Below are 72,089 nucleotides of genomic sequence, written 5' to 3'. Positions count from 1 at the left end.
CATCAGTTGGTGCTCCAGCATGCACAACAATGGGATAGCTTTTCCCAAATTACAGTCCTCCTGGCTGACTGCACGCGTGAAGAACTCAAAAGGACGAAGCATGTCTGTCAGGCTTTTAACTATGTCCCATTGCGCCGCACTCATCCGCAGGTCCTCCTTCTGAGATGTACCCTCTGTGAAGATATAGTGATCGAGTACCGTATACTGCTCATACAGACGCTCAAGCATGTAGAAGGTTGAGTGCTTTCACTGGCATTCTACGTTGAAGTAGCAGTCTCCGCAGATGCTTCTGGGCCTTAAAAGAATGGCTGAAATGGTTGCACATTTTGCGGCAGGTGGCCATTACCGCGAACGCTGCACTGTCTCTATCACTCAAGAATTTTTGAACTACCAGGTTGATACAGTGCGCCAAACATGGCACTCTGAAATAGCCACCCTCCGACATGGCCTTAACTACATTGGCGCCATTATCCGTGGAAACATAACCAATCTTGCGTTTTAGGGGGGATAGCATTGTCAAGACCTTTTTGTTAAACTCTTGCAAAAGGTTTTCTGCTGTGTGACTTTTCTCCAAGCCAAACATGGCTAGTGTTGCATGTTTCCGAGCAGCTTTGAAAACTTTGTCCGGGTCAACACCTGCGTTTAGCTTTGCTTTAACACCTGAAAAAGAGACCCAGTGTGCAGTGATGCACATGTAATCATGGCCTGGGCCACTGGTCCACATGTCTGTTGTCAGATGTATTGTGTGAACAGCACTCTTCTGCAAAGCTGCCCCAATCGCCTGCAGCACATCTTCATGTAGTGCTGGAACCGCAACTCTGGCAAAATAGAACCGGCTCGGAACTTTCCATTTAGGGCAGAGCGTTGCCACTAATTCAAGAAAACCTACCGCTTCTACAAAAGAAAAAGGTAGAAGGTCCACAGCTAGCATTTTAGCCAGCTTAGTGTTATACAGACGCGTCAGTGGGTGGTTGCGTTCATATGGCACGTCTGAAGTAAGCATTGTTCTAATGTTGCCCTGGACCAAGCATTTACGGGCTGATAATGACTTCGTTGACCCAATTTTGCTCGCTGGTGAACTTTTGTGCGTTGGTGTCTCACTCGCTCCAACACTCTTAGTGTGCCTCAAATTGGGTGTGCTGCTGACAGGGGTACTGGGTGTAAGGGAAGTGTTTGACACGTCTTCTTCCTGCTCGTCATCATCAGATGAAACATCAACGTTTCCTTGATTTTGGCCTTTCTTGATCGCATCTAGGTGCGCAAACCATTTGACAGCGTGCTTTCTCTCAAGATGACCACTCTGGCCGCCGGTACCATAGTTGGTACCTGACTTACCACGACTAACTGCAAGCTTACAAAGGGTACAAATGGCAAACTTTGGATTTTTGGGACAAACAGTAAAGAAGTCCCAAACTGGGGACTTGAAGTGTCTGTGGGACCTGGAGGAGGCGGCGATACTGGTGGTGGTGGTCATGAAGCTAATGCCAGATGAAGTGGAGGATCTGGATTGCCCAACTTTTGTACGTTTTGCACTTTCACCGCCACTAATTAAGGTCGAGGTTGACGGAGGTCTCTTCTTGCCAGAAAGAAATATGGAAGCGGGACGAGTTGGTGTACTACTTAACTCCAATGATTGTGGTGTTTCCACTGCCTCCTCATCGACAACATCATCATCATCATCACGCGCAGCAGCTCTTCGGGCTAGGGTCAAAATGTCTGTTTGCTGCATGCCCGCTGGGGCTGCAGTGACCTTTATTATGACTGGGTCATCGTTGGCAGAGTCTTCATCAGCAGCAGTATCCGCCACTTCTTGTTGAGCCTCATCACACTCCATAACTCTGAGACTTTGGACGAGCTTCCTTTTACGCTTAACTACCTTTGTTGGATCATGGTGTGCCTCACTCTCAGACGGCTGTGGTGCTGGTTCCCAAGTTTGATCCATATCATCAGAAGGAGGTGTGCTTGAAGAGGATGTAGACACCACCCTTGATCTCTTCCTTGCTAGGGGTGTGGAAGACAATGAAGGATCATCAGGAGGAGTGGCTTCCTCAAATGATACCTCGCCTTGATTGTCGATTTCCTGATGTGCCCCTACTTCGGGAGGAACAACTATTGTGGGCACTTGTGACCCTCCATGCACCTCTGCTTGCGCATCTCCTTGCGCTGCCTCTCCTTCCACATGTACTTGGGCTTGTACTTGCACATGTGATTGTTGTTGCGGCTGTGGTTGTTCAACACTCGTCAGATGAGCTACAACAACCTGTGTTGATTGAGGGACATTGCTGCTGCTTTCTTGCGATGAGCCAACATCACTGGTCGATGGTGATTGAAGAACTATACTGGCTGCCTCTGCAGCACTCAAGGGCTTGGACTTAAGTTGGCGTGGTGGTGGTGGTGGCACTGAGCCCAATGGAGCGGGGGTGCTGCTGCCAGCTTGGTCCCCAGCAGATCCCGCTGCTGCTGCTGCAGGCATACTTTTTTTTTTACTCCCAAAAAAAGGGGCGGGCGGCACACCAGTCTCCTTGGTAACTTGCTTCTTCTGCTCCTTACTTGCACCTTTCTTGCTAGAGGAGCTACGGGTTACTTTTTTTGGGGCCATCCTCTTCAGAGCAGGTCAGCAGGCAGCAGTTGCACGAGTTGCAGAGGGTTCTGTGTCCAGACGTGACGTCGCGTGACGTTATGCTGCACACACCGCTGCAGGACTTCTTCCTGGCACTGGTGGTTCTCTTGAGTCTTCTTGTGCACCTAAAAGCAATGGAAGACAGAGGAACATCAGTTCAGTTATACACCCCAAAAAATCGACAAAACACAGAAAAATGAGCACAATCCCATGCCATCCATGATGTTTACATTGAAGACACCCCACAGAAAGACTACGGACATGCAAGTATGCAACACTCACTACCCCTGGGCATAATGGATGAAAAGTAGGCAAAATAAGTGCAGGCCTCAGACACTGCCTCTCCTCAAAATGGCCCCTTACACCCCAAGCACATGTTGCCTGTACCAGCCAGCACTCAAGATGGCCACCACCACCACCCACATGGCCAGTCCACATCAACAGTACACCCCCAAAAAACAGAAAAACAGCCAGAAATCACCACAATCCAACGCCATCCATGATGTTTACATTCAAGAGAGTGAGACCACACCACAGGCACACTCAGTCCATGCACCACCACCCCTGGGCAAAAGGCCACACCAGCAGCCCCCCAAAAACGACAAAAAACAATAAAATAAGCACAATCCCAGCCCATCCATGGCCTCAATTATGTTTAAATTCAAGAAGACACCCCACAGAAATACTAGGCCCATGCAACACTCACCACCCCTGGGCAAAGGGCCACACCAGCAGGCCCAAAAAAACGACAAAAAACAATAAAATCAGCACAATCCCAGCCCATCCATGGCCTCAATGGTGTTTAAATTCAAGAAGACACCCCTCAGAAACACTAGGCCCATGCAACACTCACTACCCCTGGGCATAATGGATGAAAAGTAGGCAAAATACGTGCAGGCCTCAGACACTGCCTCTCCTCAAAATGGCCCCTTACACCCCAAGCACATGTTGCCTGTACCAGCCAGCACTCAAGATGGCCACCACCACCACCCACATGGCCAGTCCACATCAACAGTACACCCCCAAAAAATAGAAAAACAGCCAGAAATCACCACAATCCAATGCCATCCATGATGTTTACATTAAAGAGAGTGAGACCACACCACAGGCACACTCAGTCCATGCACCACCACCCCTGGGCAAAAGGCCACACCAGCAGCCCCCCAAAAACGACAAAAAACAATAAAATAAGCACAATCCCAGCCCATCCATGGCCTCAATTATGTTTAAATTCAAGAAGACACCCCACAGAAAGACTAGGCCCATGCAACACTCACCACCCCTGGGCAAAGGGCCCCACCAGCAGGCCCAAAAAAACTACAAAAAACAATAAAATAAGCACAATCCCAGCCCATCCATGGCCTCAATTATGTTTAAATTCAAGAAGACACCCCACAGAAAGACTAGGCCCATGCAACACTCACCACCCCTGGGCAAAGGGCCCCACCAGCAGGCCCAAAAAAACGACAAAAAACAATAAAATCAGCACAATCCCAGCCCATCCATGGCCTCAATGGTGTTTAAATTCAAGAAGACACCCCTCAGAAACACTAGGCCCATGCAACACTCACTACCCCTGGGCATAATGGATGAAAAGTAGGCAAAATAAGTGCAGGCCCCAGACACTGCCTCTCCTCAAAATGGCCCCTTACACCCCAAGCACATGTTGCCTGTACCAGCCAGCACTCAAGATGGCCACCACCACCACCCACATGGCCAGTCCACATCAACAGTACACCCCCAAAAAACTGAAAAACTGCCAGAAATCACCACAATCCAATGCCATCCATGATGTTTACATCAAAGAGAGTGAGACCACACCACAGGCACACTCAGTCCATGGACCACCACCACCCCATGGCAAGCAAAAGGCCACACCAGCAGCCCCCCAAAAACGACAAAAAACAATAAAATAAGCACAATCCCAGCCCATCCATGGCCTCAATTATGTTTAAATTCAAGAAGACACCCCACAGAAAGACTAGGCCCATGCAACACTCACCACCCCTGGGCAAAGGGCCACACCAGCAGGCCCAAAAAAACGACAAAAAACAATAAAATCTGCACAATCCCAGCCCATCCATGGCCTCAATAGAGTTTAAATTCAAGAAGACACCCCTCAGAAACACTAGGCCCATGCAACACTCACTACCCCTGGGCATAAGGGATGAAAAGTAGGCAAAATAAGTGCAGGCCTCAGACACTGCCTCTCCTCAAAATGGCCCCCGCCCTTACACCCCAAGCACATGTTGCCTGTACCAGCCAGCACTCAAGATGGCCACCACCACCACCCACATGGCCAGTCCACATCAACAGTACACCCCCAAAAAACAGAAAAACAGCCAGAAATCACCACAATCCAATGCCATCCATGATGTTTACATCAAAGAGAGTGAGACCACACCACAGGCACACTCAGTCCATGCACCACCACCACCCCTGGGCAAGCAAAAGGCCACACCAGCAGCCCCCCAAAAACGACAAAAAACAATAAAATAAGCACAATCCCAGCCCATCCATGGCCTCAATTATGTTTAAATTCAAGAAGACACCCCACAGAAAGACTAGGCCCATGCAACACTCACCACCCCTGGGCAAAGGGCCACACCAGCAGGCCCAAAAAAACGACAAAAAACAATAAAATCTGCACAATCCCAGCCCATCCATGGCCTCAATGGTGTTTAAATTCAAGAAGACACCCCTCAGAAACACTAGGCCCATGCAACACTCACTACCCCTGGGCATAAGGGATGAAAAGTAGGCAAAATAAGTGCAGGCCTCAGACACTGCCTCTCCTCAAAATGGCCCCCTTACACCCCAAGCACATGTTGCCTGTACCAGCCAGCACTCAAGATGGCCACCACCACCACCCACATGGCCAGTCCACATCAACAGTACAGTACACCCCCAAAAAACAGAAAAACAGCCAGAAATCACCACAATCCAATGCCATCCATGATGTTTACATCAAAGAGAGTGAGACCACACCACAGGCACACTCAGTCCATGCACCACCACCCCTGGGCAAGCAAAAGGCCACACCAGCAGCCCCCCAAAAACGTCAAAAAACAATAAAATAAGCACAATCCCAGCCCATCCATGGCCTCAATTATGTTTAAATTCAAGAAGACACCCCACAGAAAGACTAGGCCCATGCAACACTCACCACCCCTGGGCAAAGGGCCCCACCAGCAGGCCCAAAAAAACGACAAAAATCAGCACAATCCCAGCCCATCCATGGCCTCAATGGTGTTTAAATTCAACAAAACAGTTGTATCATGCACCCATAACCAACCCTGGTCCTACTGGATACTGTGGCTACCCACAATATAATTTATTTAATGTTCTGAAAAAGTTCCAAAATTGTACTTGCAGCAACTGTAATGCCCCAAACAAACTTACTTGTGAAAGTTGATTTCTAATCCAAAAGTGATCCAAAGACAGTCAAAAAGGCCTCAAATCCAAATATCCAGCAGCACCCACAAAAAGTAATCCTTCCAGCTCCAGATCCAAATGAAAGTGACCAGGAGATGGACAAAGCACTGGGAGGAGCCTGCTGGACAGGAACAGGAAGTTGGAGACTGTGGGGCACTTCCTTCCTCCCCCCCCCCCCAAAATGGACTCCTTGCAAAAAGAAAGGCCATGCAAATGTCAACCTGAGGAGTGATTCTGATAAAAATCATAATTTTCTGAAGGTTTATCCTGTTTGCTGGTGATTTTCTTGTGCGAAATTGCTAAATCTCTACTTCGCAAGTGCGAGATTGTTCCTTTCCGCCGCAACTACGTGTTCGCAATTGCGAACTCTCGCGAGATGTGCTGTGCAAGGTGGCAAGCCGCGATTACGTATTCACGCAGCAAGATCCAAAATGGCGCAGCACTCTCAAAATATGATCGAGAAAAACAACTCGGCAAACGCTAAATGACGGAAAGTGAACGCCGTGCACCACGCCGCGCGCCGCAACCAAGCAAAAAATCCGCCGCGAGCGGATTCACGGATTTTCGACAAATTCGCGAGCGTTCGCGGATTGCGAATTTGCCGAAAATCCGAAAAATCCGCGAGCGGAGCGGATTTTACGCCCATGCTTAGTAGAGAGCCTCTTAAAACAGATAAGGCCGCACATAAGATGAAATAGCACTAGAGATGTAGCTATGATGGGTGTCAAGGACCTACCTGAAAAAAAGGAATAAGGAATATTCCCCAGGAGGGGAGAGGGGTAGAGGGTTAGGGATGTGGAGGTTCTGGGATGGGACTGGGTCATGAGCTGGGGAGCATATGGGGGGAAAAAGAAAAAATATTTTGTTGTCAAAGGTCCTAGGCACTAAACATTGCAGGAAGACACATATTAGGAGATGTCGATGGTAGATCTGGATAGAGAGTGTTCCTCTCAGACTTTGACCTTGAATTTTAATGGGCACAGGAAGGCGATCCCCTAGCAGGGATCCACCCACTAGGACTATTTTTTTTTTGGAGGGGTGCCCCTTTGTAATAGGCTAGTGCTTTCTCCCTGCCCCCAGGCCAAAAAGCCTTTCTGGCCCGCAGTGGGTAACTTGGAGGTTCTCACGTTCGTGGACCCCCCAGGGGGGACGAAACACCACTAGACACCAGGGATGTTTTTAAAAGGGAACATTGGTGGGGTGGCCCTCCCAGGCATTTGGCCTAGCCCTTACCCACCCACCCATACAACCCCAGCAGTCTTTCTGCCTCCGTTAGAGGCAGACAGGAGGATTTTCTTCAATCTGTCCCCAGAGGGGGCATTAAGCCTACTAGATACCAGGGATTTTTTTTTGGGTGGTGAAATGGGTGGGAATAGCCTGCCTAAGCATTGGGCCTAGCCCCTCCACTCAAATAACCAGCAACAGTCCCCCCCAAGGGGGCAGATAAGGGGTCCAATATAATATGTCCCGTGGGAGGGGCAGAAAGCCCAAGAGACATTATGACTTTTTTTTCTAAAATGTGTGGGTGTGGCCTGCCCACATATCGGGCCTGGCCTCCATCTCTAACATTTCCCAACAATCTTTCTGTCCCCATAGGGACTAAAGAATCCCCTTCATTTTGTGGCTAGAAGGTACATTTTGATTTTGGATGCAAATGGCTAGCCTAGTTGTTCTAAGTCCCAATATCGTTCTTCTTCTCTGCTGAATAGCTGAGCTTTTCGAGCTCGAGTCAGGTGCCACCTGGTATATCCTATCAAATACTAGCATGTCTGAAAACTAAACACTCAGGGAAGTCAAATATGGTGTGTATTGAAGAGAAGCATAAAGCTGAATAGGTAGTAAAATTTCCAATATTCTCTGGCAGCCTCCACCACCACAGCCGTTACACAGACCAGGGGCAACTGTCCTCCAACTGACGGCTGGAATGTTCAAAACCAGCAGGGAAGACTGGTAAAACCATAATAAAGAGGACAAGGAGGGGAAGAGAAAACGAGGAAAGGATGTGAGAAAGAGGGTAGGCAGAGGAATAAAGACCTTACAACAGTGTGCTACACAAGTGAAGTAGCATTGTTATCAGGACAAGTGGGAGAGAGCTGGGGTGGTTGGAATTTTGTGGATTCCTGCTGATTACAGAAATGCAAGGACAATTTGCAATTCTAGGCAAATTTAGAGGTTTGCAGAGCATTATGGGTACGAAAACTTTGTGGAAACCACACTAGGCAACCTCCCCAAGTCTTCATCAGGTTTCTAATTTTCAGAAATGTCTGAGTTGTGAGGTTTCTCTTAATTGCCGTCCATCCCTGGCCCAAAAAATCTTCGCTACCCCCATTACCAAATAAGGTAATTTTTCTGTCATGAAATGTTGATGTCTCCACATTGTATTTTGGGGGTTTTCTTGCAGTGGGCAGTAGGCCTACTCACACAACTGATGTGCCATTTTAATTGGGAGACCTGGGAAATTTTACGTGGTATGAACTTAGTGGCTCCTTGCCGAATCCAGTACTTTCTAGCACAGAAATGTGGAGAAAATATGTTTTTAAGTCAAAGTGTGAGGTTTGCAAAGATTGCTGGGTAAGAAAACCTGGCGAAAGTCACACAAGTCCCCCATCCTAGATTACCCTGGTTGTCTATTTTTTGAAAATGTGCAGGTTTACTAAGTTTACCTAGGTGACTGCTGAGCTGGGGTCCAAAATCCACAGATAGCCTCATGGCAAAAAACAGGATACCTTTCAATGGATAAATGTGATGTGTCCATGTCGTCCTTTTGGGCCTCTCCTGACACAGGCACTGGGCCAAGAAACACGAATGAGGTACCGTTTTTATCAGGAGATGTAGGGGAATTAAAGGTAGTAGGAACTTTCCAGCATAGAAATATGAGGAAAATTAGCTTTTTATTCATGGTTTGAGGTTCCCAAGGGCTGCTTGGTAAGGAAACCTGGTGAGAGCCACGCAAGTCAATGCATCTTGAAATTTCCTGGGTGTCTAGTTTTATAAAATGTGCATGTTTTGCTAGGTTTCCCTTAGTGCCTGCTGAGCTAGAACCCAAACTCCAGCTAGCTTCATGCCAAAGAAGGTTCAGTTTTCAGTGGAAAAATGTGATGTTTCCATGTTGTGTTTTGGGGCCTTTCCTATTGCCAACACTAGACGTACTCACACAAGTGAGGTACCATCTTTCCTGGGAGATGTAGGAGAATGAAAGTCAATAGGCAATGTGTTGCTCCCTGTATATTCTAGAACTTTTCAGTAAGAAATGTGAGGAAAATGTGTGCTTTTAGTCAAAGTTTGAGGTTTGCAAGGGCTCTTGGGTACGAAAACCTGGTGAGAGACACACAAGACACCCCATCCTAGATTCCCCCGGGTGCCTAGCTTTAAAAAATGTGCAGGTTTGCTAAGTTTCCCTAGGTGCCGGCTGAGCTAGGAATCAAAGTCCACAGCTAGCTGCATTGCATAAAAAAGGTTACTTTTCAGTGGAAAAATGTGAAGTGTCCATGTTGTGCTTTAGGGACTTTCCTGTCATGAGCAGTAGGCCTACCCACACAAATGAGGTACTATTTTTATCCGGAGATGTAGGGGAATGATAGGTGGTAGGAAACTTGTGACTCCCTGACTATCCCAGAAATTTCAATCACAAAATTTGAGAAACAATTGTTTTTTAGTCAAAATGTAAGATTTGCAAGGGCTGTTGGGTAGGAAAACCTGGTGAGAGCCACACAAGTCACCCCTTCCTTGATTCCTTCGGGTGTTTAGTTTTCTAATATGTGTAGGTTTGCTAAATTACCCTAGGTATAAGCTCAGCTAGGGTCCAAAATCCACAGCTAGCTGTATTGCTAAAAAATGGTTACTTTCTTAGTGGAAAATGTGATGTGTCCATGTTGCACTTTGAGGTTGTTCTTGTCACAGCCACTAGCACTACCCACATTTTTAGCAAGAGCTGTGGTGTAGGAAATGTGTAGTTCTCTGGAGATTGCAGATATTTTTCCAACAGAAATGGGAGGAAAATGTGTGTTTTGTCAAAATGTTAGGTTTGCAAAGGTTTCTGGGTAAGAAACCCAGGTTGAGCCACACAAGCTGCCCACCCTAAATTTTCCTTTGTGTCTAGTTTTAAAAAATGTATAGGTTTGCTTGGTTGCCCTGGGTGCATGCTGAGCTAGGGCTCAAAACTGACATCTACTCACATTGAAAAAAGGGGCCAGTGATGTGTCCATGTTCTGTTTAGTGCTGTTTCCTGTGTCAGGGACTATGCCTACCCACACACCTGAGATACCATTTTTTATTAGGAGACAAGTGAAAATACAGAACAGTGGAACATTTGTTGTTACCAATTTTATGTCTCTGAATTTGTGACTTCCAAATGTACGGCAGTGTGTAAGAAAGAAGACATTTTGAGAAATGCCTTCTGAAATACAGGGTAGTATGAGTACCCACAAATCAGAGATGTACACATGAATAAACTCTGCTAATAAATTCTGTGTCTGGTGTCTATTTCAGAAAGATATCGTTTTATTTGATACCTATTGTTCTTGTAATTGAATGGTATCGTTACCGATACCGTTCAATTACAACCCTACCAAGGGCTTACCTTATTGGTGGCTTAAATGTACTAATAGGGGAATGTATGACTTGGCAAAGTGTGTTTTCTTCCTAAGCTGGCATGGCAGCTTAAAACTGCATTCAGGCTGCCATATCAGGCCTAGTACATATTTTAATAAGTTACTTATTTGGGTGGCATAAGTGCTGCAGGTCCACTGCTAGCATTTCACTTACAGGCCCTGGATATATAGTATAGCACTCTACATTGGACTTATAAGTAAATTGAATACGCCAATTGGGTATAAGCCAATTTAACCATGTTTTAGCGGCGTGTCCACAAGCACATTGGCACTGGTTAGCAGTGGTAAAGTGTACAGAGTCCTAAGGCTAAGAAAAATAAGTTCAGCAAAAGAGAGGAAGAGAGGCAAACGTTTGGGGGAAGACCACACTAAGACTGACAGATGTAGCAATTGCTCTCTGTTGTAGCCACACAGGAGGCACAAAGGAACACCCTAGGTTTCCTGGGGCACCAACACTGACGCTAATGAGGTAAGCTGACAAGGGTGGAACCCTAGATTAGAAAACCAGCACACAGCCACATCAAGTAGCTTTTTCATACTTTCTTCACCTCACTAAGGGTATATTTAAATGAATATTCATATTAGTATTTAGCAAAACTCAATTTCAGGCCTGATAGACAAACTATGTTTGTTAATTGCTCTGTTTTAGCTTGTCTTAGTTGTCTTATTGATGAAATTGCAAGACAAAAACATACCCAGCCTTGGAAGACAGCTTTGTGAACCCAGCCTGGATATTCTGTGGGAATTTAGATCTTAACACTTGAGAAAATTGCAAACCAGGTCCTTACATTTAACTGTAGCTGGAAGAACATGCTTTCTAGCTAGCAGCAGTATACTTTTCTTCTCTGCAAGTGCCGTTCTGAGAAGAAGCAAACTGAGCTAGAGTTTGCCATTGATTGGGCTATAAACCCAATTCTAATCTTGCAGCTACTTTTATGGCTCCCACTTTACTGTTGGTACAATGCAGGTGAAGTTACTTGAAACTTGCCAGAAGGACTTTGAGAAAATGCCATGACTGCAGAGGGCCACCTCACTAATAATGAGCTCTCTCCATGCCCTAAACCCTATTCTTAGAAAATAGGTATCCTATCAAAAGAAAACAGACAGTCCATGACTGTCAGATCACAGGTGAAATTCCCAGCACAGTAGTAAGTCAGAGAGCCATAGCTGAATCAGACCAACGGATGAAAAACTATATGCAGATGAGATGGAGACAGCACACCTATTAGAATAAGTTAATGATATTTCTCTCTTGCTTAGTATATGTTCTTACGTTTATTAATTCACACTGACTGGAAAACTGAAAAGCTAACTAATTTCCTTTTTTTTAATTAAGATTTTTCACTCTTTTTCCATGTTATCCATTACATATTACAGCACAAAGAAAAAAAATTCAAATGACAAGAAATAATACAGACATCAGTAAAAAACCAGGTACGCATACTTTTCCCGTCCTAAAGACAAATTTGGACAAGGGGCGTAAGAACAAAAAAAAAAAGAAAAAAGAAAATGTTATAATCCCTTTTAACACATCTATTCTCTAAAAAGCTAACTAATTTCCTATATCTTACATTATTAAAGCTCTTTCTAAATTCAATTTTCGGGTTTGTATGATTTAGTCACAATACATCTAAACACATAAATAAATTGCCAAGTACTTATTTTAGGAGATATGCAGCTACTTGTTGTTTCAATGTAGTCCTTTAAGAAACAGAGATCAGAGACGACTCTGGGGATAAATTACATTTCAGCACAAGCCACACATCACTTTTACTGACTAACGTACTGTACTACTACTACGTCTAATGTACAGTGTAGTAGCTATTATAATCTTGGGTTCTACCACTACAGTAAAAGCACAGTATAGTAGTTATTTATATATGTATTTCTACTACCACAACTAATGTACAGTGAGTAGTTATTATAATCTGTACTTCTATTACTACAGCTGATTTACAATGTAGTAGGTATTATAATCTGTACTATTACTACTACTAATACTACAGCTGATTTACAGTGTAGTACTTATTGCCATTTATACCACTTATTGACAAACTAGTCAAATGATGCACGTAAGGCCAGTACAATTATAACAGTGACTGCAGTGGCATAATAAAAAATGATGGAGCCACCCTGCAGAATATAATGAGGGTCCCCTCAGTTTCCAATATCTTACAGATATTCTTTGCCCTTAGGTTGAATAGCTGTGCACTACCACGCTCTGCATTCGGAGGTCTGCACAATTCCCAACAGTTTTTTTGGCTGAATCAGAACACGCAAGGAATGCTGGAATGCTACATACACATAGTTCCCCTGTCTATTTTTCAAAGCTATGAAATCTCCCGGTGGGCTTGTGCCAAGAAATGTGGAAAGACTTGGAAATTGGGTATGTTATTACTAATTACAGTAGCAACTCCCTATTTTTGAGGAGACTCTTGGGGCAAACTCAGACTCTGGTACTCCCCATCCATAAATTGCCACCACAACAGTTTGGCTGCCCATCCACTAAATCAAAATGAGTCTCTAATTGTTAACTTCTTTATATTTGAACTGTTCTTAAAATATAAAATTCTAGATCATAATCCTGATGTTCTTTAAAGGTCAGCTTATTAAGAATATTGTGTTAAGAAATATAATAGGCATAAGGAAAAACAGTCTGTGGAAAGATTCATGAAAGAATTTCCTCGCCATACATTTTTTTGTTTGACTTTGAAGGTTTCAAATGCACAAGCCAAAACTATTCCAAGATGTAGGTGAGAGCAATCCCACATTGGTCATTTAATAAGTTAGTATGTTTGGGAAAACCCACATTGGTCATTTAGAAGACTGAAAAACATCACCAGTCAAGATGTACCTTAATAATAACAAGCTTGAATTGACAACCTTGCAAGTCAGAATGCTAAAAGCGTACAAGAACCTAGGTTAGGTTGCTGTTCCCACAGTAATGGATAATGGCAATATAGTCTACTGGAAGGAGGACTGTTGCCTCAAACTGTGGTTTCTTTTGATTACCTCTCTTTGGGAATAAATAACCGTTGGATGGTGAGTGGAATGCTAATGCAGATACAAAGGATATCTATGTTTATGAACTTTCAGTATAGTTGAAAGCATCTTTTCTGTTTCCATGACCAAGTGTAAGATCTATGCTCTATCAAGTTGGGGAACTGAGAAGCCTTGCCAGGCTAGAATGGGCATACTCTACAATGCATACTAGGGTAAGTAATGAACTCTACTTTTACATAACCCACTCCACCATTGGTTAAGTTTTGCATTTGGATATGAATATGACCTTGGCTTCTACAACCCAAAAAATGCAAACTTCAGCATTTAAAATCTAGCTGTTAATATCGAGCAAGTGCTACATACTAAAACACTGCACAGTTGTAGAAAGACATTAAGCTGCAAAGGCTGAGAGGCCACTCAATCACAGATGTGGAGACACAAACAGAAACCTGTACAGCAATGTCGGTTTGCAAAGAAGGAATTAGTAGGAGGGCTGGCAACTATCGGCAGTGACACCTCTGGGCTTCGAGGGCAGGGGAGTTCCCCCACCTTTCATCAAATGACTTCTGTCAGTGTCCGTGAGTGGAGCCTTTAGGTGGTGGGCAGCGTGTGGGCCCCCAGCCAAGCAGGTTCGGAGCCTCCCCGTGGCAGAATGACGCACCCGAGGGCCCACCGGAGGCCATGCCCGGGCCCTGGCAGCACATGGGCAGCATATCCGCAGTCCTGGTGAGCTGGCAGACTGGGACCTGTTAGCTCGCTGACCCTGCCAAGCCTCAGTTCTCTCGTTGTGTCATGGTTGTATTAGATGGTGCAAGACTGCAGTTTGTGGAAATGCCCTGGTGTGTCTGCTCTGAGAATTCTTAAGCAGGAACCTAGCTCCTATGTCAAAGTAACGGGTTGCCTTGGTGGATTTAGTCTTCCAGTGCAGAACATCGTCTATGGTTGAGCAACATGGAAAGGAAGATGAAATGAAGGAAGTGTGATTTATAGAGTGCATTGCTACTCCTAAAAGCCCGTTGCGACGCATACAGGCAAGCACATTGAGGCAGTGGATCGGCGCGGGGTCGGTTGGTTGGAAATCAACATATGACGGGATAGTGAAATTAAATAAATAAATAAAACCTCTCGTCGCATCACCGACTCAGCCCCCAGTTCAACCTAAGGTCAATGAATTTCTGTTGATATAGGAAACTGAGGGGTACCTCGTTCCTTTCTGAAGGGGGGATCCATCATTTTTCATTATGCCACTACAGTCCCTGTTATAAATGGACTGGCCTGAAATGTATTACTTTGCTCGGAAATGTAGCAAGCGCAAGGTAAGTGTTTTTATTTATTTATTTTCACTATCCTGTCAAATGTTGACTTCCACCCCCCACCCCGCTCGGCCCCTGCCCCACCCCATCACGTTTACCTGTACCAGCTGACACTGTGAGTGTCCCAGCTCTAAAAGGTCAGAAGCAGTTAAAGCGAAGCAGACACAAGGACAACCTATCCAAACATCCAGATGATTACCTACTGTGCCTAATACATGGAAAGAAAGTATGATGGCCTTGATTGGAAAGGCCCATACTAATGGGTGCCAAGGAAAGGAGTAAGGGGACTTTGCTGGAAATAGAGAGGATGGGGACTTCAGCAGAAGGAGCGATGTAAAAACAAAGAAACTAGTAACACAGATGAAGGAAGCAAAATCATAGACTCTTGTCTTTCAGAGCTGTTCCCTCTCTTCAGTTATTTGGCTGGAAGATCAAATACTGTGCTTGGAAGACCTGCCTGATGAATGCTGTTTACCTGCCACGTTCTAGAGATTGGTCAACAGGATTTTGGCTGGGATGAAGGCATTCTGTGATGTTTACCTGGATGACATAGCTGTCTTCAATGCCAGCTGGAACATCTGTTTCAACTCCAGAAGGTGCTTCGGGCTCAACATCAGGCAGGCTTGACTTTCAAGGCCAACAAGTTCCAGTTAGAAGAGGATATTGTTGTGTACCAGGGGCTCCTGGTGGGTGGGGGCAAGGTGCAATCCCTCAAAGGCAAGATAGAGACTAAATAACACAAACAATTGGAAAAGGGTCTTAGGGAATGATTATAGACCTGGTGCGGACATAATCCCCATATTCAACATATACTACACACAAGTGTCCACGGGTCTAAATCAATTACAAAATCAAACCTACTCTATATCCTAAACATCAGGGAGAACCTCATTAGAAGTGTAGATACCCATCAGTCACCAACCGGTGCCACCCTTAATCATCATCTGGGTCTCCGCTTGGCATCTCCATAGTGAATGGTTGATGGTGAAACTAGGACCTATTGATAGTGTCCCACACCAACTCACAAGTCACTAAATGACCTACAGATGTGAAATGATTATCACTTGTGATGGAAAAAACGATATTGCAGTGCAAAACTAATTTACAAAAAGTGAATTAAAATTGGGCAAATGAGAGAGAAATTATGTTTATTAGTATCGCTCAGTGCCTAAGACTAAAAACAGTGCAAAAAAAGACATTTTCCAACAAATAACTGTCATCATTGTTAATGGGGTCGACATGTTTCAGCAAAAATGAGGAAAAGATAATCCTCTGCCTTCCTCAGGACCTCTATGTAATTGCTACTGCAATTTGCACAAATAATAATTATAAGGTTAAGTAAATAAAAATGGTACAACCATGTCACCTAGGATCCTAGGCGTACAACAAATCCTCTGCGAGTGGATTTGCACGATTTACCACTGTAACATAAACAAATCAGATTATTAATATTAACAGATGTTCACAATTATAAACATCCTATTATGGAATAATGTCCATTTATTTTAGAACTAGCGAATCTCAGCATCATATGCATCATTATACAGTAATGAACTATTGCTCCAAGCTTACCTATTACGCAGGAGGATAGGAACTCATCTCACCTGGCTGCTGCTCACTCAGGGAGAGGAAGCACCGCTCTATAAAAATCAGAAACAGACAGGACTCCTGTGAACAGTCCCCTGCTTATCCTGTAATGCCCAGACTTGTTTGCTTGCAAACTCACATCAGCTATGTTTTCAGATCACGCAATCTTCATACTCCTTGGTCGGAGCAAGCTCTTTACTATCATCTGCTCTGACCACCATATACATGTTATTCAAATCAAGCTTCACACACAATGTTAGTTCTCATGTTTCAATCTCGTTTTCTCCCTACTATTCCCAGGCATTCACCTTCAATTATATTATCGCCTGCATTGAGCAAAGTATAGTGAAATGCTTATTCTCTTAATATCATGGCATACGTAGTTGGCCTGATACTATCTCTGCGAGTGTTTTACCATATCCCGCAAGTGTACCGCAAGCACTGCTAACCACGACACAATCTAAATAGTCCCCTTTACTTAGACAAACTTGTGTGTGGACTTCTCTGTACAGCGTTCTGACTACATTACCGTGAATACACACAAATGTGGGCGTAATAGCTCAGAGAAGATCACCGTCTTCCCGACAGAAAGACTGATTTGTTCTTAAACGTTAAACGGAGACTGAATCCGTTTCTTACTACATTATCCAGAGTCCCTGTCTGACGCATGGCTCGATCACGTGATCATGCGCCGGATGACAGAGAAATGCCTGTAAATAAAACATGGTGCTTACCGTGGCAAAACACCTCCCCGAGACGGTTTGGATGACTGCCCGGAGTACCGAAGGTCAGGCGAGGGCTTTGTTTATAGTAATCCTCTGAGCTTGGGTCGGTGGTTAGTGCGAGTGGATGCGGTACAGAGAAGTCCATGCACGAGTTTGTCTAAGTTAAGGGCGCTGTTTAGAGTGTGTGCTACGAAGACCAGACAAGAGTAAAATGTTGTAAATTATTAATTCTTCAATAATTTGTAATTACCATGATTACATCTTCGTCTTCTCCTTTAAGAAGATTGTCAGAATCTCAGCTATGTTCTAATGTTCTACTTCAGCCTAGCTGTAATCTAGACTCGACAGTTGGAGTCTGATCAGCTGGCGAGGTGCATGTCATTTCTCTGTTCCATGAATACATTTTAGCACTCACCGGTTTCTGCTTCCAGAAGTCTCATATGTTACTTACATCATAAAACATTTCAAAATATCATCAAAAGGCACTGATCGATATTAGTGCAAGAAAAGGACTTTGATAACATTTTCTCGGAGGCGCCAATTTTCGCCTACCAAAGAGCCAAGAGGAGTGCGATTCACGGAAACTTACAATGGGACAGTTCTGTGTTATAACTGCAGTAATTGCAATAACATCCTAAGAGGAGCTACCATCACACATCCAAGAAAGGGAAACAGCATCAAATTAAGGGTATCAGCAACATGTGACAACAAGAATGCCATTTATTTACTGAAATGCCCTTGTGGCCATGGCTATGTGGGAAAAACTGAACGAAAAATCCAAACCAGAATAAGTTAATATAAATCCAACATTCGGAATAAATCTCCAAAATCCAGTGTTGCGTGCCACTTTACTGAAATGGCTCATAAGGTCAGTCAATTCAGATTCACCATTCTGGAGATCATCCCCTTAATGGAAGGGAAGGACAACAAACAACAGCTGATGCAAAGAGAGAATTTTTGGATTTACACCCTATAGACTTTAAAACCATTTGGAATGAATGATAAGGTGGAATTTAGCTGTTATTTATAAAAACTAACTGTTCTGGTTGATCTCTCTAATAATGACTGGTATACACATTACCAGCATTGTGAAAGTTGATCTATTACTATTTTTGAAATATTGACAGTCTGGTATACATATTACCAGCATGGACAAAGTTGTTACATTTTATTTAGATTTATTTTGAAATATTGATAACCAGAATGTATATAGGACACTTGTCTCTTTTTGCGTTACTTTTTGCGTTTTATTCGCATCACTTTGTGCGGGTTAAACATCAAGTCTCCGATGCGATAGAGAATTAAATAGTCACTTAACGAGTAACACATAACGGGTGTACTCGATACTAATCTCACATTTGACCCCACATTGGCATACGCAAACTGTTTTGTTTCCCCTAACAAGCTTACAATAACTATGACTAGAGTTACAGTATTGAATTTGATGTTTGCAGCACATCACTTTATCACTATGAGCCAGAATCACACAAGTACTCACTGAACATTGGATACAGCCACTTTTTTGTCACTACTGCAGCCGCTGCTGGATTCAACCAAACCTGGCTGAAGACGGCTGAAATGCCAGAAACCGGTCCTAATAGGCTTGTTTCCGGTCCAGGGAAGGCATGGCTTGGCAGTTCAGGCTGGACTGTTCCCATGAGGCACAGGGTCAGACTGATTTGCATATAGCCATGTCTGAACTTGGGTGGCAGAGTGGGCTAAAGAACGGTGATGGATTAAACCCAGATCTGTTGATTGGGTGTGAGTGTTTGATTGGTTGAGATGCGCCGTCCATCACCGCCCCCTTTTGTACCGCTTTGTTCGCCATAAGTTGGCAGGGTATGCTCAGACGTGAGTCCCTTGCTCACTTTGCCACTGGATTCAAGCAAGCCTGGCTGAAGATGGCTGAAATGCCAGAAACCGGTCCTAATAAGCTTGTTTCCGGTCCAGGGAAGGCATGGCTTGGCAGTTCATGCTGGACTGTTCCCATTTGGCACAGGGTCAGACTGATTTGCATATGGCCATGTCTGAACTGGGGTGGCAGAGTGGGCTAAAGAACGGTGATGGATAAAACCCAGATCTGTTGACTGGGTGTGAGTGTTTGATTGGTTGAGATGCTCCGTCCATCACCACCCCCTTTTGTACCACTTTGTTTGCCATAAGTTGGTAGGGTATGCTCAGACGTGAGTCCCTTGCTCACTTTGCCACTGGATTCAAGCAAGCCTGGCTGAAGACGGCTGAAATGCCAACAACCGGACCTAGTAAGCTTGTTTCCGGTCCAGGGAAGGCATGGCTTGGCAGTATGGGCTGGACTGTTCCCACGAGGCACAGGGTCAGACTGATTTGCATATGGCCATGTCTGAACTGGAGTGGCAGAGTGGGATAAAGAACGGTGATAGATTAAACCCAGATCTGTTGACTGGGTGTGAGTGTTTGATTGGTTCAGATGCTCCGTCCATCACCACCCCCTTTTGTACCGCCGTTTTTTCACAGCCGACAGCATAAAGTCACGGCAGTGTATGGAGCACTAAGCACGGTTAGATGTTAAGGAGTATAACCATATACTTTGACATGATTATTTTTACCTCGTGTACTAAAGGCCATATTTTGTTATAGATATATTCCCTGATGAAGGCTTGGATATAAGCCGAAATGCATTGGAATAACATAAGAAATGAAGAAAAATATTTGTGACGACAAAAAACATGTTTTCGAAAAATAAAAATTAGGAACATCAACAGGAAGAAAAATTTGAAACCCTATTGCAGGGACTACGGCAGTGACCAGAGGACGTTACCCCAGGTTCAGGGGCGCGCAGCCAGCATTGTTCTTCAAGAGTATGACGGAATACACACTCTGGAGCACGCTACAACTAACAAACTTATAAACTCTCAAGGTTGTGCAAGTGAAACCTGAAACTGGCATACATATTTTACACATTACCTTTAAATTAAGCCCGTTTCGGTGCCAAGCAACCAGAGGATTAGGCACAGGTTAATTTAGTGACTTTTGTTTTACCCTGACAAGTACTGTGTTTGTTGCTAGAGGAGAGGTTATGCCCACAACCAACAACCACATTTCTCACATTGACCTTGTTTTCGGTGATGGAAATTGCTGCAGGGATATAAACTATTAAACATTTGTGTCAAGGGACAGTTTGGTTTTAGATTCAAAATGTAGTAAAAACAAGCATAAAGAAACCTTTTAGTGTGTTTTAAATACAAGCTCCTTTTACGCCATGCTATATGCTAACTCTTAAATGAGAAGGCAAATAATCTCTTCTTTTAATATTACTTCTCAACAGTTTTATTACCATATTATCTCTCAGATCTTATATTGTCAAACTATCTCTCAGATCCCATTAGTGTGTATTGTATGAGTTATATGCTATCTTACGTTAACATTATCAATAGCCAATCAATTTGTTATGTAATAGAAATGTATCTTCCACTTTTAACTTTTTTGATTATATTTTATTTTTTGAAGAACTAAGCACTTAGTGTAAATCTTATTATGTTGATATTCCATGAATTGTTAAACCATTGAGACTTTGTCATTCCTTGCATTTACAGCTGTTTTGGCTCAAAATGAGTTTAGTTTTTCCTCACATCGTACATTTATTACATAAAGAAAATAGTTGATATATGAAATTTTGCTTTACGGTTTGTCTGATTGTCCGACTCTTTACCGGAATTATGAAATGCAAAGAACATGACACGTCTGTGTGAATGGGGATTGCATCCCTAGCATCTGGCACTAAATGCTAATTCAGAACTGTGGACGGTTGACCAGAGATTCTTCCCCACTCCCTTGAAGAATCCTTCTGAGTTAATAGATGGTCTCTTGTGTTCATGACAGGCTTGTTTCCCGAACAAGGATAGCCTATCACCAGTACTTTTGTTTACCTTCACCAGTTCTGAAATCCACAGCATCTGCTTTTTTATGCTCAGTTTTAACTTCCAGTATATGTAGCTTATTGGAGCAACCCAATCCCAAAGCACATTCTTTCAACTTCACTTTGATCTGTCTTAGGAAATGTACCAATATCAATGTGCCACAATAAGGTTGCCTTATACAAAAGCAAAAAGTATTTTATATTTGCTCACTTTTGCCACAATGTATGCAACCTGCTATTCACAGTAAGATACATTTGAAACAGTGAGCTGTTTAAAGCCTACCAAAGAAAAGCACGTTATCTGTAATTCACCCTTGGTATGGTATTTCACATCATTGTGTGTACCCTTTGATTTTCGTCCTCTACCTTGCTGCTAGGACTCTCTGCACATTGCTAGGGAGAGTCTAATTAGGGTCATATTTTATCAACAATTCTTTATGTTCTATTTCCAGATCATCTTTACATCTGAATCTTTCTTCACCATACTTCATAGGTCAATAATAGGTTATGCAGTGCTAGAATTTCGAGAGGATGATATGTTGCTGTCTAGTATGTCTGCGAATATGTATTTGGGGGCACAACTAAAGAGGTTGAGTTTACTCATTAATCCACATTGAGAGGGAATCATTGTAAAAGTGGAACAAGACGTTAACAATGTAATCCCTGATTTAATGTTTGGCAGGGAGGGTACTGTGTTGCAAGAGTGACAAAGTAGTATGTACCACCAAACTGTTGGCCCTCCCTCCTCATTTAGCAGCTTGGGGTCCAAAAGTATGTCAACAATGGATCCTACTCTGACTCTGTCATGACATACTCCTCCAATGGCCCGATGGAGTAAGGGCTGTCAGAGATTAGCCAGCCGCTTGCCCACCCTATTTATAGTGGATAGTCGGGTGGCTGTTTTTGCTGTCCGTCAACTCAAGGTAAAACCTGAATGTGAGGAACAGTTAAAAAATATAATGGCCTCTGCATCATGTGAAAAAACCTCCCATGGTGTGGCCTATTAGTTTTCAATTTTTAAGTAACAAACTCCTGCATTGGAACTTTGGGGCATATTATCAAGGACAGGCGATACATTATCGCCGCTTTTTATCTGCAGGAAACTGCCGATAAAGCGGCGATAATGGCCTTGATAATATGCTCTATGAATTCCAATCGAAGCCCATGTTAGATGTGAACACATGGGCTTCGATTGGAATTCATAGAGCATATTATCAAGGCCATTATCGCCGCTTTATCGGCAGTTTCCTGCCGATAAAAGCGGCGATAATGTATCGCCTGTCCTTGATAATATGCCCCTTTGTTTCTAAAATTTGTAAAAATGTGTAAAATCTTGAAGGTGGACTCTTCTGTTTGATGTAGCCATCAGTCAAAGTTTTACACCATTTGACAGGAACTGCCATGACTGTGGTCCCTGCTAATGTTAAGAGATGTAGCTAGGAGACATCTCTAACTTTGGTGGATGACATGTCCACCAGGGTGATGGAACATACAGCTGTCCGTCAATGTATACATCAGGCCTATAATGTCTGCATATTTTTGCAGATCCAAATACTTTATTGAAGACTTAGCAGCATACAATTATGTTTACATTTCTTGCATACAATTTTTGAACTTTGAAAATTGAAAAAAGTAATTTTTTATGCTGATTTGGTATAATCTTATACAGATTGGGAAAGATCTGTGGCACATTATATATCTGTTTGACCAATTACAACAAATAATAGAAAATTCCCCCCTCTCAGTGCAGGCATGATTGATATACTAGAAGGCTCCATGCTCTGTATGACCAATTGCAACAAAGAATAGCAAATGCCCCCTTCTCAGTGCAGGCAGGATTGATATCATAGAAGGCTGCATGCACGTTGTGGTGGCCCCTTCAGTAATACCAACGTGCTCATGGGTGCAAAAAGCTGGCACTAATGCCTGTTGTTCCTCAAGGCACTTTTCGGAAAGGATTTTTCTGCTGCATGGTATTGTATGTTTGAACTGCTGCAAGGGGTGATCCCAGCTTTAGGTTATCTGGATTGTTATCATGGTTGTGAGATCCAGAACCTAGCTCTGTGATCTGGAGGGATTAACCAAACATGGACTTTAGTTGACATGGACTACTCTCTATACCCCAAAACACATATACCAATCTGTGGTGACAGACAGTGGCCTGTAAGCAAGGGTGTTATAATTATCTCTTCCTGAGTAGAAAGTGAAGAGGGGAGGAAGGTCAGTGGATTCTGTTGTTAAGGAGGAGGAGTAATCTTCTAGCTGGGCCTGCCTCTTTTGTCTCTCCCCTGAGTACTGCTCCAGAATACCGGTCACAACCAAGAGCAGAATCTTCACACTTCATTTTGCAATGTTTTTTGGTGCTTTCATTGGAGTCAGCATTGTCACTACCAGCAGTGAGAGCAATCACCTATGACAAAGACTGCTACTGCCCTGCAGAATTAAATATAAATAATGGAAAGGAACCACTCCAAACTGATTACTGGACATTGACAATGAGATTAACATCCCCTCTCTGGAGAATGTGCATTAAGGTAGACCCAAATTATTCCACTTGGTTCCAGTTTCAAGTTCTTCAATGACCAAGGAAGGGAGCGCCCAACAGAGTACATGAAGGACTTCATATTTTGTTGGACAGCTGAGGATCCCCCTGTAGTATGAGCTGCTAAGAGTGGGGAAGGAGTGGTTAATTCTGCAGGAAGAAATTGCTTGAGCTGATATGCCTGGAGTGTGGAGTGTGGAGCCGCTCAGAAGATATATGTCTTACAGTCTCTCTACAAGGTTCCAAAATCTAAGCAGGGCAAATTATTCGAAGACCCTAGTAGGTGTCAGCCAACCCAAACACTAACTGTTCATTGTCTGCCAAAGACCAGACAACTGGAGCTGGCAGCCATGAAATTGAGCCTTGTGATTGAAGACCCAAGAACCCCCCGGTGGGCCTTGGGGTTCTGCCAGAATTATGCTGCTACTGCCCCTAACCACAAAACTCAAGCATCAGTGCTGAGATTTAGAAGTGGCGGTTCCTACCTACCCATAATATTGGGAGATGCATATAATATCATTCACCTATGCTCCAGTTACCAGCATTTCCACACTTGTTGAGTCCAAATGGCTAATACACTGGATAACTTTAGCTACATTAAATTGAACATTGACTGTGTTTCCATCTACCTAACCTCCAGTAGGTAATTTAGTCAAATCCTCTCAAAATACTTTAGCAAAGAGACATATGAGGACTACTAGATAATTGATTTTTACATTATGAAAAATCTGAAGCGTTAACGTGTAGTTGGGTAATATCTTCAGAATGTTCACGATTCTTATTGTTGCTCTGTCATCTGCTGAAATGGAGATTGAATTCCTTGCCTGATTTTTGTATGTAGGTCAGATATAACTTGCACGCTCACAGATTTTATCCCACTCCTTGCTCTGCATAGCATGCAGAGTTCCGAAAATCTCAGCTTCGCTCTGCTCCTAAAGTTTTACCTCATTCATTCTCACCAATGTTAAGTTAGTGAGCAAGAGAGAGGAAAATGGTACTCCAGGCTACCTCCCACTGAGATTTCTCAATGTGGGCGGTCACAGATGGCTTCTACTACTCGTATTGATCTTCTGTTTGCGTTGAGGAAGCTGCCACTCATGTACAACATCTACAAAAAGAAGAAATGCCCTCTTGCGCTACTCATGGTGCTGTTTGTGCTGATTTTCCAGCGTGGGACAACACCTCATGCTAAAAATCAGTGCGAAAGGTGCGACCTAATGCACTCCGCCGCTTGCGGAATTTGGCGGAGTGTGGAAAATGGTACCCATGACCACCTTCCATTGAAATTTCTCAACACAGGTGGGCGCGGATGGCTGATACTGCTCGCATTGAGAAACCTTCTGTTCGCGGTGTGGAAGCTGCCACTCAAGTAAAACATCTACTCGAATGGAAGAAAGAAGCAGTGCCCTCTGCACTGTGGATGGTGCTATTTGCACTGGTTTCGCAGCATGGGACGAACACTAAACACTAAAATTCAGTGTGAACGGCACAACCTAATGCACTCCGGAGCTTTCGGTACTCTGTGTAGTGCAACACAGTTTTTGGGTCACTGTGCGGAGTTCCGAATAGTGGATCTCTGCAAACACCGCCCAGGCCTAGCCAAAGATTAACCATTTTGGGTGGCTTTAATTTGCATATCGAAAACTAGGACTTGATGGCACAACATGTTTTTAACCTGGAGAGTACTTATGGATTGTCACAAATCATACAGGCATTCACATATAATAAAGGACACACTTAAATCAGAATTGGGTGCCTAATGACTCTGCCCAGAGTCCCGATATTCAAATCTTTCCTTTGTCAGATAGACTCCCAAAAAAAGTTTGCCATAGTGCTATTCAAAGAGAAAAGAAATGGCACGCTATTTATGATTGCAATTCTTTTATCAGGAACTTCTCTCCTAAAATCGAAAAGATTTATGTGGGAAATAAAAACTCAATTGTCTCTTTGAAGTATAGCTTTTGTCATGTGTTCTCTTCTCTCTCTCTTACAAATGTACCTGCCTTTATACCATCCAGCCTTGAAAAAATAGGTCTATATTAATAAAGCTCAGATCTGATTCCACTCATGATCTTTGTTAAGTGTCCATTTTACAGTTTTATTTCTCAGTGGTTGTTCTGATTCTGGTTGACATTATCAATTTCTCTCTATATATTTAATTCTGTCTAATGAGGGGTAGTGAAGAATAGTTAAATCAATTTTAGAAGAGATGGCTTAGATGGCTTTATGGTAAATAATTATAGACTTATTACTCTTCTCCCAGCACTGGGTAAAATTACTCAGCAAATTTGCACATCATTTGGGATATTCTAATTATCTGGATTCCAACAACTGAGCTTTCGCACATGCACAGGCACCGGGACTGCCCTTGCATTTGCCCAAGGTCCTGATTTAGAGTTTGCTGATGGGTTACTCCATCACAAACATCATGGGTATTCCTTATTACAAGTGCATTGTACCCTATGGCACTTAGACTAAGTCACACAGGATATATTTGTGACAGAGCACCCGTCCAGGAATGCTCGAAACTTGGCCCTAACATCCTTTGTGGATCAGGTAGACTCTGCTACTCGCCTTTTACTTTACCTATCTGTTGCATGTGATTCGTGGACCATCACATCCTTTTGAAACGCCTCATAAAATGTTAAGTCTTAAAGGATCTATTTTGGCGTTGTTTGCTTCATTTTTAAAAAGCTACATGTTTATGGAGCATTTCTCCTTTTTATTCTGCAGCGCAGATGATGAACTGTGGGGTCTGTAAGGAGTCTACCCTACCTCTCTTGTTGTTAAATAACGACATATGTCCTCCAACTTGTCTTATTAAATCTTTTGTTTGTATGGTCATCACATATGTGGACGAGTCTCACCTGCTCAACAGATTAGAAGCACTACGAAAGTAATGCAGGTTTTAGCCTAGATCCCAGCCTACATGTGACTAAAGTTATTGATAACATTTCAAAAGTTAGGCAGATAACTGTCATCTACAGTACCACTCACAACTGGACATCCCTGTGTCTGGGCTTTGATGATGTGCTATTGTGCCTAATCTGACTTAGCATTGATTGCACATAATTTAGTATTTCACACTGTTAGCCTCATGACCTGCAACACATCAGGCCTGTCCCACCATAGTGGGTTCTGAGCTGGAAAGCAATAAAACGTGCTATTTGGGTGATACTTATTGAGCATGGCCATGGCCACAGCAAATGCCAAAGATCCAAACGTCTAGATGCAAAAAAACAGGACAAAGCTGTCAAGCAAAGGGAACTCCTTGTACATACATTTTAGATGGGAGTAGAAATTAACCACTGGACGAAATTGTCAAATAGGTAATCCAGGAATTAAGAAACTGAATTATTTCTAGCTTAAGATCTGGATGAATTTGCAGATTTTGGTATATGACTACCACAGTTCAATGGGTATTGCATATATATGATCAAAATTAATGCGGGAATGTTTTTCACCTAGGGGTTCTTAGTGACATCAAAAAGATAACAAGAGTATTAAAAACAAACCTGTAGTTCACTTTTTACCCATCGTTATCTTTATGTGTTGTATAGCCCGAAAATATCTGCCCTTGTTTTCAGCTGAAGTGGCAGAGGAGTAATGGTGGGGCCATACATAACATGACATCTCCTCCCTGTTCCAAATGTAAATGAAAGAAAAACGTGTGGCCCCCTATCACTCATCTCCACAAATCACTGTGCCTTCCTTTCCCTCCTATGGCTTTCTGCTATCCAGTGCATCTCTGACAGGTTCTCATACTGCTCAACCAAAGCAGCTTATAATTCCTTTATAACATTGCAACAGTCGTTAACACCTTCTCTTACACATTGTTGCTAGTTATAGCAGTGAATTACTGGTTTTAGTACAGAGTCATTATCGCTAATGGCTCTCTACGAAAGCTATAAATAACATCTGTATACAGGGGAAGTGGTTGTGAATAGGGTTATTGAAGCTGCACTGTATTTACAATAATACGGTGCACCCCTGCTTTTCTCCCTGTGCTGGTGCTTCATTTAGCTGCCTAGCGCCAAAGCAGGCACCCTTGCACTATGGTGCAAAAGTGTCTACATTGTGGGAAATGATTATGTGAAGGAAGGTGTATCTTCCTGCACATAAACAATAAGAAATGGTGACTTGTAACTTCAATGTGTGCTGCTTTTGAAGAACACATAAAAGAGGCAGCTCGTCCTTTTTAAAATGATTGTTTGGGTGCAGGAAGAGACACCTTCCTGCACACAAACAATCATACATGGTGTTTTGCTGGTGTTGTGTGTGCTGCACAATGCAGCCGACATAGAAACTGCAAAAACAAGGATAAATAAAAGATTTCACCTCATTTCGCATGTTTAAGATCAGGTTTTCCTTGGTCCTAATTTTGGCGCCGACCCATATTTAAGCCACTGGGTGAGTGTCAAAATCAATGGGTGTTGTTGCAGAACTCCCATCGCAACACCCATTGCTCCCCCCTTTCACTCTAAGTATAGCATGAACGGGTGCCTCATTCACAAGGTGGCATTAAGTGGCTTAACGCCCCCTTGTGAATGAGGCAAAGCCCCATAACCCCAGGATCGTTGATAAAAGTGACGTTCCTGTGTTGATATGGGCTCGTAAATATGCCCCAAAGTGTTTCAAACTATATCAGGTGCATTGTCTAGAGATTATCAGAATTTTTATGGAGTGTGCACAACTTGCTCCGGGCGATGTGCTACTGTCGAAGTGATCGGACAGTGGCGGCCCGGCATATTGCTGCTCTTCGTACCATTGCTATTCCTTGGCTATTCAAATTGACCTCAACCTCCACTCCCTCCCCCACTGCTACTAACCCCTCACTTTCTATGGGTTTTGATCTCGGTGCAGTGGAGCCCCACATTAATCCACGCTCTGTGTGTGTGTGGTGGGGTGCATTGCGAGCCGCAGCACACTACAGTTGCAAAGTCCCACATGTCTGAGAGTGCCTCAAGACTGTGGCCGAGGATTAAACCTTGCATCTTGAGCCTTGTGGTTTGGTTGTCCCCAATCTCACCTGTTGTGTGTCTCTGAGTGATTTCTGAGTGACCTCTAGCATCCCGAAAAATCCAGTACACCTCAGGCCAGCAGAGGCAGCGGACAAGAAGCTCTACCACACTCTGGCATCTTGTAACCTCCATTTCTGAAGACCTTTTCAGTCTTTAACACCCGAGCTAACTTCCACCAGCTACCCACAAATCAACTTAACGGAGCCATATAGGACACATGGCTTATCAATAACACTAAAACAAAATTCATAACTGAATGTTTCCCTAATAGATTTTTTGGATTGCAGCCTTTGCAAAAAGTACGAAATTATCACAAGAGAAGAACATGACCCTAAGTAACTCACAAAAAATTGCTCTGAATATCCAACACTCTTCCCTTAAGTTACACTCAAACGCGTTTACCTAAATATTAAAACCTAATAAGAAACTTGTATGCAGTATCAATTTAAACTTTAAACTGTTGCACTTGAGAGATCACCCTAATATGACCGCAGATTTGCCTGAAGTAATGCAATCCAAATCTGATGATACCTCGTTATTGGTTGATAGGTAGGAAGCAATGTTAAACACAGTATTTAATGTAATATCCTCTCTCCCTGGACACCAAACGAAGGGACATATTTACAAACTCCTATCGCCACCGACTTTTTGGTGGTGATATGGACTTCGTCTTATTCACAAGGCAACCTTAAGTCACTTAACGTGGCTTAACGCCGCCTTGTGAATAAGGCCGCTTTTACGCTATCCTTAGTGTGAAAGGGGTGGGCAATAGGTGTTGCAGTGGGCGTTTCACTGCAACACCCATTGATTTTGACGTTGCCCCATATTTACAAGCGCAGCTTAAATATGGAGCAGCACCAAAATGAAGACCAGGGAAACCATGGGCTTAAACAGACGAAGAGAGGAGAAATGTATCAATTTTCCTCGTTTTGCTTTGTGGAGCACACATATAAGTAGCAAACTTCCATTGATTGTTTATGTGCAAGAAGGTGATCCTTCCTGCACAGGGTGGCCCTTCCTGCACATAAACCATCAGTCCAAAAAGTGACGTTTTCCAACTTCTATGTGTGGTGCATTAAGCAGCACTCAAAGACAACATTTAAAGATTGTATATGTGTAGGAAGGGACACCTTCCTGCCCATCAGAACCTTGAAGATGAGGAGCCGGGTTCGAGTCTCTGCAACAATGCTCAGCATCCTGTGATTCTGGGCAAATCACTTAACTTAATCTCCCCGTGTCCAACAAAAAAATGAATGTGTCCATTTGTAACAAAACTGGGGACTAGCATTCAGACATAGAGCTATATGTTGTATTTAGAGTAGCTCAGATATGTTTTTTTTACTTGAGAAATCCTTTTTCTTTTCTGAAAAAACTCTACGCCTTATTGTTTCAATTGTTTACGCCAAGCAGATTGCTTGTGTTTTGTTCCACAGACATCAGACAGTCTGAAGGAAACTTAGTTTGCAACACATTGTCTGCCTCAGTTGGATATTTTGTAGTCATCTTGTCTGAGGCTCCCGTTACCCATTAAGCTCCTTGTCTTTCTTTTTCATTTAATAAATTGTGATGTATTATGCACATTTTCAATAAAAGCAGAGTTACAAAAAAGAATTGCCTTTGAAATTGTAAACGATTGAATAAGTAGCAAATATGTATTCCGCCCATGTGTGCAATTTATTACCAATAAGAAATTCAGTTGAACTAACGCACAGCATCAGCATATAAAAATGAGATCTAAAGCAGTCCCATCTAATAAGGTAAAGCCAGTGTGCCAGATTCATGACTGGGCTTATTTGTGATGTAAATCTATCCAGGGGAATAACAATGCATCAAAAAGGTGGAGTAGCTTGAAGCATGAATGTGATTACTCTCTTCAAACTATCCACAAGCTGAAGAAATTATTTCTTTAACAAGAGGAATGCCAATCTAAAAGTATGAATATATCATCCTAACATTGACGAATTAACCTTTCTTGCTAGGATTATGGAAATAGCATAATATCAAATGGAATCATGAGAGCAAATTGTTGTATCTTGAATTACAGAAGGGGCTCAGTAGACTCCTTCTGGAAAGTTGTGAAGGCTTTGATGGATGAGAAGTTGATATAGAGGTGCAATTGTGTAGAATGTCTTTCAAATCTGCTGGACGCTTTTCATAAAAGAAAGGCAATATTATCAGGAAAGAATATGGTTAGTTTAATTTTCTTAGTCGTTTTTTTTTTAGGAATGGGAGAAGACATTTCTGAAACCCATTACTGAACGTAGCTATTGGGGTAAAGCATGCCAAGAAGGGTGTATCTTAAAAAGGATGATTCGACGAAAAGAACTTGTTTTGTGTTTGCATTGGAATATTGCGTATAACATCTCTTTTAAATACATCTATTGGGGACGTGGCCAAGATGGCAGCCAGATAAGACGTATTTAATGGTCTCTCCGGCTCCAGCGCTGTTACAGCCCGCTTTACGCTATAGCCACAGTTCAAAAGGGTGTGGACTGGGCTCCGGAGCACAGTCAAAACCTCTGGGGGTGCAGAAAGCCTCAAGATCTAGTGTAGTGGAGCCCAGAAGAGGCAAGTGGGTTGCGGCCTACCAGGAGTTAAGCATGGGTGGCGACCTGAAGCACGACTGTCTGGGCCATAACGGCCAGCGAGAGAGACCATCGACCAACCTGCTCTGGAGCCACTCCCGCAGGGTAAGAGGCGGCAGTGATCGAGAGGGAGCCCTTGGTGAGTGTGGCGGAGGCCGGACCCGAGCTCACTAACTGTGAAGAGGGGCCCGGACGTCCGGTGCCTGTAGCCGGACTTGCAAAGGAGGAGGAGCCGAGGCGCTCAAAACTGTGAATACTGGAGCCGGGTGCTGCACACCCTTGAGCTGAATACGACCATAGGGGAGCCCCCCGGCACCCACTACACAGGAAACCAGGGAGCAAGGAGAGGAGCTCCCCAGCAGTGCCTGAGTGAGGCCCCTGACTTTGCAGGAAAACACAGACGGCGGGGCCATGGCACTGGCCCTGCTGCGCAGGGGAGCTGGAGCTCCTAAATATGACGAATTCATGGCCGCAGTCTACGCTGCATTTTGGTTTGCAAGGCTACATTACCAGCTCCCCCTGGCACCAGCCTCACGGAGGAAGCGAGTAAGCAGACAGTCAGTGTGGTGCGTGGGGATGAGTCCACGGAGTACCCCTGGGGCATGGGTCCCCTTGGCGCTGAGACTTGGCAGACAGCATATAACACTTACGGCGGCGGGGAGGAGTCTGGGCCTCTGGAGGCAGAGCAGCAGCGCATGGATGCATCCGGAGCCCGTAGCACACTGACTCAGCTCAGGCCTGAGCACACTGACTTGGGAAGGAGATACCCCCGCTACCGGAAAGTGAACCCCGACGAGGAGGCCCAGTGGACAGCACTAGTGTGCAGACTTGCCCGGGAGTACCCTGACCGCACAGTCCACCCGACAGCATGGCACCAGCCCCCTCTAGAAAAAGTGAACAGGGCCCCTCACCGGAAGTAGGCCGTTCTCCACGCACCTCAAGATCCAAGCACTGGTGGGTGAGGGCGGCATCCCTCTGGGTCACATCTGATTGGTGACAGCGCCTCTTGAGGTATGGCGTCCCGAGGAGCTCACGCCTGGACACACATGCTGAGATATCACTCAAATCAGGCCAACACAGCCTGGACAAGGGTCAAGGGATCAACGGTGCCTGGGACATGGTGACCTAGGACCTGCAACACACGGGTGAAGCTGTAGCAGGACAAATGGTGAGTGCCCTACTGAAAAAAGAGTGTTTTTTTAAGGAGATGCTCCTGAAGCAGTCCACGCAGGGTGCCATCAGGAATACGGGCCAAGATGAGGAGGGGCTGCAGGGAGGATAGGAGGGAGTTGATGCCCCAGCCATGAAAGCCTTCATGACCGCACAATTCACATCCTTGTGTGCAGTCCTACAAGAACTCAAGGGGCAACTGTCGGCTGACCTTAGAGAAGTAAAGCACAAATAGGCGACCATGTAGTGAATCTTGAAGAACACCAATCCAGAAGGGACGAGTAGTTGGAAATGATGCAACAAGAAATCCTCCAGCTCAAGGAGCAGCATATTGAGCTACAAAGTCACTCAGAAGACTTAGTAAATCACTCTCATCACAACAATGTGTGCATCAGAGGCTTGAAATCAGGTGCAGAGGGAGAGCACATTAGGGCGTTTATTCTGGCCCTCTTTCGCCAGGTGTTAGACGACAACCTCATGGCCGATATCCAGATTAACCAGGTTTACTGGGTGGGGTTGCCAAGTGGCAAGGCCCCGCCAGCCAACATTGTGGTGTGTGTGCATAATTTTCAATTGAAGGAACTGATTAATAAAAAGGCGAGAGACGCACACCGATACAATTCCGAGGTCACTCTCCAACATTTTTCCATGGCCGTTCGGCTACCACCCTGTTCTTACGATGTGAATTTCGACCGCTGCACCTGAAAGAGAAAGCAATAGCATATTCCTGGTGGCATCCTTTCGGATCATCTACTGCTATGAGGGCAAGATTGGACCGATACGTTCACTTCAGGGTGCCAGGGAAGTCCTGGGAATAGCAAAGCCCTTGTCCCCGGAGGTACAACGCAAGTCCCTGGAGGGGTTGAGACACACCCAGTGCAGCTGGCAGAAAGTGGGGAAATCCTCCACAGCAACTATAGTCAAGGAATAAGAGGCAGCCATTTCCTCACTGACCACTAGCCCAGTCCAGGCGTCCCCCAACTGAGCGCATAGAGAGCGCACAATGAGCACAAACCTGGGGCAGAGTTGGAGACCACCCTCACCTCCCTTTGAAGGACTGCCTTGGGTTCTTGCCCCCTCAAACAGTTCTACTCAGATAAACTTTTGTCTCAAGGGTTCTAGTTTTTGTTCCATACCGTTTGATAGAAGAGATTATAATGTTCAAATGATTTGGGGTTATTTTTTTTGTGTAACCTGCACCGGTCATTGGGAGGCTAGCAATGCGAAGGCATTGATACACATCCTCAAGCCCACGCCTATTCGTCCACCCTAATGCGAGCCCGCCCCTCAGCTTCACTTGACATCGGTTAAAGCCCATGGGTAAAGATCTCAAGGTTATAAGCCTCAACGTACGGGTCCTCAATCACCCAGTAAAACGCTCTGCCATCCTCTCCTTGGTGGAGAATGTCAGCGGAGATATTTGCACATTGCAGAAAACCCACCTATTATCTAGAGACACTGCCGGCATGTGCACACAAAGATTCCCACACCAATATTGGTCTTTGTTAGAATTGGGAGTCTCTGGTTGGCGCAAGTATTCACTTGTGACAAGCAGGGACCCTCTCCTCTAAGTCAGGGCAAAGGATGACCCCTTAGAATTACCCTTGCTCACCCTCTAGGTGCGTGGCGTGAGCAGCCAAGGCTATTCTTCAGGTGTTTCTGAGTTAAGCATTTGTAATAACACACACAGTAAAATGTACCAATCCCCCCAGAAATGGACACCAGGCTGTAGATATATAAAAATACATTCCTTTTATGTAAAAAAATATATATATATATGCAGATCAGATTTATCACAAGACCAATAACGTTTTCAAATGCCACAAGATTTGTAATAGGCAAGAGTTCTCTTTGTTTTGCAAGCTGTTTCTTTACTTCGGTTTCTAGTTCAGTTTCCTGCCCCTCTCGGGCCTCAGGGACTGTGTTCTGCGCTTCGACGCACTTCGACGAGCTCGGGACGGGAGAACTCGGCGCACCCTGTCAAGGCTCACACATCGGGTGTGAGCACCCGTACGCGGCGTACTCTTCGGCAGGGGAGAGGGAGGCGTACCACTGTCAGCCTCGGGTGCGAGGTGCACAGATCTCTTTTCTGCCCTGATGCGCTCCGTCCACTACCTCACACGCGGGGCGTACAGGCAGTCAGGGAGATCTCCGATGCGCACAGCTGATCTAACGCTCCGGTCAGGTGAATCGTTCAGAGCTCAACGCGCACAGTCTACTTACTGTCACAAGGAGCGGTCGAGGCGAAAAAGGGGAAATAACACTTTGCGGGCCCCTAGCCCGGTGTACGGTCCTCAGGAATGCATCTTGTCTTTCGGGGTTGGGCCGAGTTGGCATGAGCAGCGCGACTCGGTACGGTCAGCGCCTTGGGGTCTCTTCACGAGGCGGAGGATCTCCGGGAGGCGGGGCGCAGCAGGGGAGCCCTCAGTACAGACAGTACCGAGAGGGTGTCCCTTCACAATGCGGCGCGGCCTCTCCTAGGGTGACAGAGCAAAGCGGGGCGGCCGGGTGCAATGGAATGCACGGGCGGCCGTCCAGGCTGCAGGCTGCTCGCGTCTCCGGGATTCCGGCGGGAGGGGCTGAAATCGCACTCAGGCACTCCAATAAGCAGGCGGGGGTAGAGGAGCGGCCGGCCTTAGCCCGGGGGCAGAGAGCGACTCCGATAGGAGCGAGGCTCTCAAGGGCAAGAGGGCAAGCTGGCTCCCGGGTACCACGGCCCTAGGAGGGGGCGAGAGGGGGCAGACTTCACCTCCGGCGGGAGGAAATACTCAGCCTCAGATAGCAGACAAGCCGAAGCACAGGAAAACCCACTGGTCCTGGGGTTCAGTTCAGGGGGCAAGCTCAAGCACTCTCTGAGCACTTGTTGGGTGTACTCTGGTTTCTGCTTTCAGTGTGAGGGGCAGCCACATCAGACGCTCCACAGGAGGTGGAGCCAGCATTGTGTGGACAGGGGCAGCCAGGAGTACCTTGTTGACAGTGCTTCGCCCTTTCCTGGGCCAGGTGCCCGCTGAGTCATCAGTCGCTCCCCAGGGGGCGGAGCTAGCATTGTGGTGGCAGAGCACAGCCCTATTCAGAGTCCAGGGGCACTCCCACCTCCCACTAAGGTGTAATCCTTTCATTTACCACCTGTCATCCCCCAGCCCTGTCACTCACATATCCCAGACAGCCAGATACACATCCAAGCAGAGGCGGGCTGAAATGGTTAGGCAAGCAAATGCTAAATTTCTAAAAGTAGCATTTGCAAACACAGGATATTAAAATAAACTTTACTAAAAGAAGTATTTTATTATTCTGAGTTCAGGCATACTAAACTTTATTTTCTACCATGCTCCCTCAGCCTTTTGGGATTATAGAGTGTAATAATTCCAGCAGCTCATCTTGGCCTAAGAGAACAGGTAGCCTTACAATAGTGAAAAACGAATTTGGCAGTAATTCACTATTAGGACATGCCACACTCATCAGAGCATGTCCTACCTTACACTTACAATGCACCCTGCCCTTGGGCCTACCATAGGGGTGACTAATATGAAGTTAAGGGAAGGTTTAGAGGCTGGCAAGTGTGTGCACTTGCCCAGCCAGCATGACAGTACCAGACTGCACGCAGGTTCTGCAATGGCAGACCCTAGACACATTTTAAAAGGCTGCTTCTGTGGGTGGCGCAACCAGCGCTGCAGGCCCACTAGCAGTATTGGCATTTACAAGCCGTGGCACTCCTGGTGCACTTTACTGGGGACTGACAGTAAATCCAATGAACCAATCAGGAATATCAATCACAGTTACACTTTACATAGGGAGCACTTGCACTGTGGCACGGGTTGGCCGTGGCGCAGTGCCCTGAGCAGCGGACACCAGCTAAAACATCTGAGGCACATCAGCAAAAAGTGGAAGGGAAACTCACGCCAAGGTGCCAGGTCTAACACGGGTCCCCTCCAGCTGAAATGTGGGGGGAACTACCCTTCCCCAGGGAGTTCCTCATCACTAAGGCGGAAAAATGTGGACAGACCGTCAGCATTGGCGTGATCTGTGACAGGGCGATGTTCCACCGTGAAGTCCATACCCTGTAGGGAGATGGACCACCTCAACAGTTTTGGGTTCTCACCCCTCATTTGCATCAACCATCTGAGGGGCCTGTGGTCTGTCTGAACCCGGAAGTGAGACCCAAACAAGTAGGGTCTTAGCTTCTTCAGTGCCCAGACCACAGCAAATGCTTCTCGCTCTATTGCACTCCACCTACGTTCCCGTGGAAGTACCCTCCTACTGATGAAGGCTACAGGTTGGTCCCAGCCCTCCTCAGTCATCTGTGAGAGAACAGCCCTTTGCACTAGAAATTCCTTGGAGACATCAGGAGCCAAGAGCACGGGCGCCATGCACATGGCAGTTTTCAGGGTGTCAAAAACCTTCTGACAGGTGTCAGTCCAAATCACATTCCTGGACTGCTTCTTAGAAGTCAGCTCTGTCAAGGGGGTCACAATAGTGCCCTTGACAAACCTCCTGTAGTACCCAGTGAGCCCCAGGAAGGCTCTCACTGCAGTCTGAGTCTTGGGGGGTTCCCAAGCCAGGATGGTCTCAATTTTGGGTTGCAAGGGTGCCACCTTGCCACTCCCCACTTGGTGTCCCAAGTACACCACTGAACCCTGCCCAATCTGGCACTTGCTCACCTTGATTGTGAGGCCTGCTTTGCTCAGTGCCATCAACACTTCCCAGAGGTGTCGCAGGTGTTCTGGCCAGGTGCCACTGAACACTGCGATGTCATCAGGTAGGCGGCACTGAACTCATCCCCCCCAACCAACACCTGGTTGACCAACCTTTGAAAGGTGGCAGGGGCATTCTTCATTCCAAATGGCATAACCCGGAACTGGAAATGCCCATCTGGTGTAGAGAATGCTGACCTCTCTTTGGCCCCATCGGTCAAGGCGATATGCCAGTACCCAGACGTTAAATCAAACGTGCTGAGGAACCGGGCAGCCGATCAATGAGCTCATCAGCTCTGGGGATAGGGTGCGCGTCAGTCTTGGTGACTGAATTGAGTCCTCTGTAGTCCACACAGAACCGGAGTTCAGGTGTGGCTCCCGGCGCAGCAGCCTTTGGGACCAAGACCACGGGGCTGGACCAAGGACTGCTGGAGGACTCAACCACCCTAAGAGCAAGCATTTTGGAGACCTCCTCCATGATGCAGGCCCTGACCCTGTCAGTTACTCTGTAGGCCTTATGCCTCACAGGTAAGCTGTCTCCTGTGTCCACATCATGGACGCACCAATCTGTGACACCAGGAACCAGGGAGAACAGATCTGGAAACTGCCCCAGCAATTGGCGGCAGTCTTCCTGTTGCTCAGGCGTCAGGGTGGGTGAGAGGTTAACTCCATCCACTGACCCATCTTTCTCAGAGGCTACCAAGAGGTCAGGAAGAGGCTCAGACTCCTCCTCCATTCCATCATCAGTTGCCAACAACATGCCCACTTCGGACCTCTCCAAGTGGGGCTTAAGGCGGTTAACATGTAGGACCCTCAAAGGGTTCCTGGGAGACTGCGGGCCCGATTCACAGAACTAACTTAAGACAAAATCCTAACCTTACTACCATTTTCGTATTCACAGAAGGCACTTACTCATTTCGGTATTCACAGAAGTTAGGACTCCTAACTTAAGGACTCCTAAATGCATTCTGCGAATACCGTAAGTCTTAACATTAGGATTTTCTCAATTTAGTAGTAGTAAAGTTAGGACTCCTAACTTTAGGACTCCTAAATGCATTCTGTGAATACCGTAAGTCTTAAAATTAGGATTTTTCTCAATTTAGTAGTAGTAAAGTTAGGACTCCTAACTTTAGGACTCCTAAATCCATTCTGTGAATACCGTAAGTCTTAAAATTAGGATTTTTTTCAATTTAATAGTAGTGAAGTTAGGACTCCTAACTTTAGGACTCCTAAACTGAGAAAAATCCTAATTCGCCTTTCGTTCTCCATAGATGTCCCAAACATTCAGAATCATACAAAGGGGTAGCCCAAATAAATCTGCCACACCAACCCAATGCCGCATTCGCATCCCGCCACACCCTCACAGCAATTTTGGTGGGACCAGTCAGTGTTCCATGGAGTCTCTCGGAGTACAACGCTCTGTTAAAGGTCCCCCCTGGCAAAATACATTTATCCATGGGGAAAGCCGGGGTAGGGCCCCGTGCGTAGGTCGCATGGTTAATCGCACTCAACTGAGTTGCCCAATAATAACGCCTGATGTCCGGGAGGGCAATACCGCCATCATACCACGGAAGCGTGAGTTTAGAAAGAGCGATACGGGCACGCCCATCCCAGACCAGTTGTCTCTGCAGGCTCTCCACTTCACGAAAATAGCCCCAGGCGATCGGGTCAAAGGAGTTCTGAAGTGCGTATAAAAAACGAGGCAGCGACACCATTTTAAAAAGCGCCGCTCTACCGAGGGGCGATAACGGCAACCTACGCCAGCGCGCAACATCCAGTTTGAGCCGCTGAAGGTGGGGTAGCAAATTACGCTCATATCGCCTAGAAGGGTCCAGGGAGACGTAGATCCCCAGGTACTTAAAACCGGTCTCAGTTACTTGAATCGGAAATCTACGAGGCAGTGGAGGGAGCTCTCCCGCCAAAACGTAGACGCAGGATTTAGCCCAATTAATAATGAGACCCGAGTTCTTTCCGAAGGAGGTCAGAACATCAAAAAGTACATTCAGGGACTTCCGAGGGGAGGTGAGATAGAAAAGGATGTCATCCGCATATAGCGAGACACGATCCTCAAAGTCGTGAGTCCATCGGATACCCGGCATAGAAGGCTCCCAACGGAGCCACTCCGCCAGAGGTTCCAGAGCGAGAGCGAAAAGCAATGGAGACAGCGGACAGCCCTGCCGGGTACCACGCCCAAGCGTAAAAACGCAAGACACTTTCCCATTGACTACCACCTGAGCCAGGGGCATCTCATAAAGAAGTTTAACCCAGGCAATGAATCCCGGCCCAAACCCGAACTTCGAGAGGGCCGCCCAAAGATAAGGCCACTCGATGGTGTCGAAGGCCATAGTAGCGTCAAGGGAAGCCAAAATGGCCGGTTCAGTGAGCGTCCCGGCTCTCGCGAGAACTCCATAGAGTCTGCGAAGATTCAGAGCAGTATTGCGGTGCGGGATAAAACCGGATTGATCTGGATGGATCAAGTCCCCGATCACAGTAATCAAGCGATTAGCCAATAATTTAGCCAAAATTTTAGGTTCGGCATTGAGCAAGGAAATGGGTCTGTACGAAGTACAACAATCCCGCGGCTTACCCTCCTTATGGATAACTACGATGGTAGCAAGTCGTTGGTCCAGGGGGAGGGAACCAGACTCCAAAGCCTCAAGTAACATGTCCCTTAAGTAGGGCGCCATTTTGTCGGGTCGCAGCTTGTACAATTCAATGGGCAAACCATTGGGGCCCATCGCCTTACCGGGACGGAGGGAACGAATAGCCACAGCGACTTCGTCCACTGTGAGCGGAGCATCCATGTGGTCCCTGTCAGCGTCAGAAAGGCAAGGCAAAGCGATATCCCGCAGCAGCAAACGAGAGTCCTCCTCATCCCTACCACAAACCAAGGTGTACACAGTCCTAAAGTGGTCCGCGAAACACTGAACGATCCCAACTGGGTCAGTAACACACTCTCCATCAGGCCGTTCAATCACAGGAACAACACGATTCACTCTCTCTTTCTTGTCCAACCACGCAAGCAATTTACCAGCCTTGTCTCCCACATCATACAGCCTGCCCTGCTGCTCCCTTTACATCATTCTCGCCACGTCCGCCACAAGAGCCCTGTAATCAGCTTGTTTCAAGGCAAGGGAATGCAACTTTACACTGGAGACGCCTGTCTGAAGATCGTCCTCAAGTGCGGTTATCTCAGATTCCAATCGCGCCACCTCCACATTTGCAGCCTTCTTAGCAGCGGCAATCAAGGACAGGGACTGCCCACGAACAACTGTCTTGAAAGCCTCCCACAAGGAAACAGCAGAAGAAACAGACCCCACATTTTCGACAAAATAATGTTCAATAGCTTTCACAAGTTCAGAGCGGGTTTTAGGATTGCGGAAGTACCAGGGGTTGATAGGGGCGACCCTACCCTCACTGCCCGCCCCAACCTCATAACGAAGCCACAAGGGGGAGTGATCGGAAATACCCCTAGGGAGCTGGCGAATCTCTCTAATGGAGGAGGATTGGACCGATGGCATTAAGAAGTAATCCAATCTTGAAAGACTACCATGTGCCCCAGAGTGGAAAGTGTACTGTAGTTGTGTGGGGTGCAGTAATCTCCAGCCGTCTACCAGCCCGAAGGTTTCAAACAAACAACTTAGCCACATTTGAGCCCTGGGCAAATCTCTAGGAGGATGACGATCAGAGGTGCCAGAGACAACCGAATTAAAATCCCCACCCATGATCAGGAGGCCCTCAGGAAGTTCCAAAAGGACCTGCAGAGATCAGCGTAGGTCAAGGTCTGTAGGCCCGGGGGGACATACACTGAGAGTATGGACAATGTCTTCCCCTCCCATCTACCAGTGAGCGCCGCATAGCGCCCCCTGTCATCAAGCCTTACTTCATCAACTTCGAAAGGGAGAGAGGACAGGATAAGAATACCGACCCCCCCTGGAACCAGAAGTAAACCCAACGTGGGCCACCAGACGATATCCGCGCCTGTTCATAGCCTGACATGCATTACCTATTAGCTGCGTCTCCTGCAGTAGAACAATGTCGGGAGAATGACGCCTAAGGAACCGCAACACAATCCCACGCTTAATTCTGTCACCCAATCCATTGACATTCCAGGATAGCAGTCTCAACTCGCCACCCCCCATCCCCGAGAAGTAGGCAGAGCAGCGCCCACACAGGGCCCAACGATCAGAGCAAAGGAAGAAAACAATACGATGCCTCGTGAATAAAAGAAAACACATACACACCCCCCCACCACCCCCCAACTTGAACATGTTACAACACCCCCCACCCCGCACCCCTGCGTACGACTCATAAGCCACCTAAACTTGCAGTGTGCCTGTCGCCCCATTATTAAATTAAGCTACGCAAAGAACCCAGGAGGAGGAAGAGTCCCTATTTACCCCCCGCAACCCCCAGGCTAATCTAGTCCTAAAAAAGAAGACCCAAGTCCGGACACAGCTGAAAAAGTAGAAAAGTTCAGACGCCAGGATCCACGGGGCAACCTTCACTCTGGCGCGCCCCCGTCGCGCGTCTGGGGTGCTCAGTACGTTCGTCTCTTCTAGGCTAGGAGTCAAGCCAGTCACTAACATTTTCCGGACGATCAAAGAAAAATTTACGTTCTCCATATTCAATCCGAAGCCTGGTCGGGAACAACATGGCGTACTTGAGGCCCAAGTCCCACAATCGTCTCTTCACACCCTGAAATCCAAGTCTTTGTCTCTGAACAAGCGGTGAAAATTCAGGATAAAAAGAAACAGAGGCATTTTCGAATTTCACTGGGCCCTTATCCCGAGAGGCCTGAAGAATAGCATCCCGATCCCTGAAGTGGAATAATCTGGCAATAATGGGCCCCGGGATAGCACCCGACTTCGCCTTCCCGCCAGCAGCAAAGAATTTGCTAAGTCCGGCGAGAGCAAGATAATTCGTAACCAGATCCTCCACCAAAAGGTCAACCGCCAGCATCTCGGGATTCTCCGGGACACCAATAAGACGTACGTTATTGCGACGGGCTCTGTTTTCGTAATCCTCGAGACGACGAGCCATCAGGTCGTGTGAGGAACGCAGATTACCATTCTCAGTCTGGGCCTCCGTGACATCCGTGGTGAGACTCGAAGTCTTCAAATCCAATGACTTGACCCTCTCGTTGGTCTTCGCCAGATCTGCTCTAATCAGCGTGATGTCGACGGCCACCGTGTCGATCTTAGAGGCAAGGGCCTCGTACTGCTGTCCCATAGAGGCCTGCATGTTGGTAATGGCGCCCATGACGTCCTGCAAGGATATCTCCAAAGGCGCTGAAGAGACAGTCTTAGGATCGTCTGAAGTGTGACCAGAACCGCCAGGGTAGCCCTTTATCTGCGAATATTGGTCCATAATGTTCGTCTGGGTTTGGCCCCCACGGAGAGGTGTTTTGTTCTTGCGCCTCTCGGCAGCAGGTCCGGTGGCCATATTGGAGAAGGTACCCCGAAGGGATCCTCGCGACCTGGTAAAAATGGCCGGTCGTGGAGTGGCCAGACAGACAACAAGACCAGATCAGATGTGCATAGGCACCAAGAAAGTCGGAGTTTGGGCACTCAATAGGGCCAGCACTAAACAGCAGAGAGACACCAGGCCAGCCGAAGGTGGATCAGGGCTGCGCTTCCGTCAATCCGAGCCGGGAGTAGAAAACGAAACCGAAAGTCAAGAGGGGGTCGACCAGAGGGAGACCCCCCAGCCGTTGTTGTTCAACTACTCCCCGGCCTGCCAAGCAACTGAGTCCCCGGTCTGCCACGGGGTGGGCCGCAAAAAGTAGCAGCGATGTAGAAGTGGACCCCAGCGTCCGAATTCGATTTTTCGAAGGATAGGAAGATCAGCGAGGATGTGCGAACAAAAGCCCGTCCTTAAAATCAGGATGTAGTCAGGATATCCGTGAAGGGCGGCACGGGTCCGGGGAGCTCTGTGCACACGCGACCATCTTGGATGCCCGCGAAGCTCCTCCTCCTTCTGTGGCTCTCTTGACTCTTTCCAGGCTCTCAGCGCCTTGATGTATTGGGCTTTCCTTGTGCACCCTGTGTGTGCAACTCTGAATTTGACACAGTAGTCTCTCAACTGGTCCCTTGAGTAGCTTTCCAGTCCTTTGTGTCCCCAATCCACATCTTCAATTCCAGAAATCACAGAGGGTGTTCTTCCAGCAGGGAGTGAGCCAGGCATGGCTCCAACAATGGCAGATGTCTCAACAAAATTATAAAATGGAAATCTGTGGCTGCGCTATAGGTCTGCTCTCGCTATGTGGTGATCAGCAATTCACTGTATGTCAAATACAAATGCAAATTCGCAAATCCTCAACGCTGAGTCCAATGTTAGAAGTGGGGGTCTCTGGTTGGCGCAAGTATTCACTTGTGACAAGCAGGGATCCTCTCCTCTAAGTCAGGGCAAAGGATGACCCCTTAGAATTACCCTTGCTCATCCTCTAGGTGCGTGGCGTGAGCAGCCAAGGCTATTCTTCAGGCGTTTCTGAGTTAAGCATTTGTAATAACACACACAGTAAAATGTACCAATCCCCCCAGAAATGGACACCAGGCTGTAGATATATAAAAATACTTTCCTTTTATGTAAAAATATATATATATATATAGATCAGATTTATCACAAGACCAATAAAGTTTTCAAATGCCACAAGATTTGTAATAGGCAAGAGTTCTCTTTGTTTTGCAAGCTGTTCCTTTACTTCGGTTTCTAGTTCAGTTTTCTGCCCCTCTCGGGCCTCAGGGACTGGGTTCTGCGCTTCGTAGTGCTTCGACGAGCTCGGGACGGGAGAACTCGGCGCACTCTGTCAAGGCTCACGCATCTGGTGTGAGGACCCGTACGCGGCGTACTCTTCGGCAGGGGAGAGGGAGGCGTACCACTGTCAGCCTCGGGTGCGAGGCGCACAAATCTCTTTTCTGCCCTGATGAGCTCTGTCCACTACCTCACACGCGGGGCGTACAGGCAGTCAGGGAGATCTCCGATGCGCACAGCTGATCTAACGCTCCAGTCAGGTGCAGCGTTCAGAGCTCAACACGCAGAGTCTACTTACTGTCACACGGAGCGGTTGAGGCGAAAAAGGGGAAATAACACATTGCGGGCCCCTAGCCCGGTGTACTGTCCTCAGGAATGCTTCTTTTCTTTCGGGGTTGGGCCGAGTCGGCACGAGCAGCGTGACTCGGTCCGGTCAGCGCCTTGGGGTCTCTTCACGAGGCGGAGGATCTCCGGGAGGCGGGGCGCAGCACGGGAGCCCTCAGTACAGTCAGTACCGAGAGGGGGTCCCTTCACAATGCGGCGTGGCCTCTCCTGGGGTGACAGAGCAAAGAGGGGCGGCCGGGTGCAATTGAATGCACGGGCGGCCGTCCAGGCTGCAGGCAGCTCGCGTCTCCGGGATTCCGGCAGGAGGGGCTGAAATCGCACTCAGGGACTCCAATAGGCAGGCGGGGGTAGAGGAGCGGCCGGCCTTAGCCCGGGGGCAGAGAGCGACTCCGAACGCAGCGAGGCTCTCAAGGGCAAGAGGGCAGGCTGGCTCCCGGATACCACGGCCCTAGGAGGGGGCGAGAGGGGGCAGACTTCACCTCCGGCGGGAGGAAATTCTCGGCCTCAGATAGCAGACGAGCCAAAGCACAGGAGAACCCACTGGTCCTGGGGTTCAGTTCAGGGGGCCAGCTCAATCAAGCCCTTGGAGAATGTTTCAAAGCACAAGTCAGCAAAGTCTTCATCAAGTCTTTTCCTCTGCTTCCTCAGCAATCAAGTAGCAGGCCAGTCCTTCCAGCGTCTTCTTCTCCTTCTAGTTGGGCAGAGGTTCTTTGTGGGAAACAGGATTATGATTTACAAGGAGCAGGGCTCCTACTTTTATACTGCATTTTCTTTGTTCTCACAGGCTAGGGGGGCCTCTGCATAACTTCTTTCAGTCTCTGAGCACTTGTTGGGTGTACTCTGGTTTCTGCTTTCAGTGTGAGGGGCAGGCACATCAGACGCCCCACAGGAGGTGGAGCAAGCATTGTGTGGACAGGGGCATCCAGGAGACCTTGTTGACAGTGCTTCGCCCTTCCTGGGCCAGGTGCCGGCTGAGTCATCAGTCGCTCCCCAGGGGGCGGAGCCAACATTGTGGTGGCAGAGCACAGCCCTATTCAGAGTCCAGGGGCACTCCCACTTCCCACTAAGGTGTAATCCTTGCATTCACACCTGTCATCCCCCAGCCCTGTCACTCACATATCTCAGACAGCCAGATACACATCCAAGCAGAGGCGGGCTGAAATGGTTAGGCAAGCAAATGCTAACTTTCTAAAAGTAGCATTTGCAAACACAGGATATTAAAATAAACTTTACTAAAAGAAGTACTTTATTATTCTGAGTTCAGGCATACTAAACTTTATTTTCTACCTTGTTCCCTGAGCCTGTTGGGATTATATAGTGTAATAACTCCAGCAGCTCATCTTGGCCTAAGAGAACAGGTAGCCTTACAATAGTGAAAAACGAATTTGGCAGTAATTCACTATTAGGACATGCCACACTCATCAGAGCATGTCCTACCTTACACTTACAATGGACCCTGCCCTTGGACCTACTATAGGGGTGACTAATATGAAGTTAAGGGAAGGTTTAGAGGCTGGCAAGTGTGTGCACTTGCCCAGCCAGCATGACAGTACCAGACTGCACGCAGGTTCTGCAATGGCAGACCCTAGACACATTTTAAAAGGCTGCTTCTGTGGGTGGCGCAACCAGCGCTGCAGGCCCACTAGCAGTATTGCATTTACAAGCCCTGGCACTCCTGGTGCACTTTACTGGGGACTGACAGTAAATCCAATGAACTAATCAGGAATATCAATCACAGTTACACTTTACATAGGGAGCACTTGCACTGTGGCACGGGTTGGCCGTGGCACAGTGCCCTGAGCAGCGGACACCAGCAAAAACATCGGAGGCATATCAGCAAAAAGTGGAAGGGAAACTCACGCCAAGGTGCCAGGTCTAACAGTCCTCGAGCGCTGCTAAGAAGAATGAAGTGGCTATCCTGATTGAGCAAAAGAAAAGTCCTCTCACCTCTCTATGAGATGAAAGGGAGGGTTTTTGCACTTAGAATTCAATGGGGTTCCACTCACTTCACCTTAATCAACATCTACACGCCAAATATGCATCAAGAGCTCTTCATTGTTAGGACCCTCTCAGAAGGGTTAGCATCCCCTCGTGCAGCGATTCTGGTGGGAGGAGATCTCAATTTAGTGATGGATAATGCCAAGGATTGCTCTTACTAGAGGCTTGCACCAATAGGGGCTCTCTCTCCGGAGGGTAAACGAAGGTTCGAAGACAATGGGCTGCATAATGTCTGGTGCTAACGCCACCCAGAAACGCAAGACTTCACACATTACTTGGCTGCCTAGGGTGAAGGAGACAACCATAGAGCCAAGATCCATGTCGTATCATGCACTAATTACAATCACCATTCAACCAAATAAGGCAAGACAAAAATTCACGAGATGGCACCTACGGGAGGGCCTGCTGCAGTCACCAAATACAGTGAAGGAGATACGCGCAAAGATTGTAGAATACATATAACATAATATTAGGGAGGGCACATCACTGGCTGCGATTTGGGAGACTCTGAAATTGGTAATGAGGGGTATTCATGGCTGTGTAATCCACTGACAATAGAAGGTGCCAGGAACTCATCAGAACATAGACCAGGAGGTGAGAGAGCTGGAGACTATACATAAGTGCACAGGTGTGCCTAGGGTATGAAGAGAAATTGGGAAGAAATGGCTCTTCTTAAAGTGTCTAGACCTGGATAGGGTGGAATACGTCCTACTCTCCCTACCACACAAGTTCTATCTGAGCAGCGACAAATGTGGGAGGTTGCTTGCTCAATTAAGAAGCCGACAGGCAACGTAGTGTACTCGGACTCTCAGATATTAGAAACCTTTAGGCAGTTTTACCAATCTTAATATACCGAAGAACACACAGGGCAGGGTACTTGCGTATACCTAGAGGCAAGTAAATTCATATGCCTCCCGGGGGCTCTAGTGAGCCAACTCGATGAGACCATTCACCCGGAGGAAGTCATCTTGGCCATCGCTCTGTTTTATAAAACCTTCTGTGTGGAGTTGGTGCCTCTGCTGACACAGCTATTTAACTCCTTTTTGGAGAGTGGGTCAGTCACTAACTCCATTGCAGAAGCAGCGATCTCGGTAATCCTCAAACCTCACAAAGACCCCAGTGTTTGCGGTTCATAACGCCCAATAACGCTGCTTAACCTGGATACAAAACTCTTCTCCAGAAAACTGGACCGACTGATGATCGGACTGATTGAACCGAACAATCAGGGCTCATTCCCACGCATCAGAGGGGAGAAAATATGAAGCGACTCTTACATCTTATGGATAGTGTACATAGATCCCGTAAGGAAGCCTTATTTCTGGCAATAGACGCAGAGAAAGTGTTCAACAGAGTACGGTGGAGCTATCTATTAGACACAATCTGTTGCTTTGGGCATTTATCAGAGTGAATGGGGTATCTTCGGAACCCTTACCAAAAGCAAGGGGCACGAGGCAAGGGTGCCCACTTTTGCCCCTCCTCTTTGCTCTGTACATGAAGCCCTTTACCCACCAGATTCGGTACCACCCACAGATACAGGGGTTACGATTTGGAGGCGATATCCATCAGATAATCCTCTAAGCGGGTGATGTAATTTTATCACTCTGAGAACCACTCACACCCGCCCTTCTGACTGAGCTAGAGGCCTTTGGGAAAGTCTCAGGATTTAAAGTAAACCGAAGCAAGACACAGATTCTTAGCCTGTCCTCCCCCAGGCACATGAAGAGATATTCCCTCTGCAATCAGCTAAGCAACGGATAACTTACCTGTGAATCCTTCTGGTTCCAACTCTGTAGCGGACACTAGGGCTGAATTACTAAGCTCTGGTGGAACAAATGTCAAAGGCCCTGGACGGGTGGTTGAGACTAAAACTGGCTTGGTTTGGGCATATAGAAGCGGTAAAGATGACAGTGCTACTGCTGATTCTATATATCTTCCAGATACTACCTCTGGTCCCCCCTTCGAAAGCTATGCGTGCTATACAATTATACATCAACAAATTTGTCTGGGGAGGGAATAAGGCGCAATTGCCCATATCCCAAATGACTCAGTCTAAGCAGGACGGAGGAGTTGGCCTTACGTTGGTGCACAGATATCTACAAGCCCACCCTCCTCTGGTATATTGTGGAGAGGCACCGTCCGCCCTCGGAGATACACTGAAACTTTAGGGATCAGGCAGTAGCTGGAGCAAATATGTGGAGGGAGGCTTGGCTCCTGCGTAAACAAAGTGCCTACTCTTACCCAGTTACTGCGGCAATGCTAAAAGTTTGGTATGCTGTGGCACTAAAAAGAGGCCTGATGACTTTCCCCTCCTCAATGTCACCGATAGTGGACAATCCAGACTTCCCACCAGGCTGCAAATGTGAGGTCTTTCAGAGATGGCGAGAGGTGGGGTGTAAAAGGGTGGGTTCGCTGTTTGATGTAGATGGCAGGCTCCCCTATGAACAACTGATATTAGATTATGATCTACCCAAGTCCAATGGCTACCTGCAACTTAGGGACTGGCTCACTTACCCAACGTATCTAGCAAAGGCCTCTCGGCAGCTCACTTCCTTCAAGAAATGCTGTCAAAAGAACCAAGGGAGGTAACATGTCCTAAATATCTACAAGTACTGCACCTGATCCCTGAGGTAAAAGTTGTAAAAATACCTGCATGTAGTGTGGCAGATCCTAAAAGAAGTCTGATAGTGCATGATGTACTGCATAAATGCGAGTTAATCCCCAACCGGTGCAGGATCTTTTTCTTTTCCATCTAGGGTGGGAGGGAGAGATTTTTTTTCTCTTTTCTTTTCATTCATCAATATGTTGCTACTAGACTAGATGTTTTATTGTAGATAGGTTTGTCCACACAATCTAGACACTGTTGCCAGCCCCCGGGTTGTAGGCATTGAAGCTGTGTAAACCTGACTCGCTCATTGACTCCAAGCTGCCGGCCAATGTGGTTGTAGGCACACAGCTGTGTATTGCCTCAGGATTGTCTCTTAATACTAATAAAAGGATTTGTTCCATAAATACATCTATAGTATGTAAGTAAGACAAATTTCATACATGTAGACATATTCTAGGTACTAGAGGGTAGGTTGGGAAGTGAGGAAACGGTGTAATTAAAACACACACAGTAAGCAATATAAATATAGTGGCCTATTTATGTGGAAGTCACCTTGCTGTGCTGCACTGCATGGAAAGAAAAGGACAGGAATGCACCATATTTAATGCAAAACGGCACAATCCTGACTTTTCCTCTGCTCTGGCACTTATTTTACAATCTAGCGCCAATGCAGGCACCCTTGTAACATGGTGGAAGGGTGCTTGTGTTGCATTCAGGATTGTTTTTGCGCAAGAAAGGATACCTTCCTGCACGATAACAATCCTGAGAGGTATATTCCTCTTTTTATGTGTGCTGCTGAATGCAGCACACATAGATAGAGGAAGTAACGAGGAGAAATATAGATATTTCTCCTTGTTACTCCTCTCCTGAGAAAGCGTATCTTTTGGGTGCATTCACAGGTTTGCTAGTTCTGGTAAATCTGGGAATGTTTCAAAAACCATGAGAAGTGTGTGGGAACACCCACAGAACGCCCATGCAACACCTTCATAGGGGACGCAAACCGGCTCATAAATAAACCCCAGAGTTTCAAGGGCATTGTCTTTCAAGAGTCTTTTATGAGTGCGCGACTCATATAAAGCCTACACTATTGAATCAGGTTTGCATGTTTAAGGCCCAGGAGAGATAAGTCCCACAGTCCATCTTCTGGACAAAAAGATACCCTCAAAACAACAAACTAAAAGGTAAACAGTCAAAGGCAGGGAAAAGGGTCTGTATTAATGATCCGAGTATATAAACACCAGCCTTACAGTTCCTGTTATTATGTTTGGTGGATGCACCAGAAATTAAACTCATTTGATTGGTAACTGTTTAGGACTGATCTCCTCTCCAAAGTCGAAATGAACATATGTAAATTATTTTTTATTTTGTTGAGCTGAGAACTATCAGTACGGCAAAGAGCTAGAAATGCCAAATATGGTTCTGATAACCCTTTTGGATGAATGTAACGTCTCCTAGTCATGAGTGGATCTCAGTAAGAAATGCCAGAATTAGGCATACCCATTGATCCGAAAGGTCTCACTTTCAGCAGTGAGACAAGCTGGGAGTCAAGCTTTCTGCTACAGAGTAGGTAAAGAAATGTTTTCTCTAGAAATCAGCTCTGAACTAAAGGTTTTGTATCTTTTCTCACTGAGAAAGACAAGACACTGTAGTACGGCAAGGAATATTGGTTGCCATTGCCTGGTCAGGTAGTACAAAATAGCTTTAATTAGGATATGGTGAGCCCATCGAAAACCCTGTCAACACTGCTACTTCACCTGCGACACAATTGACAGCTATCCCACTGATGAAACTGCTAATTTGAACACCTGTCGCTTTATGCAATGCCTTATCAATACTGTAATATTTACATCTTATTTTAGCAAATAAAGTAAAATGCTCACAACCTGTACTCCATATCTATTTGACAAACCCAACAGTTTCTTCACTGACAAAATAGAGATAATTAAAGGCCGTATATTTTTTTTAATTCATAAATAAGTAATTTGACTTTGAGAGGAATGGGCTCAAAGGCAATTCCAGTAAGAGAAGGGCTCAACAACTCAGGGAATTCCAGCCATCTCCCAAATTTCCAAACAGCCAGCCTCAAGTTAACCAGGCGCACAAAGGATTATTATCGACAGGAGAATGACTTCTCCTCCCTGACATAGTCTTACTCTTTTTATATGTATTTGACCTTTAATAAATATTATCTAATGGTAATTTTAATCCACTCTTCCCAAGCCACCCAGATTCCCGCTCTTTTTTTCGATAAAGCAGCTACGTCCTAGGCTGTTTACAGACGTGACCCAACCCAGACAAACTGGTGGTGAAGGAGATACCCATTTCAAGCAGATTTCCCTTATTGTCAATAAATTTAAGACACCTGCCAGGGCCGCCGAAATAGCCAAACCAAGACTTACCTCGATCTCTTTTCCCACAATTTCTGAGATAGCTTTACCAACATCTTGCCAGAAGACCTGGATCTGAGGAACATTTTTATATTGTCTCCATTCCCCGTGGAACACTTTAGGAAATCTTTGGTTCCTTCGCCACCCAGTTTTGATAATCTTTTTGGGGTTCAATATGCTCTGTAAATAGTAAAAAACTTGAATTCTTCTGAGAGATGCAGCTTTAACAACCGACCATAAAGTGAGCATCAATGCTTGCCATAGATATGTTACGTCTATTATCATCAGAAGGTCTCTCTTCCAGGTATCCCCTGGAGGTGCTGACACCATATCTTTCCCCTTTACCATCATCTAGTACAATTTGGAAAATTCTTTACGTTCATGAAGGGGCCACTACAGTGTGTTTTATCATTCTTCGTTTCCTTCCCCGTCTTTACCTAATCTGTGTGCCCAGCTCAATAATTGGTAAAACTGAAACTTAGATAAACTTTGGTTTGTGATGGTGTTTAAGGACTCCCAAGGGACTATTTTGTTTTCCTACAGTAATTGCCCCCATTTATTTTTTCCAGCTTCCAACAATGGGACAGCCAGTTTTTCCTGCAGACAAGTAGGAGCCCCTGGGGAATACCAAATCGTTGCACCAAAACTGTAATAGGGTATCTTCAAAATTCTTCTGATCTGCTCCCAGAGCTCACTTGCCGCTTTTAGTATCTTTAGTTTAACTTTCTTAAAACATTTAGGGTAACCACATTTAAAAAGAGAGAAATCACCACCAAAAGGTAAGTTTTTTGTCATTGTCTAAATTCAAGGAGAAAAACAAGCCAGGTTAACAAAGAAAGGTCTAATATTTTTTAGCTGGAAGGCCTACCAGTATAAATGAAAATCAGGCCTTGCAATGCCTCCCACTAATGTAGAACTTCAACGTTTCTTCCAGGTGATCCTCACTCCCTTACAGAACAAAATAAAACATGCAATTTCTCCTTGCAAAGTTTTATAGTTGAATCATATTAAACATGTTGGTAAAATAACCATTTTTACCAAATCAGGTTGGCCTATCATTGAGAGCATTTGACACCCCTAAGTCCTTTAACAGAACTCTAGGCTCCCTAATGTTTGCATCAAAATTGGCCTTTGGCATGTTTCCCAAGATGCCTTGTCCCTTTATTTATCAGGGGCTTATTTAATTGAGTATTCCATGAAATGATCTCGTTTTTGTGTGTTTTGATTTGATGACCAGAAGCCTCCCCAAAATGCATCACAATTTACCCTAGCACAGGAAAGGTACAAGCAAAGTCCCTTGTGAAGACCATCAAATCGTCAGCGTATAGTACCAATTTTTACCCACCCATTCCACTCAAACGGCAAGATATTTAGATTTGTCCAAATTTTTCATGCGAAGGGTTCAATATAATAATCAAAAAGCAGAGGAGATAAGGGTCACCTCTGTCTTATCCATCCCTCAATCATAATTGACTTATTGAGGATCCCATTAACTAAAATCTACACAGCAAGCTTCCTAAATATGGCACTGATAGCTTTAGCAAACTTTTAACTCAGACCAAATGTATGTATAGTTTGAAGTAAGAAAGACCAGCCTACTCTATCAAAGGCCTTTGCTGAGTCAAATGTAAGAACATAAAGAGGTAAGTTGCCCCTTATAGCCAGATCAATGGCCTATCAAATCATGGGTTAAAACATGCAACTGCCAGCCTTTAATAAAACCCTTCTGATCAACTTGAACCAGGGAACCAATTACTCGTTCTAACCTCTTTGCTAGAATTTGAGCATTTATTTTATAGTCGCAATTTTTAGGGTTGAGCCGGGCCAGCTTTAGGGCAGGTGGTACCCAGTGTGACAATCATTTTTGCCCCCCCACGCCCCATGACCACCTCCTCGGATTCTTTCACTATCAGGAAAAAGTGCCATTCATCTCTCCAGTCATAAGTCATTGCTAAACAAAGCCCCCTAGGTCAGTGCCACCTCCACAGGTCATCATCCAGTGAGGCCGCACTGGTCGCATTGCCCTAAATCTGGCCCTGGGGTGGGCTGAACATGGTGGCTGGCTAGACTTACCAGCTGGGAGCTCCATAGTCTTCCTCCGCCGATGCTTCTGATGATTTGACTTTGGCTCCTACAGCTGCTCCACTTGTCCTGTCTGCTCTGCTCCGAACATCCTCCTTTGCTTCTGCCCCCCCCTGTGAGCTTGCAGTGGTTTGGGGGGTCTGGCAACTTTGGGTTTTGGCCTCTACGTGCCTGGCCACCGGGCAATGCTGGCTGGTGCGTGTCATGCGCTGTCTTGCCGCAGGAGGGCAGTTGCTGCAGGTGGCTGTCAGGATACGCTGCGACAGGCGAGCCGCATTGTGGGTCTCCTTCTGGGGAACTCTGTGCAGGGTCAGCTCCTGCTAGGTGCCCCAGTTTCTGCCTGAAGCTCAGAAGCCCCCAGCTGGGACTACACCAAGCAACTGGTTCTCCCTGAGCCACAATGCTGATTTGGATCTGCATTTATACATGAAAATGAATATGAATATAAAGGCATTTATAGAGCGTACAGCTACTCAGAAGAGTGTCCCGGCACATCAAAAGTCCCCTGGAGTAGACCCCTACTATTGGCAACAAATGCAGACAAATGAAGAAAAAAAGAAAGCCAGAGGGCATGGGAAGAATTACTCACAATTTTTGGATAAAAAGTAGAGTTTTGAGACGCTGTCTGAAAGTGTCCTAATCCTTCATCACGCTCAGTGACACGTGGAGCGCATTCCAGGCCTGGGCGCCGAGGAACCCAAATGAGGTTCCCCCAGCCCGAACGCGAGAAATTCTGGGGACCCTGGCTGAGTTCATCTCGGAGGATCTCAGAGTTTTAGAAGGAACGTAGTGGGAGATCCTTCTGTATGAGCCCGAGACGAGCCAAACGTATAGAGGTAAGGAGTCTGGTGACTCCTCCAAATCTTCGGCAGCTGGTGAGAAGAAGAAGCCACCCAAAGAGAGGTCAGTGCAATAGGCACAGGAAAGAGAGGGAGGCTTAACTTGTTTCACTGGTGTGAACATTGGGAAGCAGGCAAATAGGTATGCACTAAGAAACACATATTTTACCAGAGTATAGGTTTCTCACTCCCTCAAGGCCCTGTATTGGAGAAAATTAAGTGCAAGCAGAGAGGCAGGAAAACAGGGGACCCACACATATTAAATATCAACACTGATTCTACCATGCTGCCCACACTTGCTTCATCCACAGTAAAAGATCCTTTTGCTTCTGCTTTACCGAATAGAAAAACGGAACAAGTTAAGATAACCCCCTCATTAAGATCCTTCTTTAAAGTACAGGCTAAGGTGCAGGCCAAAGGGCCAGACAAATTATATCTCCCCATCCCTGTTGTTGGTGTATTGAGTAGGCTGACTGACGATAAAGGGAAGAGTTAAACTAGTATGGTGTCTAATAAACAAGGAGGAGAGGCACTATGTGTGGGCATTGCGACCATTAACAGATATGAGGTGCTGGGTGACAGTGAAGTCAGCTCTACAGAGAGGGTGCCCCAGGACAGTGACCACTCATTTCAATGCACAATCCTCAGACAAATGATGGTAGTCAGCAGCAGCCAGGCTTGTCAGAGATGCTAGATAGCTTAACTACCCAAATTAGAAGTAAGTTTGCTATATGTGAGAGAAACCAAATCAAAATTCAAGAGGCCTGTGAGACTCTAGAAGCAAGAATTTCTTCTATTACTGACAGAATTTGTTTGATGGAAGCCTTTTCAGAGTTCTATAATGAGGAGGTTGGAGAACAATGCCAGATGTAATAATATCAGAGTACTCAATATCCCAGAGGGCTTTGGGGGGTTTAATATCAAGAGAATCGTTATAAGTTTACTTAAAGAATGTATCCCCTCTATAGATGCTGCAGAGCACGAGACAGACATTCAGAGGATTCATCGAAACACTTTCTTAAAGAATCTAAATAGGAAGAATCCAAGAAAAATCGTGATTACATTTAAATTGTATATGTTACAAGAACAAATTCTTCTGGAGGCACTGAAAGCCGGCAGCTTCACCAGAGGGGAGTGGTAGTTTCAAGTCCGTTCAGATATTTCTAAGGTTACACAGGACAGACAAAGGGAGCTAGGGGAATTTATACCTGAGCTGAGATCATTAGGTGCCATGAAACAAATAAGATTCCCGGCTTCACTGAAAGTCATATGGAATAATACAATGCACAGTTTTAGGGACCCTAAGAAGGCAGGGAATTTCATTGATTCGATAAGGGCACATCAGATGAATATAGGATAAACACAGGAGGGAGCCGAGAGCTCCAATGGGAATCAGAACAAACATGCCCGTCTTATTTCTAGGGAGGGATCCCTGGGGTGGAAGAAGTTCACCTAATGAGATGATAAGTTTAGAAATTCACTGGGTGGGGTGCAGTTGGGAAAAAAGGGAAAAAAGTTAAAAGTCCTCAATCATAGGTATCAAGAACTAGAGGGTGGAGGTAGAAAAGGTGGGGTATGAGACAAGTTGAAAGATGTCCCTAAAGAAAAATGGCCAGGATGCCAGATTCTATAGAACGGGAATCTCTTAACATTTTAACATGGAATGTTAATGTGGTCAGAGTAGCTACTGGAAGAAGAAGAAGAATCCAACAATATCAGTAACAAGTCGACTATGACATAATAATTTAGCAAGAGACCCGTTTAATGCAAAATGAACCGAAGGCCACCCTGGATAAACAGAAGTGGATTGTAGAATCAATCCACACCACCCAATCATGTTGTAGTAAGAGAGTGGTTTTACTTAAGCTCCAATAATTCTAGGAGGTGATGTTAACGTGTTACTGAACCCTAATCTCAATAAATCTACCAAAGGGGAGTTTATCATTTCCTTAAAAATGAGAAGGTTTATCAAGACAATGATGGAAGATCTAGAATTAATAGATATATAGAAAGTTAAAACCAAAGGGGTTAGTGAAAATGTTACTTTCCACAATAGAAGGCATGTCCATGCTTCCAGAATTGATTTATTTTTGTTTGATACTAGGTTGGTTAATCGAGTTAAGAAGGTGGAAAATTTCCCAAGACACCTCTCAGACCATTCAGCAGTTCTCTTAAAGTTACAACCATATAAGGGGTCTGTCCATAGGAGGTGGACATTTGATAGATCCCTAATATTAGATCCAACAGTAGTAGCTCAGTTGGAGAGCGATACAATGACATTTCTTTAAGTAAACAACTCCTCAACTCCAACACATATAATATGGGATGCTTACAAGGCATATATTAGGGGTAGAGTAATCAGTCCCACAGCAAAAAACATAAGCAGACCATATACAAGATAAAACATCTGGAAAGTGACATCTTAAGGGCTTTGAGTGAGAGACTCTTGCAACATGAAGTGCAGGACCAGGCTAAAAAAAGATAATGAAATTAAAATTGCAAGACAGGCCTCAGCAGACTTAGATGGTATAATAAGGAAAAAGTGGGAGGGCAGTAACTAGCCCATTGTGAATATGGTGAAGTATTCGGGAAGCTTCTTGCCTGGAAGTCCCAAACTGAATGTACGAGAAATATAATTAATAATATCGTAACTAAAAATCCAGGAGGGGCTGCACAGACAATACAGAAATAGAGCAAGTATTCACAGATTTCTTCCAAGAGTTACATACGGATGACCTTTCAGCCTCCGAGACACAGTTAATAGACTACATTAATGGTATAGCGCAGCCTTTGCTCAGTGACGATCCAGCACAGTTACTCAGAAAATTACTCTAGAGGAGGTTAAGGTGGTTGTTAAAAAGCTAAACAGAGGCAGCTCCGCCATGTTGAACAGTATTCCCAGCGAGTTTTTTAAATCTCTCTCCAAGGTAAACATGCAGTTTTTGGCTAAGCTGATGGGTGGAATATTTTCTGACGATCTGCCGAGCCCGACGTCTCGTGACAAAGAGGCCATTAGTTTAATCCTGGAACCCAAAAAAGATCCTGAAAATTAAAGCCAGTATTATTACTGCCCACTCCTACACAGCGGAGCCTATGAATGAGCCCGATAGTACAGTACTAACCACTTCTCCGGTATTGACGAATTCTGATTGGACGAGTTAATATCTAAGGTTAAATAAAAATCTCCAAATGACCCCTGTTCTCCAGCCAAGTTAAAAGAAATGGTCTTGGTAATAAACAGTCCATACTTCAATTTAGGACGGCCTCGAGGATGACACATGATGCCCGACCAGACTATTGAAGACCAGGAATTGAGACAGGAGGAGAATGAAGCAATAGAAGGACGCTGAGACAGTGCCCGCACCAAGGAGAGACACCTTCACGCTGGACTGGAGGAGAAGGTCCCATTGCTCCGTTTGCAGGAAGACACAGAGCCCTAAGGAAGCTGTCAAAGCAAGAATGATGAGTGGGAGCCAGGATGCCACTGAAGACTCGCAACCCCCAGCTCTCCTGGAGGAGTATGGCTTAGAAAGGCACGGTCACAACTATTGAGGAGACATGGGAGGCGAGAGGTTTGAGAAGTCAACATGGGGAAATGGACCAAAACTGCATTAGTTGCATGTTCTATGCCACATAGTTGTCTGCTCATTTTGTGAGACATGGTCATTTTTCTTATTTTCATGAGAACATATATCATGCCTTTTCCATCACAGGATTAGTTGAGTGCAAAATATTGACTGTGGGAAATGTTCTCTATAAACATAAGGACATGGTATTGCTAGCGACCCAAAACAAAGCCATATCTGTGTTAATACAATTGTAAAGAGAAGTGCATTCATATTGGTTTAAGTGGAGATTTAATGTGTGAGTTTTTCCATTATTCAAGGCCACATTTCCACTGGGTGAAGGCGATGGAGAACTGAATAATCCTCTATTGGTTCCAACACAACCCCACCTCCCACCTTGTGACAAATTTAAAACAGGGAGAATGTGTACACTTACCTCTGGCTACTATCTTTGTTCCAAGGAAAATATGGAGCATTCACCTTTTCCAGTTAATGGAGAATGAAGAGTACAATAAGAAACAATTAATATTACATTACGGTGTGCACTAATCCCAGAATTCTCTTGTGCACTGTGACCTGCCAGACAAATGCTCAGTACTGCGTCCTTGGATGGATTGCTCCATGATTCGTTGAAAATGAGCATTTCCTTAACAAACAGTGATACTCTGTTGAAATGTATGTGTAATTTCAGGAGCTACCCTGGCCCAAAGGGAGCAGAGTGCAAAGGTCCGAGACATCATTTATGTCTTTACACCAGTGCCACCTCATTGAGGGACATATTTACTAACATTTCATGCATTACACTGCAATTAGTGGTGTAGCTGCACTGTGCTGCGTGAAAGAGGAGGGCAGCACCAGATTTGTAAAGATATAATAGATTGGGATTGAAGGCTCTGACATGCAAGTTACAGCGTGAACCCTCACACCATCTCTACACTCCACATTCAATCTCTTCCTCTTTAGGTCACAGCATCACTCAGTGCTACCTCAGCATCATTCTGTGCCATGACAGCAGCACTCAGAGCCACCTCATCATCACTCTGCATAACCACAGCATCAATCACCGAGACCACAACATCACTCAGTGCCACTGCAGCATCACTCAGCGCCATGGCAGCATCACTCAGCCCCATCTCAGCATCACCATACCAAATGGAACTTGACAAAAAATGAGAATACAGCTTTGGAGAAACTAATGGAGAATTTAGACATTATAATACAGCCTGCAGATAAGGGTGGTGCTATTGTTATTCTACAACGAGACAAATATGATTCTGAAGTGGAACGACAGTTGTCCCAATAAGAACACTACAAAGGTTCAGATGAAGATTTCACAAACTTGATCAAACACAAGCTTATCAATCTGATAAGTGTTAGAGAAACGGAAGGATGGCTGTCTAAAAATGAAGCGCAATATTTGATTAATGATAATCCGAGGATGCCAATCATATACGTCCTCCCGAAAGTCCACAAAGATATCCAGAACACTCCTGGAAGACCAATTATCTCAGGAGTGAAGTCCATCCTGGAAAGACCTGCCAAATACGTAGATACCTTTCTAAAACCTTAAGTAGGAGATACCATCAGCTACATAAAAGACACAATGCAGGCCAGCAAGAAGCAGGGCTGGAAGCTATTGAATTCTTCATGGAGAAATGGGGACGTCCTCATAATGTACCGACTGCATTCTTATGACAAATGGCTGAAATATGCCTAAAATATAACTTTTTATACTTATACGGATCGCAATTTGTACAAATAAAAGGAGCCGTGATGGGATGTTCATTTGCGCCGGAAATGGCCATATTGTTTATAGCGTTATTTGAGAACAGATGGATTTACACTAACAATCCATATGACAGACACATGAAAATGTGGTACCGTTATATTGATGATGTTTTTATGCTATGGAGAGGCTCGAGAGAACTACTCGTGGAATTCCTCAACTGGGTCAATAGTAGAAATAGAGACATCCAGTTCACGATTAACTACAACAAAACTGAGATGAACTTTTTCGACTTAATGATCAAACACGAAGGAAGCCATCTGTACACAACTCTCTATAAGAAAGAAACTGACAGAAACACCATACTCCATTTTTCAAGCTTTCACCAACGGAACCTCCGCAAAAACTTGCCTTTCAACCAGATTTTAAGAACGAGACGCAAATGCATGAAAAAGGAGGATTATTTTGAGAATGCGAAAGTACTCATGGAGAAACTCGCAGAAAGAAACTACCCATGAAAACTCACGAAGAGGGCTAAGAAAAGAGCCTGGTACACCCCCAGGGAAACACTTCTTGTACCAAAAGAAAGAAATGAAAATGTACCCCTACTATGCGTAACCACATTCTCTGGGTGTACCAATGATGTGAAGAAAATAGTGGGTAAAAATTGATCCACGGTTAAAGCATTGAAACTACTGAAAGATCATCTGATCTTCGCATTGAAGAAAAACAGAAGTCTAAAGGACAAACTGGTACATGCCGACACATCCAAGAGAAAAAACACGCAGCCAAATCGCACTACCTCCCATCAAAGGACACCGGAGATGCAGCAATTGCTCCTCCTGTGATAATAGAAGTCTCAATGTTCATCTATGGAAACAAGTTTGTAAAACATGAGGCATTCACTAATTGTAACATTCATAATGTAATATACTGCGTGATGTGTCCATGCCCAAAAGCATATGGGGACAGCAGGACACGCTGTAACAGACCTACGTTGGTTTGTCATTGAGAAAGTATCCCTTGGCAGAAGAGGTGGTAATCTCCCCACAATACTAAACACACGAGAGTCCAAATGGATGTCCCTTCTGGACTCCATTAAGAATGGTTTGAATGAGCAGGACAGCAGTATAGCACAATTGGCAGCACTCGGTTAGAAAAATATTGGCTTTAATGAAATGTTTGATTTAAGGTTTCTTCCACAAATAATTCCAGCCAGACTCGTTACACCCTCATGTCTGAGAAGTGCACGAGTTTCATGTTTATCTAGAATGATGATTATGGAAAGTATAATATGCCATTTTTCGGCAATGTCAGCCTCCGTATTCAGATTGTATTTAACATAACCGGTGAATTGAATATAACTGCTGTATTTCAACAGTGAATGTCCAACTAAGCATACCATCATGATTTCTTAATAATTTATATTTGTGAGTAATGCCTCCATATAACTATGCCTTTTCCAGTTACGACCTTCTGCGATAAGAGTCGCACGGAATTATGACACACATTTTCGGCATTATTGTGTAATCTGTTTTTCAGCCTCCTGCGTGAGAGCTGCACCATATTTTATCTAATACCATCTTTGATCTTTACCAGTGTGCCTCCATCTAACCACACTCTCTTATAAATTTTGCATTTAATTACTTTGAGGCTTGACCTAGCCCCGTTTTCAAACTCCGCACTGCAGTCAGTGCTGATCTTGCGTTAAGAATTCTGACCAATGTATGATCCGGGGTCTTTATAAATCTTAGGAACTTACTAGTCACATTGCTCTATTAATTATATTACAGTCGCAATTCTACAGCACCTACATTGAATTCGATCAAGAGGCTCGCGGCAGTAACTCTTCTATGTTACTTGCTAGGAGCTTTAATCTAGCTCCGCCCCAAACTCCGCGTTGTACACACTGCGGATTTCGCTTTCAGGACCCGAGTAGACGTCGGTACCTGTGCCCTATCTTGTAAGTAACTTTGTAGTTATCTCTGCTCAAACATTTAAATCTTTAGTCCCGCTATTTAGTAAAGAATCCTCATTTTGCCGCAGGACTACTAAACAACCGCCCGATACGAAAACGGCCCTGAGTCTACATCATGACCTGAGCAGACGTGGCTGCGTCTTCCTTCCCTGTAAGTAATCTTGAAGTCAGGCCTGACCTTTGACAATTGAGTGTTGTAATTGGGTAAACGATACCCCCCTTTTTTAATCTACCGCAGGATTACAACACAGAAAGGCGACACCCGCATCCACTTAACCTCCGCTTCGAGCGTTGCAGTCGAAGCGGTCCGGTTGTCCTCTGTAAGTAAGACTGTGATCCCTTTTGGATCTTTCTCATTCTGCAATCCTGCCTTTGGTCAAAAACACCCCTTATTTACAATCGTAGGATCAAATAGAAAATCCCTTCCTGGTGTGTTCGTTAATGGTGAACCACTCATCCCACGGTCTCTGCCCCATTGTAGACGACGCAGTTACGTTCCGTGAGCTGTAAGTATATATTAACTTGCTGTCATTGCTACAAATTGGGATTTGCATTAAACTCGCGTAATTGGTAAACATTACCCATTTTTCTCTGATTTACCACAGTATACTAAGCGCAGCAGCCGAAACCTTTCATATACTGCGCCAGAACCTCTGATTCTTTGAAGGTCTAATTTCCAGCGACCTAGAGGTACTGCTTAATTCTCCATGCAGCCAGTTTTTATGTCTTTTCTAACAATTTCCATCAATATTCAAGTTATCCCGTTTTGTAGGTCCTTTGATGTTTTGGATTTTCAGATTAACTGCTTTCATCCTCAGAGGATGTAACTGCGGTTACAATAAATGTACGGATTCTTTCTGAATCTTATTGATTGTATGTCTCCTCCTTAGTTGAGTCGTCCACCCCATCAGATTGACCACGACGTTCAGCGTGGCTCTCCTGTCCGTGTACAGAACCCAGTTGGGTCGTAAACCATGGTAATTTTGTTAATAATTACAATAATCTGTATCTAAATTTTAGATAGGATGATGATCTTCGTCCCTACTAAGAGTTAAACACTTTATACATATTTTTTTACACAGAATGGCCCCACACCTTCCTTCCCTTGTGTGACGTCCTGATGAAGACCCGTGAAAGGACTTTAATTGGCCTACAGATAGGGGTCGAAACGTCGACTGTTTTCTTTTTGTTGATTTTCCGGCACACCCCTTATTTCTCTAATGTTCAGATGTAACCGTTGAATTTAACTATCAAATGTGAAAAATTGTGCCCTGTATTTGGGCTTTTGTATTGTGATTGTTTTGATAACCGTCTTTAATTCTGTATTGTTACCTCTTGATACTGTGTTACTTCTTTCTTACACTTCCTTGAGCACTACCCCTCCCTTCCTCCCTCCCCCCCCTTTTGGGGCTTGCAATTTATATGACTTTGTACTTTATTTGCAATCACGTAGTATTGGTTATTAAATAATATATGCCAATCTCACAATTGCTTTAATTTTTGCTTTTGTATCTTTTGAATAATTACAGTGTATGTAACTCACAATACACCTTCCCTATCTACGGGGACCCCTCTATATGTATCACATAGCGCCCAGGTCCCCGTGACTGCATGGGTTCAACCCCCCTCTTTGTAACGACTTCAGCATCACTCGGCACCACCACAGCATTACTCAGCATTACCACAGCATCACTCAGCGTGACCAGTACATCACTCAGCACCACATCAGCGCAACTTCAGCTTCACTCAGTGCCACCTCAGCATCACTCAGCACCACCACAGCTACACTCAGCAGCACCTCAGGATCACTCAGCGGGATCTTAGTGCCACTTCAGCATCACTCAGTGCCACCACAGCATCACTCAGCGCCTCCACAGCATCACTCAGCACCACCACAGCATTACTCAGCACCACCACAGGATCACTCCATGCAAACACAGCATCACTCAGCACCACCACAGCTACACTCAGCAGCACCTCATGATCACTCAGCGGGATCTTAGTGCCACTTCAGCATCACTCAGTGCCACCACAGCATCACTCAGCGCCTCCACAGCATCACTCAGCACCACCACAGCATCGTTCAGCACCACCACAGCATCACTCACTACCGCAACAGCATCAGTCAGCATCCCCTCAGCACAAGCACAGAATCTTCTCAGCATCACTCAACACCACCTTAGTATCCACACAGCAGCACTTCAGCATCAGTGCACCAGCTCAGCACCAACTCAGGATTGCCTGGGATAATCCAAACCTTCACCCAGCATCACATCAGCATCATTCAGCACCACATCCACACAGCACCACCACAGCACCACCTCAGCATCAGCGCAGCACCACAGTCTATAATCTTGTGAATGACCAAATGAAAGGAGAACAACACAGGTATATATTTAAAATAAATGTATTTATTCTAAACACATCCCTCTAGTCTCTTTATGAGGCTAGAGACAAAAGATATTCATTAAACTTAATACCCCACAGTAAATTAGCACAATATACGTTGAGCCCTAGGGGCGTACCAAATCATATATCAATAAACTGGTATAAGAACCACGACTTGCATAGTTACAAGGTCTAGAGCCTTCAGAACCGCTGGGGCCACGAGGAACCACCCAAGTTAGGGATACAGGAGACCCACGTGGGACACATGCAGTATCTAAACACAGCCACTAATCACCATTAACTTCTATGGGTTGGATATTCAAAGATAGAGAACACTTAGAAGAGGACTTGGAGCAAACCCTTTAGAACTAGGAGGGTCTAGAGTCAACACCCACGGGAGCACCGGAGTACTCGAGTTACCTCACCCAGGGAAGCCAGGTGCAGAGGTGTCTTTTCGTGTCGGGTTTCGTCGTCTTTTTCAATGGCGATCTGCAGCAAAGTGCTGCTGGCATCCAAGAGGAAAGTGACCAGAGGGATCCAAGCCTGGATCAGAGATGTGAAGAACCTGAAAGCAGAGGGGACAGAGTCTGGGTCACTAGCCAGTGACCAGGAAGGCGATGAGCGGATGCCCACCGATGTCGGGTGCTTGCAGGTGAAGAAGGTGAAGCTTGACTCTTCAGCCACGAGGTCCCGGAGATGTCGACAACAACCAGGAGCTGGATTCGAGCTGTCCCAGAAAGGATGTCGAGTGCTGCGGTGTCGGTGCCCAGGTTGGACCCAACAAGCCTTAGCAACAGCACCCCACGCAGAAAGCAGAGATAGACTTCGGTGCAGACCAGCAAGGTCTGAGTGACTCACCACTTGGTAGGGAGTCAGGGCACGTCTGGAGCAACCAGGGAAGCCCAAGGAGGAGTAGAGTTACCTTCGAGGGGACCACCAGTTGATAGACCAGGGGTCGCGAAGGGGCCTCGAGCAGAAATGCTAGAAGCGGGCTCAGGGAACACTCGTGGAGTGTAGGCCCACAATCTTAGGTGCAGATGGTGCTCGGGCTTGGACTACAAGTAGCTCAATGCACAACTTCGGGAAAGCTCGGGAAGTTGATGCACTAGCAAATGTGCACGATTCCAGGAGTTCCGGTCCAACGTCTCTCGCGAGGGCTGCGTGTCTCAGCTTTGCTGGGTTCTCGTGTCGGCCTCTAAGAATTCTGGAAGTCCATGTCCTGAGTTGCAAATACTTCGGTGTCTGGCGGGTGCTTCAGAAGTGCAGAACGGCAAGATGCTTCTTTGGTGCCTGTTTGAACAAGGGAGTCACTCCTTGACCCCAAGTCTTCTAGTTGTGTAGAATGTTGAAGTTCCAAGATATATTTTTCAGAGTTTCGTCCAGGTGTGATCTAAAGTCCTGTTGCCAGGGCTCCCTTACATATACTAAGAAAAGGGGTTGGACATACTCTGGGGATCCACCTATGGGAGGGTCAGGAAAGAGGGGTGGTTACACCCATTTCCTTTTTTCCAGTTTCACGCCAGAGCAGGGGCTGAGTGCCCCTGCAACTGGTTTGAAGTGAGGTATGCAAAGGGACACCAAGTGTGCCCCAGCACTATCTGAAAAGCATTCTCTGAATGCACCCACCCAGCCCCAATACACAAAAGCCGTCGGGGAGGTGGTTACACCTCCCTGTGACAGGAAACCTATTGTCCAGGCCTCCCCTGCCGGAGTTTTATCCAGCAGTAGGAGGTCAGACCCATGTCTGTGGCATCCATTTTGTAATGCCAGGGCTTTTTAAAAGTATTATTGGGCAGACCAGTGTGTACATGTCTTCTCCCACTAGAAGGGTGAAATTCTACCCCCGCTGCCAGAACTGGCAGGGGGTATGATTCCAAAGTGTTTGACACCAAACCCAACATGTTTCCATGCTGCCATTCCAAAGTTACCATTTACAGCGAGGTTATAATGCACTTAAGAGTATATGGTCTGGCTGCATCACAGAACAGCTTCAGAGAATAGATTCCAAAAGTTGCAAAGGGTTCCTGCTCATGCATGGGCACCCTCTCACACAAAACCAAGCACTCTGCCTTCAAAACTGATAAGGCCTGCCATAGGAGTGACTGATACGTTTATATGTGTCAGTGATTAAAGGTAGATATAGGTAACCTATATCTTAGTAAAGGGTGCATGCACCACCTTACCCAGGCTACAGTAGCAGACCTGTGGTGCCATTTTGGAAGGCTTCCCAGGAGTGGCATAATACATGCTTCAGCCCCTGGTAGGCCTCTGGGGTACCTATGCCCCTAGTACCTAATGTACCATATACTAGGGACTCACAAGGGTAACCCAGTAACCAATCTAGAGTGTACCTAATGTATATGCAATCACTTTAGAGAGGAAGCAGCTAGGCTGGGGTCCTGGTTAGCAGGGCCCCAGCCAGACTAAAGTCGAAAAACAGTGAAACACCAGCAAAAGGTGGGGGTAACCATAGTAAGCAGATCCTGATCTCCTACAACCCCCTCCCCCCCCAATGCAGGGACATTAAACTAAACTTGACCAGTTGAATCTTCTGCATAGGCATGGTTACTCACAGGTCTATGTTCCACTGTATAGTCCATCCCCTGTAGGGAAATGGACCATCTCAAAAGTTTGTGGTTTTCACCCGTTATCTGTTTTAGCCATAAGAGGGGCTTATGGTCAGTCTGAACAGTGAAGTGAGTGCCAAACAAGTAAGGCCTCAGCGTCTTCAGAGCCCAAACCTCAGCAAAGGCCTCCCTCTCAATAGCTGACCAAAGTTTCTCTCTAGGGGTCAGCCTTCTGCTAATGAAAGCTACTGGCTGGTCCTGAACTTCATCATTCAATTGTGACAGCACAGCCCCTACCCCCAACTCAGATGAATCTGTTTGGACAATGAATTCTTTGGAGTAGTTAGGAATTTGCAGAATTAGTGCAGTGCACATGGCCTGCTTCAGATCACCAAATGCCTTTTGACAGCTAATTGTCCACTGAACTTTCTTTGGCATTCTCTTAGAAGTTAAGTCATTTAGGGGTGTCTCAATGGATCCATACCCCTTGACAAATCTTCTGCAGTATCCAGTCAGGCCCAAGAAAGCTCTGACCTGATTCTGGGTAGTTGGAGCAAACCATTCCATGATGGTCTGGAGTTTGCCCTGTAATGGTTGAACCTGGCCTCCACCTACAAGGTGGTCCAGGTACACAACCTGATTCTGCCCTATCCTGCACTTAGACGCCTTGATAGTTAGGCCTGCCTCCTGCAGGATCTCTAAAACATTTCTCAGGTAGACCAGGTGATCCTCCTAGGTGGAGCTAAAAACAGCAATATTATCTAGATATGCTGTGCTATAGTCTACCAGGCCTGTTAGGACTTTGTTCACCAACCTTTGAAAAGTGGCAGGTGCATTCTACAGACCAAAGGGCATTACCACAAATTGATAGTGCCCACTAGGGGTTGAGAATGCTGTATTTGACTGTGCATCATCAGCTAATCAGATATGCCAGTAGCCAGCTGTAGCCAGCTGTAAGATCAAATGTGCTCAGAAATTTAGCTGAGGCCAACATATCTATAAGTTCAACTGCTCTTGGGATTGGATGGGTATCAGTCCTTGTGACTGCATTGAGACCTCTGTAGTCAACACAAAACGTCATCTCTCTCTTATCACCCTGGGTGTGAGGCTTTGGTACCAGGACCACTGGACTAGCCCATGGGCTATCTGAGGGTTCAATAACTCCCAAATCCAACATTTTCTGGACTACTGTCCTGATACAGTCCCTGACATGATCAGGTTATCGGTAACCCTTATTTTTAACAGGCAGACTGTCCCCAGTGTCCACTTCATGAGTGCACTAGGTGGTCTGACTTGGAGTCAGAGAGAACATATGTCTGAACTGATTGAGCACCTGTCTGCAATTAGTTTGCTGCTGGTCAGTGAGGCTGTCTGCTAAGGCTACACCATCTACTGATCCATCATCAGGGTTCTATGAGAGCAGGTCAGGGAGTGGAGCACTCTCTTCCTCCTGTCCCTCATCAGTAGCCATGAGCAAGCCCATGTCTGCCCTGTCAACATATAGTTACAGTCTGTTGACATGAAGCACCCTTTGGGGGACACAGGGAGGTCCAAGGTCTACCAAATATGTAACCTCTGCCTTCTGTTCAACAATTGTATGGGGGGCACTCCACTTGACTTGGAGGGCTGCTGAGGCCACAGGCGCCAAAACCCACACTTTCTGTCCTGGCTGGTAAACAGTCAGTACCACCTTTTGGTCATGCCAGGATTTCTGTAATTCCTGGCTAGCCTCAAGGTTTTTAGTTGCCTTTTTCATATATTCAGCCATCCTGAAGCAGAGACCAAGTACATAGTCCACAATGTCCTGTTTAGGGGGTTTGAGAGGTAACTCCCATCCCTCCTTCTCCAAACACAATGGCCCTCTTACAGGATGCCCAAACAGAAGTAAAAATATCGCTGTAGCCAACCCTCTTCTGAGGAACATCCAACACGGAGGTCTGCACTTACTACAACTTTCCTGATGCCAGTTACCCCTCCCCAGGAGAAATTAACAACTGTCAGGGCATTGTTGGTCCTGACATTGCTAGCATTGGTCACTTGCTAGAGTTCACGAAGTATGATCTGTCCAGGGTCCACAAGGTCTTGTGTCACCATTGTGACACTTGCCCATATATCCCTGTAGGCTAAAGCCTCCTTTCCATTTATCAAAGGCTGTTGTCTGTATTTTCCCATGTCACTGGGACTCACACAGGGGGACATATCTATGCCTCCATCACAGATAAAACTAAACAATAATAGTGGATCTGTTGGGGAACACAATCAATGTGAAACGCTTTACTTAATACATATGTATTAAGTATAGGGTTTCAAATTGATTGTGTTACCTGACAGAACCGCTATTGTTGTTTAACTTTCACACTCAGGTTCTGAGGGTTACTGGGTTACCCATTACTACTAATGTCCATCACAGATCAAGACAGCCTGAGTTGGAACTCTGACTAGGCCAGAGTCCATCTCAGAACCCAGGGTTAACCCTACTATATCCTTCTGCTGAGTACCACCACTTGGAGCTGAACTAGGGGTAACAGTTGCCCTAGGGGCAATGGTGGCTGGAGTGGAGTCTTTATTTCTAATGCAATCATTAGTCCAATGGCTGTTCTGTTTACAGACTTTATACCATGGTTTCTTTGGCCTGTCTTTTTGGAAGATTGGGAATTCCCACCATTAGAAGATTTTTGGTGGCCTTGTGAAGACTTCTGGTCTTTACCCTTCTCCCCACCCTGATTAGGATCTTTCTTCTTTGGTTCACCACCTGGGTTCTGTACATTCTGCTTCACCCTGGTTCTGAACCATTTGTCTGTCTTCTTTCCCAATTCTTGGGGAGAGGTCAAGAGTCTACCAGGTGCTGATGCAACAGCTGATTCTCACAGTTATTTAGGATTTGCTCCCTCATAATCAAGTTGTATAATCCTGTATAAACACACCTTACTGCCCAGTAACCAGCCCTCCAGAGCCTTAGTAGCAAAATCAACAAAGTCAACCCAGTCCTGAGTCTGAGCCTTTTGGGTATCTCTGAATTGCATTCTATACTCCTCAGTGGTTAGGCCAAACCCATCAAACAGAGCACTCTTCAGGACTGTATAATCATCAGCATCCTCTTCTCTTACAGTGAGGAGCTTGTCTCTTCCTTTGTCTGCAAAGGAGAGCCACCAGATAACTGCCACTGCTCCTGGGAGACTTTCTGTACTTTGCAGGCCCTTTCCAGTGCACTTATCTATTTGTGGGTGTCATCCCCACTCTGGTAGGGAGGGAAAATCTTTTTAAATTCCTGTGGACATTAGACGTTTCTCTACCACTAGGGAAGTTGCTGCCACCATGGGACTCTGGTCCCATCTTTTTCCTAGCTTTTACAAGCTCTAGGGTCTCCCTTTCTAAGGTTACTTGCTGCCTCCTTATCCTCAGTTGAGCCTCTTATAGTCTCATCTGATTCTCTCTTTTTTCGTGGGAGGTGTCCCTCCGATGAGAAGAGACAAAGGTCCCTACAGATGTGTCAGAATGGTTAGATTCCTGTGAAGGAGATCTTGGCCTTCTAGGCACACCTCCAACTCTTCCTGGGGGGACAAAGAAGGGACCCAATGGGCCTCCATCTCCATCTCCAGGAGGAGTTACACTTTCCAGGTCAAGGTCATTGTCACCTCCCTGGTCAGCATCAGAGTCTGATTCCTGTGGGATTGGACCACTGGGATCTTCCTCATCTGCTGCTTCCCCCCCCACTGCCTACCCTTTCAGGCCCTGAAGCTTTGCTCAGGTCATCTAACAGCAATACCTCTCTGAGGCGTTGGGTGTTGGCACATTTGCCTGTCTTCAGTTCCCTCATAGTACACAGAGCCCTTAACTCAGAGAAAGGGAATGTGTCATACTTGGATGTTTGCAATTTGCTGACATCTGGCAGGGACACACTGGTTCCTGGCACTGAAGACATTACTAGCGAAGTGTGGTGTATGCACCTACCTACTCTAGTTGTTACCTACTTAACTCTCTTGAGTTGTAGAAAGGGTGTGCTAAGTCCTTGACACACAACTCTTAGTTCAGTTCAACTTACTGTATTTAAGCTTGTATTATATGTACCTCTGGTACCTTTAGTGGTTTTCAAATGATCAATCACTGAGTTTATCTGGTAAAACAATGGCAAGCTGGAATCCCACATGCTGCACACCAATGTGAGAAGTTGGCCCGGCATATGCTGTCCACTATTCTAGTGGGCATCTTGCACCAGTCCAAACTACACCTTATTGATGGTAGGTTAAAGACAACCTTATAGAAAGCTATCCTAGTGGTAGCTCTGGAGAGCAGACTTCAAGCTAAGTCTTGAAGGAATGTAAAGCAGCTTATTTTACGAGTCTATAATCTCGTGATTGACCAAATGAAAGGAGAACCACACCAGCTATATATATAAAATATATGTATTTATTCTAAACACATCCCACTCTTTAAGAGGCTAGAGGCAAAAGTACATTGAGTAAACTTAATAGCACACAGTAAATTAGCACAATATACCTTGAGCCCTAGGGGTGTACCATACCATAAATCAATAAAGCGGTATAAGAACCACAACTTGCATAGTTACAAGGCATAGAGCCTTCAAAACTGCTGGGACCACCAGGAACCACCCAAGGTAGCGACACAGGGGACTCCATGGGGGACGCGTGTAGTGTCTAAACACAGCCGCAAATCACCATTAACTTCAATGGGGAAAGTCGCGGTCGGAAATTCAAAGATAGTGAACACTTAGAAGAGGACTTGGAGCAAACCCCTTTAGAACTAGGAGGTTCTAGAGTCAACACCTACATGAGCACCGAAGTACTCGAGTTACCTCAACCAGGGAAGCTGGGTGCATAGGTGTTTTTTGTTGTTGTTTTGAATGGCGATCTGCTGCAAAGTGCTGCTGGCGTCCACGAGGAAAGTGTCCGGAGGGATCCAAGCCTGGATCAAAGATGTGAAGAACCTGAAAGCCATGAGGACAGAGTCTGGGTCACTACCCAGTGATCAGGAAGGTGATGAGTGGATGCCCACTGATGTCTGGTGCTTGTAGGTGAAGAAGGTGAAGCTTGACTCTTCAGCCACGAGGTCCCGGAGATGGCAATGACAACCAGGAGCTGGATTCATGCTGTCCCACAAAGGATGTCAAGTGCTGCTGTGTCGGTGCCCGGATTGGACCCAACAAGCCTTGGCAACAGCAACCCACGCAGAAAGCAGAGATATGCTTTGGTGCAGACCAGCAAGGTCTGGATGATTCACCACTTGGTAGGGAGTCAGGGCACATCTGGGGCAACCAGGGAAGCCCAAAGAAAAGTAGAGTTACCTTTGAGGGGACCCACCAGTTAACGGACCAGGGATCATGAAGGGGCCTCAAGCAGAAATGCTAGAAGCGGGCTCACAGAACACTCGTGGAGTGTAGCCCCACAGTCTTCAGTGCACATGGTGCTTGGGGCTTGGACTACAAGTAACCCAATGCTCACTGTCAGGAAATCTTGGGAAGTTGATGCACTAGCAAATGTGCACAGTGTTCAGGAGTTCCAGTCCCACGTCTCACGTGATGGTTGCGGGTCTCAGCTTTGCTGGGATCTTGTGTCTACCTCTGCAAAGTCTGGAAGTCCATGTCGTGTGTCAAAAATACTTCGGAGTCCGGCAGGAGCTTCGGAAGTGCAGACCGGCAAG

This window comes from Lissotriton helveticus, chromosome 3_1, assembly GCF_964261635.1.
Source record: "Lissotriton helveticus chromosome 3_1, aLisHel1.1, whole genome shotgun sequence".
Lineage (NCBI taxonomy): Eukaryota > Metazoa > Chordata > Amphibia > Caudata > Salamandridae > Lissotriton > Lissotriton helveticus.
The sequence above is the reverse complement of the archived record's forward strand: the minus strand, read 5'-3'. Positions refer to the sequence as shown.